This window comes from Anneissia japonica, unplaced genomic scaffold (assembly GCF_011630105.1).
Source record: "Anneissia japonica isolate Jap-2015-1 unplaced genomic scaffold, ASM1163010v1 scaffold287714_len2871179_cov188, whole genome shotgun sequence".
NCBI classification, from domain to species: Eukaryota; Metazoa; Echinodermata; class Crinoidea; order Comatulida; family Comatulidae; genus Anneissia; species Anneissia japonica.
The window spans coordinates 2,160,495-2,232,583 of record NW_022755542.1 but is presented as its reverse complement, the minus strand read 5'-3'; the positions used below and the strand labels follow the sequence as shown (position 1 = coordinate 2,232,583).

Below are 72,089 nucleotides of genomic sequence, written 5' to 3'. Positions count from 1 at the left end.
GATTTCCAATTATTGAGGACAAAAAAAGATTTATTATTATTACAGTAGACATGTACAGTCAGTCATAAAATATGGAAAGAAACCACATAGAGAGTCATCACTCCATAGAGTTCATAAACCAATAATAGGGTATGCGGAGCATACCGCCCTATACCTGAATAATATCAACAATACGCATGCTGTGTATGATAGGCGATTCCATTATTTTCTTTTCATGATCGAAGCGAAAATCGAATTTCCATGACTTTGACTTTGTTCTTTAAACTTTTTTTCCCAAAATTAATTCATTTTTTTCTACAATTATTATGTACCATTCCACTAATTTTTATGATGATCCATTCATAGTTTTTGCATAATCTTCACAGCGGTGAATACATAACCTCCATAACATAGGTAATTAAAAACATCGCAATCAAATCTAATCAATATTTTTTCCCTTCTCCAACATAGATGAACAAAACAATCCTTTTCCAAAGTGACATGATACAGTAAATAACATATTTGCAGTTACATAAATGAAAGGTATTTAAAAACATTCCAATAAATTCTAATCAATATTTTTTTTCCTTTTCAGCATAGATGAACAAAACAATCCTGTTCTAAAGTGACATGATAAATAACATATTTGCAGTTACATAACAAACATAATATAAAAGGATCTGACAGTGAGAAACTAATTTAAAAGGAAGTTCATGCATCAATATTGTAACTGTGACTTAAGTAGGCATACATTAGCTTGTTGTAAAGGAAATAATATTGGATTGGATTGGATTTATTCGGTGTAAACACCATTCGTACTTAAATTGCTTATTTAAAAGGATCAAGCAAGTTATCAACTTTCAATACAACACAGATTGAAACGATTCAGTTTCAACAATTTACGCTGTTGAAGATTAACAGCCAGTTTCGTATGGACCATGTAAAATGTGACCGGCTCTGGCAAAACTGGTTGTTTGTCGCTATATCCAAAGTACCCAAAATGTTTGAGAACTGTGCAAGTCGACTTGTGTCCTTGGGCAGGCACTTTATCTACGGTTGTCCCTCTCCACCCAGGAGTACAAGTGGGTACCTGGTAGGTTCAAACACAACCATGTGCTGATTAAAGCTGCAACATTATGGGGCATGAGTGTTGTGTTCCATGTGCTTGATCCAGTGACCGGGGTAAAAATGTAAAGCGCATAGAGGTTAGTCTACAATATGCGTTATATGCCGACAATTATTATTATTAATCAGAATTTTGAACATATTCAGGTTTTTGCATTTTATAAAAGAAGACACATTGAAGAACATTTAAAAAATAAAATAAAAGAAATATTAAATATTAAATTAATAATTAATTAATTAATATTCATAAATTCATAAATTCGCTAATACTCAACCAATTTCCATCAAATAAACACTGTTTTAAAGAAGAATTCACACAGAATCTAAACACACTGAAAAACTCAATTTTGATTTTTTTTTTTTTTTTTACAAATGGCTGGTTTTTTCCGGAGTTTTTTTTTTTTTTTTTTTTTTACAAATGGCTGGTTTTTTCCGGAGCCGGTCACAAATAATATAAAACAGTACAACAGGTAATAACTTATTTGCATATAAGCAATTCAAATATTGAATTAAATTTCTTACATTTATTTAGTGAAAGATAGGATTTAAACTTCATAATAAAATTTCATTCCTAAGGATGGATGAATAAAGTTTGAAATATAGAATCAAGGATGGCTGGCAGTAGAGTAACAGCTCCGACTTCTTATTTGCTAAAGCCTTGGGCTGTACTGAGACATAAAGGGGGCCCAGGGATATTCATCATCATTTTTCTCAAAATGGAATGAGTGGGGCTTTTAAGCAGCAAAATATACATGTGTATAAAACATAATAATACATCCTTAAACGTCGCAAAAAGTTGCAACAAGTGTTCCTCCATATTTCACTGGAATCTCTAGCCGGACACGGCCCAATGGTAAAGGACCAGAAGATGCCTTAACCAGTGGTGCCCCAGCCACGAGGTAGCTGGGCACCATGGAAAAAAAATGGAGTTCTAAACTCAAACAACTTGCGTTTTATGGTATTTTGAAGAACGCCCTCTAGAACGTGGTAGTAGTTTTTGAGATCCAGTACAAGATACAGTAATGTACAATAATAGGCAGTAGACACGCGATTCCGCTGGGAGCTTATTTTTATTTTTGCTAAAGCCAAATATCACCTTGAGTTGTTTGCTGATGTATTGAACAATGATATTCAAAATTAAATACATGATTGAGATAATACAAGCAATATACAAAAAATTATTTACTAAAAACAAATGGAAAAAATAGAAAAAAAAACTACTGAAATTTTTTTTTTTTAAATACTATAGAAACATGCGGGTGAGGATGATACACTAATCATTTTTTTGACAAAATATACAAAATTAATCAACTATAAATTAAAATGATTATGAATAGCATATGTTTATGAATCATATCCTGAAATGAGATATTGCATTTTATATTGCCCAATCAATTTATTTGAAGATTAATATCGCGTAATAAGCTAACGTAGGCTGTAGCCTTGGCAATATCCCTATCCTTGATTCAAGGTAAATTCTCAATTTGACGACAAAGAGGCAAAAAAATTGATGTGATTACTATTTTAAATTGCATCAAGGGAAATGCTTTTTAAAACACTTACACTTATTACAACATATTATGTGATCTCTTTTGATTTAAGAACACCCATCCTGACTGACAAATTATGAAGTTCCTGTGAACCGTAGCTTCCCTTAGCAATCAGTTCCGGATGTTTCAATATTTACTCTCTCATAAATACAAATAATACATGCCAGAATAGGAATATCCTGGTAGCTAAATGGTTTTATTATCATAATTCTATGAATTTTTCTTAAATTTATGAATATACATAATTGTGAATTTACACATAATTCCAGTATGTGAGGTAAGTCTATTCCAATACTGTATTAAAGATATTGTCCCACGCAAAATACCAAAACTCTAAAATCATTTTTTTAAAATTATTAACTTAAGCATAGACATAATTGAATTAATAAAATGTTTACCTTGATTTTCATACTAGATAAGAATTTCTATAATTTTTTAATATAAAATTATGGGTAACATTTTCAATAATTTCTATGTTCAAGTTGGTAATCTTATGTTACTTAAAAAATGAGCAAAGTACATGTTAAAAATAATTGTTTATTAATTTTTTTCCATATTTTCATGGGACAATACATCGTGAATCTTCCATAGTAATAAAACGTCTCAATATTCTCTCAGTTTATAGCTTTCCGCATACATGTACTATACATTATAGATTGCATTGTATTCCACGCATTCAAGTGGCAGAATTCTTAGGGAATGGGTTAAACAGAATAATATTTTTTCTTTCAAAAATGCAAAATTGATTACTATACACTAACTTCGGTGGTGGTGCCAGTGGGTGGGGGGCAGCAAGGGCTTAAGCCCGCTACCCGACAGGTCAAGCCCCCCCCCCCACCAGACAGAGCTTGTCGGGCAGTCGGACTAAAAAAAATATAAAAATAGGCCAACGCCAAGCCAACACATGTCTGTCACAGTCTGAGAACGACATTTCTGGCCATCCAGAGGTTCCTATTCTTTAAAAAAATTCATTTGGGAGGAGGAGGGACACCCTTTCAAACCATTCCCCCGTCTCAGACCTACAAGCTCAAGTTCCCCTGTCGGAGAGCTCAGCCCACCCCCCACCCCCATCCCCAACCCAAGAAAAATATATCCTAAAGCAGCCACTGACTAACTTACACATCAGCTCAGTAACCATATTTTAGAAATCCTGATTCTACACTCTAGAGTGTTAGTTGCACTTTGCATTTATTGACAGTACAAATTTAATCATGAAATTTACTCATAACAAGATGCATACAAGATAAACTTATAAATACCTGATAACACACTGACGTACCATACAGTTTCACTCTACATGTAATCTTCCATAGTAATAAAACGTCTCAATATTCTCTCAGTTTATAGCTTTCCGCATACATGTACTATACATTATAGATTGCATTGTATTCCACGCATTCAAGTGGCAGAATTCTTAGGGAATGGGTTAAACAGAATAATATTTTTTCTTTCAAAAATGCAAAATTGATTACTATACACTAACTTCGGTGGCGGTGCCAGTGGGTGGGGGGGGGGCAGCAAGGGCTTAAGCCCCCTACCCGACAGGTCAAGCCCCCCCCCACCAGACAGAGCTTGTCGGGCAGTCGGACTAAAAAAAATATAAAAATAGGCCAACGCCAAGCCAACACATGTCTGTCACAGTCTGAGAACGACATTTCTGGCCATCCAGAGGTTCCTATTCTTTAAAAAAATTCATTTGGGAGGAGGAGGGACACCCTTTCAAACCATTCCCCCGTCTCAGACCTACAAGCTCAAGTTCCCCTGTCGGAGAGCTCAGCCCACCCCCCACCCCCATCCCCAACCCAAGAAAAATATATCCTAAAGCAGCCACTGACTAACTTACACATCAGCTCAGTAACCATATTTTAGAAATCCTGATTCTACACTCTAGAGTGTTAGTTGCACTTTGCATTTATTGACAGTACAAATTTAATCATGAAATTTACTCATAACAAGATGCATACAAGATAAACTTTTAAATACCTGATAACACACTGACGTACCATACAGTTTCACTCTACATGTAGTAAAGTGCATCACTTACTGGGCATAATGCAATATAAAAAACTGGTATATTTATATTATTATAGATTTTGATGCTAATGACTGTATATCATGTACAATGGAAATTAACTGTCCATTGAAAAGAAAAATCACTATATAAATATTAAACTATTAAAAAACACACTCTTGACATGATAATAGTGTACAAAGACAACAGTGGCGTATCCAGGGGAGGGCGCGGGGGAGCCTCCATAAAAATTAATCGCGCTTCCCCAGTTTCCCCCCCCCCCAAAAAAAAAATCATGGTCAAGTAGTTCAAAATCAACTAAAATCATTACGGTATATTTTGCGATTTAGCACCCCTCAAATGATCGTTGAGCCCCCACCCACTTCACCTTCGTGCCCCCCCATCAGCCCCCAATTCAAGACTTCTTGATACGCCACTGAAAGACAATTATTCATGTCATTTATAAAGGTCTGAGCTTGAAAAATACATAAGCCTATTCTCATTTTGCTTTGATGATCTACTAAAATAGAAAAATTGAAAACAATTATGAATTGCTTGGACCTTTCTATCTAATCAGCATTCAACTGGAAATTTTAATTAAAAAAATATTTTTCTTCGTAATTAAGAATAAAATATAGTTTCTTTTTTTGGCAGACCTGCTGCGAACCCATTTGACTTGGCATACTCCCATTCATTTTTCGTGGACCCCAAGGTTGGGAACCACTGGGTAGTGTACCGTCTCAAATCAAAATAGTACAAATTCTTATACCCACAGAAAATGAACATCTGATTTTACGAGGGGTTATGTTGATTCATTTGAAGTTAATAATAGGCACCGAGACATAATTTCCATACTGATGCGTTTAAATATTCTGAGGTAGGAAGACTTCCAAAAACCTTTTCTGAACTTGATGTTACAATAAGAAATATTCTTACTGAGGAGCCATATTTTTAGGTTTAAACTCAGTTTGAAGGAACACTTTACTGATGTATAATATTTGCTTTATTCTACTTGACAACTGTACATGAATATTAATTTTATCTTATTTTCTTGATGGTTGTATATTACAGTTTATATGTAATCACGATTGGTGAATACTGTATTTTTGGACGTGACATTTGTACATAAATATTTATAATATAATAAGTTAAATTTAGAATAATAATAATATTGAATATTTTACATTTTTATAACAGCATTTTTTTTAATTTTCGACGAATATAACGGATTAACTATTATAATTTTCTTTCTATTATACATTTTTTTCTGTACAGCTTTTAGTTATACTTGTTCCCTTTCATTGTTCATGTGAACAGTTTTGTTTTGTATTATCTTTGTTGGCACAGGTTCAGTTAAACATCACTTGATGACAGCTTTTTTAACTTGTGCTTTTTCTCGGCACCCCTGTTCAACCTTTTTTGTTCTTGTCGAAAGATTGAAAATAAATAAAGACGACATCTATTTCCAATCGTCATTGTAAAAATAATCACCTACATTCCTCATATGACACTTCCCTTAATGGTATAATAGCTTTCTTATAAGTTATAGCAGTATTGCTATTTCTGATATATTAGTGAATATTTCTAATCCCCATGGCACTAAAGAATGTGCAGAAAAACATTTGATCACTGGCCTCTGAAAGATATGCAAGTGAAATAATAGTGTACTGTATGTATGGCCATTATATCCTTTTTCCTGAAATAAAATGTTACTGTGAACAAAACTTAGTTACAACATTCTCAAAAACAGACACACAAGGAAACACTACATAATATTAAAAGCACCATGGGCCAACAATAAATCACTACTTGCTTGAGGTTTCTGAGCGTGTAATTATTTTTTAGTTTAAATACTTTTTATATAGTTTAAATGTCAGCAGGTGTGATGTAATAATTAGACTTTTAATTTTAATATTTAAAAAATTTTCCAAGAAAGTATACATAAAAAGGTACAGTTATCATCCCACGCTCATCTTTCTAGTCATCATAAATTACTTTTCTAGTGCAAACATTCTGTGAAATATTTATTTGTACCTTCATAATTTTATATTTTTTCACCGTTATTATGTTGTAGCACTCTAATCCATGGATATAACATATCCATCAAGCACAAAAATATTCTGCTGTAGCTGGTTTAAGTTTATAAAGTAAAAAAGGGACGTTTCACTTCCTTTTTACAGAAATCCCGGACAATCAACTTTTTTTTCTATGACCTATCATGCCTTCTGAAAATGTTAACATCATAATTTCTATTCAGTTATTGGTTGCATACTTTTTGCAGTGTCATATGCATCTTATCTAAAAGAAGTCACTGACTGTTAATTGCTCGCATAACTTTGACATTTGCGACTTGTGGGTGAGCACTTTAATGTGATGATGGAGAGATTGTGAATAGGCAGGCAATCAAGTACATCTAATGTTCACGCAAAAAAAAAGCTTTTAAATCGTATTGTTTGGGGTATTTCTTAAGGAATGCATTCAAAGAAAATTGCTATTCTTGTGAATGTTCACTTTCCATTTCCATTCTACCCAGTAAGTTTAAAGTACTGTAAAATACTATTTATAAATAAATAGGAGCCAGTCATTCAAATTATAATGTAAATTATAAAAATATAATATACAAATATAATACAATACATAGAAACATAAGTTGCTATTTTAGATCAGGAGCTGAATACTGATATGTGTTGTAATTTGTTTCTGTGGTGGCAGCTAGAAAAAGAAGTGTTGGGGGAAGATAATGAACTGGGGATTACTCCTCTTTTCACCAGCAGGGGTCTCAAGTTAAAGAAATCACTTTCCGGAGATCGGATAAATAGTCTGTTTTTATTATTTGTATTGAAATAAACGAAATGAAGTTTACTTAGCACACCTAATTATATGTTGCTACACATGGCGATACCCATCGCAAGCTGACTTCCGGGATCCTATCAATATCAAAGAATTTGTAGAAGATGGGTTGGTTTTCGGAATATACTGTATTGCTTTCCATCCTGATTTCAAAGCCAGAAGACTCTTGTAACTTGCGGGAGACCGCTGCATCTGTGGCACTGTCACTGACTACAGTTTTGCTTCTTCCCTTCCCTCATTTCACAGACATACAACGAGAGAACTCGGAATGTATTATTTTCAACAACAAATGTGGTGGACACATGGAAATTGGTGAGATGAGGGTGTGCTACACATAAGCAAAATCATAATTACTCGATTGGAATGTTTTCATTTTTCATACATGAATGAAAGTAGATATGCTCTTCTAAGGGTGCGTTCGAGCCATACACACCTATTAAATTCCGTGTATATGACAGGTAAATGCATGGCTTTACACCACGAGGGGTCCCCGCATTCGAGCACAAACTTATCTTGTCTAACCGTGTAAAAATTTACCCCGGAAATACTCGTTTGAGGTCAGCGAGGCAAGAGTATATCCCATCATGCCACGCAATATTTACGTTTTTAACCACGCTTCACGCACTTGCACTTCGCTAAATATTCGATTGTTATTCTGTATTCATTCACGTTGTTCGACAAGATTTTGATCAGCAGGTAATTTTACTGCTGTCCAACATCATCACCACGATGATGCGGGTTTATATTGATGGAATAAATGCTAAGAATGGGGCAAATCTCACGGCTATGCGACACAAGAGAAGGCGAAGAAGGGCCCACCGACAGGCTGTTCTGCAAGCTGCCCTTGCTTACAATCAGCGACCGCCAGACGGTAGAGTCATTAAAACATGATTAATGGTCGCGATAATGGCCTTTGACAGCGATACACGGTTCTATAACCCTAAATTTGGTGGTCAAAATAGGCGAGCGTGTTCCAGATGTTTTTTACATCTTACCCCCGTTCGACCACGCACTGCATTTAACTTCCGTGTAAATACACGGACCTCGCATGGATATTTTTCTGGCTCGAAGGCACCCTAATAGTTCTAGGTGAATAAACTTTTCTGCAAATATACCACCTTCCCCTGTGACTTGACAGCACTATAAATCATATTATTACCTTATTTATAGCATATCTACATAACAGCACAACTCATTAATCATTTATCATATATGGTAATATTTCAACTGTACTCAAATATTAATCCAACACATATCCCCTGTATTATGCTGATTAGTGGGTCGGATGTACAAGATCCCTAGTGATTTGTATTAATAAATAACTACACAATATATTATCACCATTATCATTATCACCATCTAAGCTTTCTTGTGCATAAACCATTCTAGTTATCATGTAATGCCCAAATAAAGTGCCCTGGCACCAACTTATTAGAGGCTTCAGAGCTCAGTATTCAAGAGGCATTACTGTAATTTGAGAACGATGCTTTACTACAAATTATTGGAGTATTAAATAAGCATGTTGGGTAATAGCCCACATACAATACTTTTGAATAAAACCAAAAGACTTTTAATCAAACTGAATATATAAATAGAAAATAATTTCTGCGGCACATACAGTAGCAAAATTAGTTTGTCAAAGAATACTGTACTTAATTTGGTGCTTATTCAAGGTAAGTGTTGAGAAAGGCGTTTATTCAAGCATTTTTGGTTCTCGCTCAGTGGCGACGACTAGTCTGCACACTGACAGGCAATTCCTCAACCCATATTCCCAGTGAATATAGGACCACAATATCTTAAATCATGAAAACATGGTGCACAAGTTTATTAAATTGCATTTCTTCAGCTTTGAAACCAGGCAGAATTGAAAAAAACAGTACAATACAAATTAAATCATCTATCATCACGTCATAAAAAAAAAATACAATCTGTTATATAACGATACAAAACTTTGACAGCTATTTTAAGATGAGGATAGAAGTAGGTGGATGTCTTTTGGTGTTTTGCTTAATAACCATTGATTTCTCAACATCTGTAAGGTACTGTGCAGTACTCACTGTACGCCTATTACAGCTTCATTGAAACCTCTCATCCAATATTACATCGTGTCTACTAATTTATGAATTTGAGTCAATAAATTCTGTTTATTTTCCCTTCACAAAAGAAATGCAAACATTGCACAATGTCAGCTTTCATAGACTTTTTTTATGATTGAAGTTGAAAGGTAAAAAAAAAACAATAATTGATTCAGTCAATACTTCAATGGAATTTTGAGTATATTGTATAACAACTCCCTGATTGTATGTAGCTTTATAATTTAATCTTGCTATTTTTTAAATTTATTATTATGGTTCATATAGGCCTATAATAATAATAAATGTATTAGCCAAATTACAGTAGGAAATATTTGACACCAACTAAAGGGAGTTGGTAGTCAGACTTCTAATGTGAATTAAAATGCATAATATCAAAAATTGTTTCTTAAACTAAATTTTAAAAATGATAAAAAGATAATTACTTAATTTAATTTATTAAAAATATAAAACACTTTAAATTAATTATCTTAATTTATTTCAAATAATAAATATATTTAATTAAATATTTTTTATGATGCACACTTAACATGGCTTTTCCAAATGAAGTGATCATTAGCCAATCTGCACACATTTATTTCATAAATTTTAAAGCAATCAATTAAAGTTATTTTTTAAATAAATAAATATAGTACTCCTATAGATCTAATGTAAAATAATTAAAAAATTTTCATCTTGTACTAGTAGTATACCAAATGGAAACGGAACCCTGAAGAATATTTGAATGAATTGCACACCTTTTCATGCTGTAATAAGGAAATCATATGCTGATCAGCACTCTATTATAAGGCCTAAAAAATTGTTTGTTTGCCCTCCAGCGCCCGCCCATAGCTCACAGAAATATACGGGAGGCGTTTTAAATTTTTTAAAAAATTTTTATTTTTGTTCAAAAATTTTAAAAGGTGATCTTTATTTTTCTCCATTTTGCATGTGAAAGTTGTCTTAATTTGGTGTCTGATGTAAGGTATTTTCATTCTAGGCCTAAATTCATTGCAAAATATCGATTATGGGTTATTTTTATAGTCTGATTAATACCATTTGAAAAACAAATAGTCAGACAGGCTTAATTGCAAGCATTGCGATTAATATGTTAGATTTGGTGACAGGAGAATAAAGAAAACTATAAAAAAAAAATTTTATTTTTGCACCTACCCCTCCTATACAATTTTCAGCATTGAAAGGCAAACGAACAATTTATTTTTTTAGGCCTACTGTAAGCATGTGAGCTGTTTAACTTAAAGTCAGGGATATACTGTGTGATAAAGTAAAGATATACAGCAGAATAATATTAATAATTAATACATTACTTGACCACAAACACTTAATGGTCTCAATGATGCTTTTCATAAAAGCAGTGTACTGCATAATTTGTATAGAGGCTTAAAAAACATAACACACACAAACATTAAATGCAAAGGAAGTTGAAGTCACAAAATATAATTATATACTTTAATTATGGTATGTATTAGTAATAATAATCACTGGTAAATGTTATAAGAAAATTAAATAAAAGATCAGTTGATTATAATTAAATATTGAATACAATCTGACATAAATACCTTGAACAATTTATTTAATTGTAAAATCAATTTATTACTAATTAACAGATAAATAAATACTCGCTTTGCATGAGCCTACAGTAGGCTGATCCTTCATGTACGCTAATTTAATTAAGGAGGCATCAGATTTATCAAAGCTATCGTTTCCTTGGTTACAATAGGAAGGATTGTTAGGTCATAGGTTTGCATATTTTGATCTTTAAGCTCCTACTGTAAATGCATTGAGATTTGGTATGCATGTACCATAATAAAAGATACAAGATAACATTGTCTATAAAAATGATGAAATTTCAAAGCTTTAGATGAAGCAATATTTGAAAATATAACATGAAAACAATACCATACCTATAAAACATTTAAACCACATTTAAAATTTCCACTATGGCTTACCCTACACATACAATAATAATTTAGGTTCATCAAGGTACTGTAAGTGATCCAGTACATTATCAGTAACCATGGTTATAAAGACGGTTACCAGTACACAAAACATGGATATACCATGGAGGTATTATACAGTAGTATATAATATCTCTATGGATATACCCAGTGATGGCGCCAGAAGGTGTCCACAGGGCACAGGACCATCCTCCGTGGGGGAAGAAGCCTTGGTCAGGAAGACTGCTTTGCAAAGCATTTTTTGAGCCAGTGTCCCATTTCTGAGCAACTCTGTCGGGGTCCTTTGACCTGTTGTCAGAGAATCTATGGCTCAGGCACTGAATACTACAATATTTGATCATTTTACAATAAAAAAAATACATAACAAAATTATCAGTCCATCGAACAATCAATTCCACCTCAGTTCTACAAAGAAAAGTTTCATTTTCATCAAAAATTACTTCGGATAAGCAACGGTCACTGACATTTGATTTAACGCTGGGTCATTAATGTCAATGTGGGATAATTCAATATTATCCATTCGTAGAAACCGTTCACCTTTCTTATCAGCATGGTCCTATATACAATTACTGCAATCGTCTTGACCCAAGGGTAAATGGATTATAGGGTAATGTAATTATACTCAATATTACAACGTCCGTCTTAATGGCATCCTTGCCCGAAAATGGAGCTAACGGTAAATAATTTAATTATTGTTATTACAGCATTATTTTTTATTTCTCATCTATCATTGAGTCACTTGTCAATTACTGGAAAAGTAAAGCTTTATAAAATTAACTCTCATTTAAGGGTTAAGGAATATAGTTGAAGGGGAGGGGATGGTTCAGTTCCCGTATTTATTAGAATAAACGCCTCGCTTTGAATAAACACCCTCTCCAGAGCCTCATTTGGAATAAACGCCTCCCTCAAATAAATGCCCTGGGGACTTACTTTTTCAACACACACAATAGTTTTGGCAGTAATTATGTGTTATAGTTCTAAATCTGCAGAGGAATTAAGGGCCATTATTATTATTATTCGTATCCGTTATACACCCAAAATATTATAAATAATAGGCCTAATAATAATAAAAAATGCCACCATGGAATAAATGCCTGGCCTCGAAAAACTTTTTCATCAATAAACACAATGGGGCATTTATTTGGATAAATACAGTATGTTTTTCAATTTGATATTGCTTAAGATATTATCAGACTGCATCATTTACGCTACACTCATCCTAAAACAGCCCAAAATGAAACAATTATGTCTTATTTATGATTTATTTATTTATTTTTTGTGTTAAATAAAACAATTCTGCATGAATATTTTTTTTATCGAAATTTCAACAATTAAAAAAATTTTAGTTTTATTTCTAAAATGGTTTGACATTATCTACAGCTCGATCTACAGAAATTACATCCATTTCATTCACAACAATATCTTATTTTCATATTAACAACACAAAAAGTATTGAGCTGTCAGATATTTTATCATGTAAAAATTGTATAAACTAATCTGAGATCTTGCTTAAAATGCTAGAAATGACGACCTTCCTAGATTTGTTGAACTTTCACAGCTGAATATCATGTTTGTCAGATTTAAGAGCATGTAACAATATAGGAGCAAGAATTGAAAATAATTAGTGTAAAGCTTTTTAAGAGCTGCTATCTATGAGAATATATCTGGCAAAATTCCAAGCAACTCTCAATTAAGATATTAAGGAGATTATATTTATATTTATAAATTATAATATTTGGGGAAACCTTGATTTTTAAATGATATATAAAAAAGAATCAACATTTTTAATATTTGATATCATTTATATAAAGACATACTGCTAAATTCGGAAGATTATAACAAATGTTTAGTGCATAGGGTGAACAAAGGGCAGATCACAGGGTGTGCTGCCCAGAAATGTTGTTGCAGGCCACAAAAAATAAATTAAAAACCCTTTGTGCAGCCTGCCTACACCTTCGGCAAAAATATCTCTTGTTGATCCGCGACCAGGAGCAAGCAAGGGAGAATGGAAAAAGGCAAGGGGTATCAAAAAGGGATGCTGATGGAGAAAAGAAAATACAGGTTCCCTATGCTGCATAGAAACATGTAGCATGTAGTCACTGTATTTGCAATGTAGTACAGTATGGCAAAAATCAATTTACATTAAAAAACAAGCCATTACCACTATACTAATGCTGCGTTTCAGTGTACCTGTAACCAACGTGAAACAACCCGTCAACAAGAGTAATAACATGAAATGCGTTCCAATGTAAATACGCAATTCTGATGAGCAATAAATTCTTCATGTTCAGCCTGATAACTACATTCCTACTGGCTAAATTTATGAATTATAAATATTTTATAATATTTAATCAATTGTTTTAAAAGTTTAAAATACTTTTTTTTACAATTTTATAATTAGACCTAAATTCAAAGTTGAAAAATTTGAATTGCCTTCCACATATTGCTCAAATATAACGTTGATATTCACGACTTTATGTCAAGTACCTCCTTCCAACTAACGACTTAGTGTAATGACCACCCGGTTAGCTGAGCATTGGGAACACTTTGCAAGCCGTGATCACGGTTTCCACGGGGACATTGGAACACAGCACGATAGGGCGCCCATACTTAAAGTAAGGGACTACTTACTCATGTTGATACCGGTGTCTGTTTACGTCCGTGTTCGATCGTAATATTCCCTTAATTGGAGTTTGCTTTGAATGAAAATAGCACTATTATCAAAACGGCAATATTCTTTTCCAATAATTTCCAATCATCTATGTTCACAATGCATGCGTTTGATCGTTCCGACCACGCAGCAACAGTGTAAATTGTCCCACTGCACAACCCGTGCTAAATACTAACTGTATACAAATCCCGATACAAATCAGGGAACGCTTGTTCAAATTTGCCGATGCTACTGCTCATCTAATATGTAACCAGAAATTATGGTAAATAACAAAGGTTTTACAACGTAAACAATGCAAGAAGAAAAAGGTTAAGCGACGCTGTCAACAGCACAACATTTAACGACGAACGTTTGTTTTGTTCTATGTACACAGTGGACGGCACATTGCAATTCATATCAGTGTCTAAATGGTAAATACCACCTGTCAAACAGCTGCTAAAGTTGAGGGCGCCTCAGCATAATTGTCTTGATTTATTTTTCCCAGGCACACACGTCTTTTAAACGACGCACAATACCTCACTGCCGTCGGACAGGACATCCCCTACGGTTTTGTAATTTTGATTTTTTTTTTAAGTACGTTAAAACGTCTTTAGGTTTTAGGCAGTAGAGGATTAGTTCAGATCCCCACCAGGTGTTTCCCAGACTCCACTTAAAAAGGTGTCCACCTTCCTGCTGGACCATCCCCATCCCCGTGAAACACACCACGAAAATGAATATATAACTATAGGATGATGCTGTTGGGTCTGCCCCGCTTTCAGTCATTTTCTTTTTTTTTTCATAGTTACTTTTTTACATGTAGCCTAGTCAAATTGATCCAATATTCAGTTAAGAACTTATTTTAGGCCTACCCTCTTAATTTTGAGAGTTATTATACAACTAAACTCACAAGTTCATAATGTACTACTCGATATTATATAAGGATTCTGCATAGACTGCAGAAGGGCCTGGGTTCGAATCCCGGTTGAAGAAACTTTTTCGTACTTGCAGATTCCTCTTCTTTAATGTTCAAAATTTATATGTAATTATAGCATTAGGATTGTCTCTTATACACATCTAGATATTAATACCTGTCTCTTATACACATCTAGATGTGTATAAGAGACAGGGCCAAACCACTCGACCCACAGTACAGGGGCGGCGCCAGAAATTCCCCGACGAGGGGTCCAAGCTCCCCGATAAGGGGACCAAGCCATCCCTGTTCGGGGAAGCCTATCCCTCTCCCCCTCCCCTCCTGCAAAAGCAGCGTGACCACTCACAATTTTTGATATACCCAATGACTGGGTCACAATTACCCAAGCTTCCTGAAAATGCATTAAAATTTGAAAAAAAAAAACGTGTTTTCCGCATGTATAGTTTCCCTTTCAGTTCAATTTATAAACTATTTTTTATTGTAATTGTTTGTGTTAATTATTAAAATTAATATTCATGAGGTGATAATACGGATAGAAAAATACGCCCTCAGTCGGCCAGTGTTATCAGTACGTCATCAAGTTTTATTATGTAATGCATTAATTAGGTAAGATCAATGGCAACGTAAATCACAAATAAACAATTCTGAACCCATGTTTATAGCAATTAACAGTCAATTAACAATGTTATGTGCACTTTGTTGAGTTTTGCTTACTTGAATGGACTAAAATATACTTTGTTACTTCTTAATTCTTCCTCTATGACAAAAATATTTAATTTTCTTAGTAAAAATAAAATACCCAAGGATTTGAAAGGAATACCCAAGAACCCAAGACCAAGTCAAAATACCCAAGATCTTGGGTAAATACCCAAGCAGTGGTCACACTGTGCAAAAGAATACGAGTGGTGTTCGACGATGGTGCTGCCAGTCAATACTTTTGTGACGTGGTATTTGGTATGTGCGACCACCTGTCTGATTATTTAAATGTTCTGTACTGTGAGGGTGAGTTCCTTGCCGAACGTTGACAGCGGCAGAGCTGCTGAATTAAATGAATACTTCCGGTATAACTTCCGTGATTATTTCGGTGGTGTGTGATTATTTCGGTGGTGAAGCATAACAATTTGCAAAATACTGCATAAAATCAGAAATTTCAGTAAAATACGTTTGACAGTTTAGAATTTGTTTTATTAGGCCTATATTATGTTAGCCAGAAATCTTTGCTCTCTTGAAAATAATTGTTACCAGGCCTGTAAGTGAGTACAAAGGATATCTTTATGTTTGGAAATTAGAACAAAAACTTTCATCATATATACACAGTTTCGATTGTTTTTTTCTAAAATACAGTGTAAGATAAACAAAGCATGTTTAATTAATATCATTCCTATAATAGTCTTTACATCTATAGGCCTTTACTATTACATTTCTGGCAGCAATTTATATAAAAAATCTATTAAAACTCATGGAATCATTTAAAAATATTAAATTTTGTGCAAAACAAAATCTTTTTATCTAGTAGGCCCTATTTTGTTCTGTTGGGTGGTTTCGGGAATACCTTACTGGATTCAATCCGATTCAGTTAAATATTAGTGTAATGTGTGGAATTTTATGACTGCTGTTATTCATTTTATATGAACTCACGAAAAGGCCCGGTGACGGCCTTTCGCGAGGCTATGAGGTACTTGGCAGATCCAGATATTTGCAGAAAGGGATGCAGAAAGAAAAAGAGCACTCATGTATTAATGGCTTAAGTTTAAATGACTTGGGAAACCGTCTTCTGTCTTGTCACCCTCCGTTTATTGAGAATTCAAAACCGAAAATATTACAGTAGAAAAAACTGCTGATATTACCAACATCTGTTCCTATTTTTGTCCACTAATAAGCACTAACATGTTAGGAGTAGGGAGGGTTCCTGACGTCGGCGACCATCACCCATCTGGATCCGCCCCAGGAATATAAGGTTCAGATAATCAAGTTCTGTGAAGCCCTGTCGGCCAACCGCATGAAGCATAATTTTGAATACTGCTACTTCTTTTAAAGAAAGACCTTTGCAATAAAAGACAAATTACCTTTTAAATATAGAACTTATAACTGTGAGACAATAATTTTGTTTACAATGTTGACAAAGCAGTAATATGATACAGGTAAATAATATTATATACTAGATTAATACAGTAGATGCTAAAATGTTGTGATAGATGTAGAAATTCCTTATTATTCACGTATTGACTTATTAGTGATTAATATTGTCACTTTATAATTTATTCCGTTATATTTAGTGAACATACAGTTAGCCTACGCGTTTATACTGAGACAACTATTTAAAGTTGACTCAGGTTTATATCAGCCATATGTTTCACTTTATATACTGTAATGAATATTACTCTGCTCCTGTAGGTACTAACGTAACTATTAATGAATTCTTTTGTAGCTACAAGTCCTCGTCCTATATTTTGTAGATTAGTGTTATTGTAAAATTGTTTTTTTAACGATATATTAATAGACATAAAATGAACTAAAAATATGCCAATACTGGTAAGACACCTATAAGAATGGTGCTACGACATATTTCTTACAGTTCTGTGCACGTAAATCGTCACAGACGTTTGGGTCCTTACTCAAATTAATTAGGATATATGGTGGTGTTTTAAGTATAATGAAATCTGCAATGATTAGATTAGTGCGCTGACAACCTCTATATTCGGGTAAACCTGAATGTATTTTAGCATTGTCTTTGTTGATCTCACAAAGCGTAAATATTTCGCGAGTGCATTGATTTTTTTTTTTCTGTTACTGTACATTGCAGTGGCGTATCCAGGTGGGTGCTATCAGGCACCCCCCTTTTGAGGCTAAAATAAAAATAAAAATGCATATTTTTAAATATTAAATAATAACTGACAAATTTTAAGTATTATAGTGCCACTTTCCGGTATCTGAAGTCCCTAATTCCTAAATTTTCTCATCTGAAACTCCATGATGAGGCTTATGTGGATACAGTAATTTTCGTAGATTTTATGGATTAAAGTGCCATTTCTCAGCATTTAATGTCTCAAATTCTTAAGTGAGCCTGACCCCCAACCCTAGTGGGGGGGCTCAGGTATATGGCAGTTTTTTAATTGTCTTGCCTCAGCCTCAATCGTGGTAACCTGAAGTGGATGGTAGTTTTCATAAATTTTAAGTATCCAAGTGCCGTTTTCGGGCATTTATAAAGTTTCAAATTCTTACAACTTACTCATCTGCGCCCCAAAACCATGGTGGGGCTCAGGTAGATATGATAGAATTTGTAAATGTATCCAAGAAGTTCCGTTTTCGGTTATTTATAAAGTCTCAAATTCTTAAAATTTACTCATCTGCGCCCCACAACCATGATGGGCCCAGGTGAATATAGTACAGTAGTTTGAGTAATTGTAAGTAGGCAAGGGCCATTTTCGAGCACCCATACTTAATTTTTTTTTACTCAATTTGTCAAAAATAAAAAGAATTAAAAGATAATTTGATTTCCATTTTCTGGGCATCCAGAGGTACAAAATACTGAATATTTTCTCACGTCAACGCCAACCATAGTGGCACTGACGTTCTTTGGACTCAAGATCAGCACCCCACTTTCTTAAATCTTGATTACGCCACTGTATTGCCATTGTTCGCAGTGCAATGAAGAATTGAAAAATAACAATCAATCTTAATTGTTTCTAAACAGGTTTAGTTATGACTTCAAATTGAAAGTTTAGTTTTTGTATTAAAGAGTCTAAAACTGCTCGATACATGGGAGCTGCTGCCATATGAATTGAACCCAGGACTATAAGACAACCATCTTAACCACTAAGCCCTTTAACTCCACTGGTTGTATCACAGACCTTATATCTAGTTGTATGATTATTAGTGTTGCTTATATTCCATTTTTTGAATACACTGTTCTTTGTTTCCTAGTGTATGCTTATGAGTAAAATTTAGGCCTAAACAGAACTTCCCTAAGCAAAACGGTCTGCTTCAAAAAACCTGGTCATCGGTTGTGTGGGTCAGCCACTAAGATGTAGGGATGTTAAATGTTCAGATAAAGTTAATTTTCATCTTTATACGATGTTTGATCTCCTTACTTAAATAACCATTTTCAGAGACTTTCGAATTTCCATAGAACTAATATCCGTTGGTCGTATTTGAAATTTTAGAGTTCCGTTTTGAGATCATTGGCTATTTTTATCTGAATTAAGAATTAGAACAAGTTACCTTACGGAATTATAGAATACCAAATCTTATCAAACTACAAACGAGAATCCAGAAGCCATTGAGAATAAGGATGTAATGGCTTTTTATCTCGTGTTATTTTCTTTTTCAAATATTAAAACAGAATATTTTATAGGTATAACTGATCAAATGTTTTTAAACTTTCCTTCATATACTATATAGGCCTAGTAACCTTTTTCTCTTAGCTTCGTTTTTTTTTTTAAGCTATTAAGAAACGGAGTAAGTACTCTGTTTCGTACTAGCGTTTACAAAAAAAGAATTTGTCAATCGCCTAATAACTTTTAAAAACTATTAAAAGTTGGTAAATCAAAACATTTACTTTCACTTTTAAAAATCTATAAATTTTACTTAATTTTTATTCTCGATCTGTTTGGGTGGTACTGTATATCTTTAATCCAGTTTGAATTTTGGAAAACTGAATAACTAATGAACAAATTTACACATTCACAATTCAAGCACTTAATAACTTATCATAGTATATTCAGTTTATTTCATTCAGCACACGACCAGTATCCGTTTTTATGAAATCAAAAAACAGTAAAATGTTAACAATCTATTTATATACAAAGGCAAACTGAATAAGGGCATAAATTGAACCAATATTTACAATTATCATAATTCGGTACAGTCAAGCCGTAAGTATATTATTTACAACATGTCAGATTAACTTTTCTGGTAAAATCAAAAGCGATTTCTTTTTACAAGTGGGCAAAATGTGCCAATTAAATACCATTTAAACAAAATATAGACATACAGTAAATGGCATAACTAACCTATCTGAAATAAAATAATAGCAGAAATGTAGTACAATAAATTATACAGTAGAAGAAAATAGTACTGGTGTGTATTAACAAAACAATAGAGGCAACAAAATAGAAAAATATTCTAAATATACACAGAGGTACGCAAACACCAGTAACTTAACATATCTCAGCTCAGCATTTGAACAAAAAAACCCAATAAAAATAAATATTAATTTCATCATTTATAAAAAGTAGTTGTGGTCTGATCGCGAGAGCAAGTCGACTGAATATTTTACGAATGTGAGTTTATCTTTATTACAAAATCAGCTCAGTATTTCAGGAAAAAAAAAAAACACGATAATCACAAGTAATTACAAATTCAGGTATTGCACAGTGTTTTGTCAGTTCAAGTAGTAACAGTTAAGAACATAATGGTAGGCCTATTTTTAGGGTTAGGATAAGTCAATGAACCAACAACTACTTTGCTGATGAGGGCATAGGCCTATATCAAGAAATGTTATTACTGTATACTGTTTTCACTTTTGGTAAACTACTAGACTAACTCGAATATGAGTTAACGTTGATAAAGTATTTGATTAAATATTGGAAAATGAACCATAATCACATCAATCTTGGAGCATATGGTGTGTCATGGCATAACGAATCAACTACCAGACATTACCAAAGTCCACAGCTACTACTGTAGATGTTGCAGTAAGACACAACTCTATGTTAGATAGATTGATATGGCATCAAAGAGAGGTTGTAGCAATGATCTAAGCAGTTGAAAGGGCCATCTGGAAGGCACACCTTTTTATTATTAAGTACTCCATAGTATCTAGGGCATAGTCTTTTATGCCATCATCTAGGAGATACTCCCTCGTTCTCCAGTACCTTCTAGGTTCACCAATTGACAAGTGCTAGAGTTCATATGGTCACTCCTCTTTATCGACATGACTTCTGAATGTGAATCTATAGATACTAGCTGATAACATTCTGGTACCATTTTGGAGGACAGCTGTTTGATTCCATCCACAGTATTCCACTGTACCAGCTAATTAAATGTACAGTATTCCTTACTACCATCTACCACTGAGATGGTTATTTACTGCTTGACTAATCATTGATTTACAGAAAGTAATCAGGCCGAATGTCTACTGTAAACCTCTCTACAAGACACCATAGAACCAGAAACCCTCTTAAGACGTCAGCATGCCATTAAGCAGGTGCTACATCGGTGCATGTGTAACTGCACAGGTGGTTACATTGGCATGATTGTAAGCAGGTGCTACCTGTGCATGTGGTAGCTCCGTACATGTGAGTCAACACATCTACATGTTAGTAAGCAGGTGCTACATCATCAGCAAGGCAGTAAGCAGGTGCTACATATGTGTACAGTACTTGGTAGCTCCATACAGGTGGTCTAAACCATGCTAGTAAGCAGGTGCTAAATCTGTGCACGTGGTAGCTTCATACAGGTGGTCCAACTGCTCAATTATTACAGGTGCCAATTCTAGTCTCTGGATATAGCGTAGCCCTACTGCCTTTAAACTACAAAGCACCTTCAAAAACAGCATATGATTCTGGCACAGACCTCTTAAAAACTAGGTTAGGCTTATTAAATTATTGCCTAAGTTGACTGTGCCTAAGTCGTATAACTTCTAAGTCGATCTTACTTTACATGCCAAATTGTTGTTTTCCATTAATTAACAATCTGTAAGTCAAATTTTATCCAAGTCGAACAATATTTCAATGGCATTTTGGATTCGACTTAGGCAAGTTCAACTGTAATTCAGTTCCTTGCTTATATTGGCATTACTGCCTCTATACAGTGTATGTGGATCTTAAAAAGTCAACTTAAGTATTAGCATATAGCTTCCAGTCATCACCTTATCTAAGTGTACTTAAAAGTATTACCATCATTAGGGCAGAAAGTGTAATTATGATGCTGGTGGTTCACTTGGTAATGTTGCTGTGGATAGCAAAACATGCTAAGTTTAAATAAGATATGAATTATTTAGTTACATTGCAAAAGTGTACTATTGGCACTGTAACTACTTCTTTCAATAGGACAAATATGTTTTCATTTTGACAGTTGCATAATATTCGCTTTAACAACAGGATATCTTAACAGTGTCTATTTTTAAACCATCATTGTATATTTGAATATTGTTATCTATTAGGTCCATTCTTCAAAGATATGTTACTCATCCATTAATATTTAGCTCTAAACAATGCTTCTCCAGTTAATTAATATAACCAACAGATGCCTTAGAATCTTACATTAAGGGGTTGTTACAGTTTAATTATGAAACTGGGGACACATCATAAATAAAGAGATACTTTAATGTATTAATAATGAAAATAAATACTAAGTCTTAATATTAAGTCTTGTACTTAATGAATATGAAGAGATTAAATTTTGTTTAAATTTTGTGAATACAAATATCCTGTATGACAACAGATTATATAGTAAATTGTGCTCTTGAATACACCAGAAGCACAGATATATATTTTTATATTATTTTATAAAAGAATTCCATAAAATAATTAATTTTTCTTTCAGAATCTATTTTATTTCACAATTACTGAAAAACAGTAACAAACAAAATAGTGATAAGTAGAAAATGAACAGCATTCATATCAGAAAGGTTTTATCTTTGGCCGTGGAAATCAAAACTTTTGAAATACATTCATGCCTAAAACTTGCAGCTTAAAAATGCTACAGATAATGACATTATTTTCTAAATCCAAAATTATTTAAATAACTATTAGATAATCATCATTTTCTTCAAGCAATTCCTCCAATTATGCAAACAAACAATTACAGACAACAAACCTTAATAAGCACCCTGAAATGCATACAGACTTTTTCATACAATATACTTCAAAAAACCTACTTAAATTCTTATGCAACATCTCTTTAAATTTACCGCAGTCACTGGAGGAATACAGTAATCCATCTTTGTTTACACTGTAGTTTTTTTTAATGACCTTAATTTATTGTAAATATAAATTAACTGTCTACATGACAGCACTAAGGCCCCACAAAAAACGATTGGATTACCACCTTTAGAAAGTGAAGACGAACAACAAATTTTCTTAAAAAGAAAATGTTCACAAAAGCCAATCTGATGGTCAGTATCGGACAATAATTTGATGTATTAGCATAGCATGTACATTGCATTGGCTAATAAAGTATGCACCACTTTTGTCAAATCTTATTTAGTTCAGCTTTCAAAACAATAGAATACTTTTTCCCATGACAAAACTAAATGCTAGTATAGGCAATGGAAGCCAAAAAGACAGAACATATAAATTAAATAAATATATATAAACCCCATCCAAAAAAAACAAAAACAAAACAAAAACAAAAAACAAAAATTATATTGAGTTTTTGACAAAAGTGATGCATGCTTGTAATAATTTCATCACTTTAATGGGGCTTAATGCTGTTAATTTTATCAGCAAAATACATTACCTTCAGACTACATATCCATATAATTCATTTGTAATGTATTCATGTAATTATAATACTAGATATAAAATTCAAGATCGACTTATTTACTGGAGTATTTATCATAAATTGAAACATACAGAACCTTATTCAGTTATCTTGTATCCACATTATAACATTCTCGGAATGAGCATACTGTACTAACCTTATGTCAGAATAGATTCAGAAAATGGTAACTACTAGTTAACATGAATTATGATGTCGCTCTAGGCACCACTATGAGGTGCTCTTGTGTAACATATTTCACTATTTGCATATTTGTACAAACATTGGCATACAGTATTCCCCTGTTGGCCTGACCTTTTTTCAAACATGCAGTATGAATAATGTTGCAATATGAAGTTTCTGACATATGAACTTTGCTAGCATTTTACTTTTTGACATTTGAACCTCAATGACTTGTAGTCTTCCTGACATTTGACCGTACAAATACTACACTGACAATTGAACTTTCATATGAGTAAACCTTGTCAACTCTATCACTCTTCCTGATATGCAAAAACTCTTCTTAATAATGGCAACCCTTGGTTCTTCAGCAAGTGATGCTGAAATTGGTTCCTCTTTGCTGGTCAAGGTTCAACCACTTCTTCACATGATCAGTAGCAGACCGCCACAACTAAATCTCAAAGACTTGGACCAGTCCATGGTCGACCCTTCAACCGTTCCATTAGTCTCTGGAGAATAACACACTTTTGGTTAAAAATCAATTAAAATAAATCTTTATTAAAATGGGAAGACAGTATTTTAATTATCAGTGTATCATGATTAATATGAACAATTAAAATAAAGCTCAACAATACCCAGAAAAAACATACTTCTTTATGAATTACATACACAATGAGGAGTTTAGAAAGATATATTACAATTACAATTACTAGCAATACAACAACAGCAGCAGCAATAACAACAGCAGCAGCAGCAACAATAACAACAACCACCAAAATATAATGTAAACAAATTCACCCACATCTCAGGTCACATACGCTTTAATTCAACAATCAAAGAAAACACATTTATAACTATGTATTAATTTATGATATCATTTTATTAAATAAGTGCTGTACCTTCTTATAAAGTTGTGCTCTCAGTCTGTTGGTTTGGTTGGCCTGGGAACGTTTTTCGACCTCGATTTTTTTTTTTACTTCTGGTAGATTGCTGTATATTCTTAAGAACGAAACAAAAAAATAATGGTTGAAACATAGTATGAAATTCTGCACAGCCCATCAACAATGTAAGCTGGGTTATCTAAGAATGGTCAGCTTGCCGGTCAATAAAACAATGTAGGATCCAGCGATGTGACAACTATGAGCTCTCACTGGTTATAGCCATGTAGCAGACCGTAAAGCCGGGCACTCATACGACGGTCCATGTGAGCGCTGGACAGGGTAACGCCGTCTTCTAATTGTCGGTGGCGACTTTTAACTACTTGACCATGATTTTCCAGTAATATCTTGAGGGGCATGCGCCCCCGTGCAACACCCCCCCCCCTTGATATTCGCCACTGCTGGGCTCTATAAAACTAAGGACCCTCCGCACCAGGGTGAAGGGCTCAAAGAAGCCATAGCCAGGGCCTCAGTATTTATTTAGTATTTATTTAGTTTTTTTTAGTATTTATTTTATTTATTTTTATCACACCAATAACAGGAGTAATATTGTACAGTATTATAGAAATGTCTTCTATCAAAATAATATAAAAGATTAACATTGTTTCGAAGTATTTGGTAATAAATAATAAAACAAAATGATAAAGCTTACTTTTCTGTCTGTGCTTTCATTTCTTTCCTTGACATTGTTCTTCGTTTTGGCGAGTGAAGTTGCTCTGTTGAAAAAACAAAACACAAGCGACATAAGATGATGTAAAATCAGACATTTCAATAAAGGATATATTTAAACAAGTATAAAAAGAAAAAGTTGACTTCTTGCATTATATTTGCAGAACAATGACTTTCAACTTTGTAGTCTTGAGAAATGGTTTTCTTGTTTCATGTCACCAAAAAAAAAAAGGAGACAGGGAGCAAAATATTTGTTAATAATAACAAATTATATGATCCAAGAAGTCACCCTGTTTATTATTATGATCAAATTTTGTTCAAAGATATTTAAATCCCTTTAACCATCACCAAAAAATGGCAAAAATAATATAGCAAACAAAAAAATGTTTTGTTCAGTTAGTTAAGAATATACAAGTAAATCACAAGACAGTAACTTTGGTATACTCTTTCTTTAATATTTATTATAATACACTTAGTTGGAAAAGAAAAAACTTAGTATTACATTCTTTTATGTTGAAAAGTATTGATAAGGGAACCCACACAATTATTTGTTTTGACAAACACATCTAGAAACTATAAAGTGTAGGAGATTTCTCCACCTAGCCTTCTTATGCCAGCTATACAGTAGTCTTGAGAGGTGCTTTCCCACTTCAGGCCTAGACAAAGACATACTAATCTTTACATAATTGAGTTAAATTTTAATTTATTTCCTAAATATTTAAACATTTTACAACAATATAGTTTGTCTTTGTGATCCTTTGTCCATATTAAACTGCATTTTAAAATCACACCTAAATATAGAGCTATGGGTAATTTAATTGTTTGCTTGCAATTTTACACTTTGATCTTCATAATGTTGTATGCATAGCGTATTAAACATTAATTGTCAGAGAGTAAAGTTATTATAACAGAAAGCAAAATAAAGCTTTTAAGATTAGTAAATTACCTCTAAAAATGTTTATAAAAAGCATGAAATTGAATAATTTATACAAAAACCAAAATATAAAATAAACTACTCCCATATTATAAAAATACAAAATATAACATAAGGTACTATAGCATATATCCAAAAAAATAATATTTAGAACTGAAGAAAAACCAATACCCTCACACTCACTACAGGATCCATGTCCGTAATGGTTATGCACAAACACTTTTACACCGTTAAGCAATGAAAGGGTTGGAATGAATTTACTCTTTAAAAAATCCATCACCATAGACTACTTTCACCATTTATCTAATTTGATATATCTCTATAAAATCACCTGGGTTTCTTGACTGGGCAAGAATTAGATTTTGATTCCTTTTGGACATTTTCTTCTGGAATGGAACAATTAACTATCATTGTAGAAGACGATATTAATGAAATGCAGAAAACTCAATTATTGTATTAAATAAAAATAAAAATCATATATTATATTCTTATACAAGTCTCACTTATAATAGAACAACAGTCAATCTTTCAACTCATGAAAATATTCTTCCAATTGCACTCATAAACATTCGTTATTTGTATAACAACTCACCACTTAGTGGATGTGCATGAGGGTTTGCTTGTTTTGGTTTTTCTTCCTGGAATATTTTCAGCCGTTCTTTTTCATACTGTTCCTGTATATGCCGTTCTTCTGCAGCTAGTTTAACCTTTTTTACACGTTCCTTGGACTTGGAGATAAAGTTTAGCTTGTGCATTTCAAAGGCTTCCTGTAAATAGTTCATTAAACAATCTGGTTGATTATCTTTTATACTGTATATATTGTACCATCATAAGTTATCCGAAGAAAAAGACATTATCTCATCTCTTGGAAATGGCACAAAAAAAAAGTGGTGTAGTCAATTATAATGACTACTGCACTTTCACTTCCCGGAAATCAGTACAGTCTCCATTGAGCATAACACCAACAGGCCAGCTACCATTAGAGAGCAGCATAGCTCAGTCGGCTAATCTGGTGGTAGCCACTGTGTGTGCGCTGAACCATGGAGATCTCTAGGTCACCGGTTCAATTCCCATCACTGTCCCTGCTTGTGTTTCAGCTGGAGGGCTGAAATACAAGTTACAATAGAGCACCGTCTTTCGGATGAGATGTTTAAGCTGTTGGTCACATGTGTATTTATGGGCCATGTGCACATTAAAGAACGCAGCACACTCTTCGGAAAAGAGTAGGGAATTGTCTCCCGGTGTACTGTCCAATCACCACCAGAAGGACCCCACTGGAAATAAGTCTTCTTCTAGACTTGGTGATGATGGTGAAGATGATGATGATATTGATTATGAAGATGATGATGATGAAGAAGACCATGTTGACTATGATGAGTATTATCATTAATAATGCATTTAAAGTATTAATATGTGATAATTATATTGTGAAATGTTTTCAATGCTATTTTCCTTTACATCCGTACCTTGAGGCTAACCTTAGCCAATGGATCTGGAGCTTCAGATTTTCCAGGTACTTTCTCATCTGGTTCTTTCTTGGTTGGTTCCTGTACCCATGACATCTTGTTACTGAATGGCTGGAACCAGCCAACTGGCTTCTCAACTGGCTTTGGTGGTGAACTTGGTCTAGACAGAAACAACAAGTACTTTGTTTACTGGATCTCATTAATTACTTATTATAATGAGCATGAATATGTATGAGATACAATAACAATTTATGTTAGAGTTGTGGGCTAGTGTCTTTGTGCACTATAAGTCTCTTATACTCTTTTGTTTGTCATTAAGTTATGAAATTTTGTTTTCACTTTATAAACAATCCAAAAGACTGGTCTTTATAATTTCTTTTTTCTATGTGCTTAGTCATCTGGAAAATGCATTGATTGAATTACCATAACGAAATATAACTAGCGCCCTCAATACATTGTTTGGATTCATCATGCAATAATGTATCCTAAATTTAGGGAAAATCCCTTGCTGAATTTTATGTGGATAGAACCCTTTTAACTGGAAACCAACAATCTTAAACTTAAATATTAATTCACTCTCAGACTGCATATATGTTTGAGATACTCAATAATCTACAGTGCACCTATTCATCTGTGATTAACTTGTACTGTGAATTATTATTACATCATTTTAACATAATTTTTAAAACATGAAAAAGAATTCTAGTAAATATTATGTTGACATATAAACCTGTTGAAAGTGATTTGATAGTATTTAATAAAAAAAATCTGATATATTTTATGAGTCTTATTCTATATTATATCTTTCCTCACCAGCTTTGGAGAGTCACTTAAATACAGTTACTTGTTAGACTTGTAATTTTCCAGAAATATTATACCACAACAGCCTATTACTGAGAAGGTAAATACAGTTGATAATTATCTGAATGGAAATTTACATATATTGTAGCTGAACTTTGGGCACAGAATTCTATTGGTGTCCCGCCAAGTGATTCATAACCAACCCATAATGCATCTGATTGGTGAGGATAATTTATGTTAACTGATAGCATCAAAGCCACGGTAAACTCATCCCAGATGTCCATGCAGGAAATTAACAGCGACGTGTAGGAATAAAGACTTATTGCTTAAGAAGACAGACGTATGAGAGACAAAGTAGGCTAGGCCGCAATGGAGACTTGGAGAGTTCAGAAGCTAAATAGACCTAGTAGCTGTATTCGAATATGCTGCCAGTGGATAAATTTCCACAATAACAAAAGATAGGATCATCAAAAACGTTCTCCTATTCCAACTATCAGAAAAACCAGAAAAAACATCCACTATAAACATTTCCAGGACAATAAAACAAACAATTGGCATTATGAAATAAAAATAAACAATATTAATAATAATATTAATAACAACAAAAAAAACAACAATATATATAAAGGTGTATTAATATCCCAAGATATTGACTCATCATATTATAAAATTTCTTTTTCTCTGAAAGGTCATTGGCCATCATTAACCTTTACCTTAAAACTAAGCACACAAGAAAATATATAAGTCACATACTTAGTCAGCTTCAAACTTTATCAACACAATCTTCTGAATGTCTAGCAATCTAATACATATATTAGTTAGATAAGGTCGCAAGATACTATAAAGGGCAAATCAATTTTTCCCCTTATTGTCTAGCCAATATTTAACAACTTGTGTGTTGGCTTTGTAGTAGGATAGTTGTTAACTGCATGTTTTCTTTGGAAAAACACAGTACTTGGCTGAGCAGAACTGTTATTAGTATATTGATTTTTTACAGGTGTGGGGGAAAAATTATTATTGCATCAATTTTCAGGCACACACGCTTTACATTACATTGTTTACATGACTATTTTTAGATAATAATGCTGTTCTATAATAATATATATATAAAATATTTTATAACAGATGTGGGAACACAAAATCGGTCAGAGGGCTGACATGAATTATATTTAACACCAAGGGCCATACACGTAGATATGTACACTTGACATTTTCAGTGTACTTGTAAAAATAGGCTCCCAGCATACTGTATGTCATAGGCTTCTTTTGGGAACCTGTTCATTTTTTATCTTTAGCTTATGACTCATCGCATCATTCCTCCAACCAGATTTACTCTTAGAACTTACTAGTGAGGTGATAGCTAATGTCTATGCCCTCCACCCCCACCCCCAATCGATCGGGCTGCAGGCACAAAAACCATCATGAACTGCTTTTATATCAATTTTATCCTCAACTTTAATATTACTTTTATAGATGATTGGTATCAGGCCGTAACAAGGTGTTTACTATCAGAAGAAAGTAGGCAGGACGCACATAGGTTCTTTAATTTATTTCTTCAAAAAAATTCTCTTGGGCCACATGTGGTGATTTAGCTGCCCAATCCATATTCTAGGGTTCAGTTCAGAAAATTCTTTACGACTGCCCTTCCCCCACCTCTCTAAGCCATATAATGAACCTTAGTATAGCATCAACATTGTTTAGAACATTTGCTGTTGGTTATACAGTACTGTTGGCAAAATAATTAAAACTCCCCAACAGGCAATTGATGACCCCACTCTTTCAAATTGACCAACTGTTTGGGCTTTGTATTGTATATACTGTATTATATTGAGTAAAGTATTTACTCTTGATAGCATTTGTAGAAACAAAACAAATTTAAAGGGTACTTACTTTGGTTTTTCTTTCTTCCTGCTATCATCTGGCGATTCAGGTGTATAAATTTTTGACTTCTTTACTTTTTCACCTGTTTTTGATGTTCTAGTTTTTGGTTTTGCCCCAGGTTCTCTATCTTTTCCTCTAGGTTCTCTTTGGTTTTCTTTGTCTTTTGATTTGTCTTTCCTTCTTCTTGCAGCATCTTGTATACTTGCATCGGTTTGAAGACCAAGATCAACCGTGAATGACGTACCTTTCATAGGCCTTTTTGCGGGAATTGATCCAGAGGAATCCAGATTCTTATCTCTGGCACGTGGGGCAGGGCGGGAAGGTTTATGAAACATATGATCATCAGTATCAGAAACTCTATCGTAGCCTGGACTTTCGTCGCGCTTTCTAAGATCCTGTGCTTTACCTCGGGAAGTTCTGTCATGTAACGATTGTGATCTACGTGGTTTCGAAGTCGGTTGACAAGAGCATGCCGCTTGAGCATCAGAAGTGACATCACTGGTCAGACCATCGGTACTGTCATCACCACCTAATTTCTGTCGGTAGGCCCTAGAACGGTACATTGGCTCCGATTCCACGCTGCTGCTCCTCTCAGGCATCCTGTGAAACCTGTCTAGGTGAGTGCGTAAAGCTCGCCTCCCTACATGCTCATGACCCTCGGAAACGCGGTGTAACTCTGAGGCATAAAGAGATGAATCTGTTGACATAATGTTAGAGACTTCGGATTCTGAGGAACTTGTTGGACCTATAACTGCAAGAGGCACTTTCTTTCCGGTTGTCCTACGCTTGTGATGTTCCTTTTGAATCTCAATCCTCTGCTGCAACTTCGTCAATTTTGAACTGAGTTTTTCTACACCCTTCGGTCCAAGCATCCGATACAGTTTTTCCGAGTCCACACTTAAATCAGAAAGCGTTGTTTCTTTTAGGATATCATCATATTTGTTGTCGCTTGGAGAGCTGGGTGCTTTGAAACTGTCATTGCTTGGTTGGTCAACTTTTTTATGTCCCGGTTTTGTTTCGTCACTTGATGAGCTGTTTGTTTCATCATTCTCCTCTTCTTCAACTCTGAAAATGACAGCAAGTTAGGTTAAAATGAAAATTTATATCAAAAAATTGTTCTTATTAATTATACAATTTATAACTACAGTGGAACTATCTATAACTTTTTACTATATCTTATATGTCAAAAGGCTTTGAAATATCTTGTCAATGAATGTTATTTTTTAAATAATTGTTCATTATTATCATAAATATTATCTTTAAAATTTAAATATAATAAATGAATGTCTACAAAATTCAAGATATGTGTTCATTAGAATCAATAATAATTTATTTAATATTATTATTAATATATGAGAATAATTTGGTATAAATACAAAATATATGCTTTAAAAATTGTGTTAAAAGAATACTATTCAAAGTATTAAAATACTTGTATGATGGTGAAAGAAGTTTGACTTTTAGCAATACATGTACAAAGAAAATAATAAACATTTAAATGTACAATGAGAAAACTTCACAGATATAGAAAACAAAATTTCATTTTATGTTACAAATATTATACAAACTAAATATTTAAAAATAATTTATATCAATATCTTTGTTTAAGAGTATGATTTTGTTTGTCTTAGAGTTTAGTAATTGATATATTTGACTGAAAACTATAACAAATTAATATTCAAATAACAATATCAGACAAAAGACGTTTACCATTTAATAAACAAAGTTTAACATTTTTAACCACGGAAATCTGTTGACAAAATTTATGCCACTAACATTTTATGCTGCAAATCTTCTGCAATGTTTCTATCCGCCTCATCAGGTGATTGCTGTTTCGGAGTGAACTTTGTGTCCTTGCGCCACTTTTTTCTCCTCCGTGGAATGCTTCCCGTCGAACTAATACTGGATGCATCATCAGATATTTCACCTATGATAGAGGACCCTGTAAAATTTTATTGACAATTGATGTAAACACTTTCACAATGAAACGATGAAATTTCCTCAAACCAGTAAACAACTTGTATGCTTATTTTACACAGCATTATGGAACTCATCAGCAGTTCCTCATAACAAAACAAATCTTTCTTCCTTCAAATATAAATTTATATATCACAGTGTTCTCCTGAAGCCGTTTAGCCTTCAATTTTACCAGTAAAAATAACGAGCCAGCTGGTAAACACTGTGTGTTGGTAGAAGAAAAAACTCACAGTAGGCATTGGTAGCCTAGGCTAGCCTTCTTTCAATTAATTAACATTATCCCAGTCTAGGCATGACTATTATATATGCTGCTGTTTTTTCAAGTCACTGAATCCCACTGGAAAGTGATAACGTCACAAGCTGCGAGCTCAGCCCACTTTACATATACTGTACAAATTTACTAGCCATTTGTTTTCACTAATTGCTAACACTTTTGATCACATTTTGGAATTAGCATTATATAAATTAGTTTTTTAATTTTTTATATTTATAACACAAAAAATGTTAACGTAGTAGTGCATCTCCTTGGATGACAGTGATTTTTGCCCTCTTGTTACCTCTTGGTCTGTGAATGCATTATTGGATTTATATTTATTAGCTTACCTTTTTGCAAATGTTTGTACTATATTTCACATATGGTTTTTAAAATTTGTCAGAAGAAATGAAAACAAAAATATATTATTAAAGATATCAATAATATAATTATTGTTGATATTATTACTATTAATTTAATCATAATAGTAATAGTTCATGACAAAAATAAAATTATTAATTATTGTTTGTGTGGAACTGCATGTGGTTTGGTAGTTAGAAGCTTGCCTTCCTATTACAGAGTCCTGGTTCAAATCCTCTGCCTCAGAATTTTTTCTTGTGTCTTATTAAAACAACCACTCCCAAAACTTCTATTGAGCATCGCTTGCCTCTGTAAGTGACCAGTCATATGAATGGATGAAAAATTTTAAATAACATCATTATTATTATTATTACCTGGAGTTGAAGTTGATGTCCTTGTAGAGTAGTATTGCACTGGGTTCTGTATTAAATTAGCCAATCGGTTTATTTGATGTTGATCAAGCTCCTTCTGGTCCTTAACCTTCGACCTCTGATAATCATCCCATGCCTGGGCATACTCATGATTGTCTGACGAGTTCTCTTGCTGCAATTCAAATATTAATATCACTTTAGCTACCTACAAGCTAATAGAATATTACAGTGTGATAATAGCTAATGAGTAATTTTGGAAATTACAGAAAGCATTGTATAAAAACATGCTCATAATAACAACAATAAAAATGTTAAAAATAACAACAGAAATAAGAAATAAAAACAGGCAGCATCAGCAATAATAATATTATAATATAACATAATAGCAAAAACCTACAATGAAGGTGGTATTTAACTATATATTTGTATACTGAATTTTTGAAACTTGAAAATTCTCTTAAGAATTTGAAGCTAAATTAAACAACGTACATCCATACAACTTCAAATAAAAAGCTAAAAATAGCAATTGGCCATTTAGGAAGCAATGACAAGAAATATAATCTATATTTTAATAGTCCTATGAATGATTATATTATTGAATTTAGGATATTATTTCTATCTATTTTTGATCTGGTCTAAATTTATCCATAATACAGAAGGTCACCATGATATTTGGCAAAGGCAAGCCAAACCAGTCACTCGTCGCAAATCGTGTTTCAGAGAAAATGGCCAAAATATGCTGGAATGTCAAATTATAAAAATCTATTTTATTATACTAAACTAACCTTTACATATCTACACATCATTCTATGCTGTTATTTTCCCCATTTTTAACGTTAAAACAACACTTTTTAAGGATTTAATGATCGTTTCTGCATGAAAAATGCCTGAAATCATAAACTTTGAAGGCTGATTTCTCATATTGTTCTTTAAACAACTCTATGTTTAAACGCTTGTAACTTCATAAGGAAATGTCTGATTTGAATGATTTTTTTACCATCTACTCTCTAACACTGTATTAATAACTCAAAATCGATTTTTGCGACGAGTGACTGGTTTGGCTTGTCTTTGCCACATATGCAGTTTTCCCCCAGAAACAGTGATTGTATTAACCATCCCCAGTATGAATAGTACTGCAAACATAAAGTGCTGAAGTAAAACCTAGTTAAGAAATCTATATTACAGCTTACCTGTATTACCTGTTGCAACACCTGTCTGGAGTAGCTACCGGGTAACGTGGGGCCATTACCCGACACACCAACTTTACGAGAGAAGGGAGGTGATTGGTACACTGGTCTTGCTTCATGAGGTCTCCCACTTCTGGAACGTTCCAAGTTACTTCGTATTCTATCCATTTCCGCCTCCATGGCATCAGACTCTGGATCCTGGGGACCATGCCTCATGGGATCCATAACATCAGGACCATTAAAGTCTACAAAAAAGGTGCTGGGTTTATGTGGTGATTCCTCTCTGCGACTTTTCCTACCACCAGACACCTCTCTAAATTGATGCCCTTGCTGCTGTCCAGGAGACTTAATCTGTGTTTTTTTACCGGATCGTTCACTCTCTTCTTCAGATTTATCTTCACCCTCAGAGCTGGATTTGGAGAGAGACAACTCCTTCCATGTTGTTACGCCACCAACCTTTTTCAGTCTTTGTCCTGGTGGTGAATGTTCCTCCTTGTCTGTGTCTTTTGGAACATCCCAAGCTAGTGGCTTTGCACGACGTTCTAAGCTTTTACTATCAGGTGTAGGTAATCTATGAGTATGAGATCCTGGCGAAACAACATGGCTGCTAGAGTAAATCCCGGTTGGTGGATACTTTTCATGTGCTTCCTGTCTTTCCCCAAGGACGTGACGTGGAAAATGAGGTGGTTGGGCATCATCAGAACCTATAATTTTAATAAACCAAAAACATCTTTCATTTCCATGTGGAGGCTGATTAAAGTTAATGTTATTCTGAAATATGTCACAATCATGAAAAACAGTGTGTTAAGCTCTGTCCAAATTATAAACAATTTTCTTTGACAAAAAACTTTTGTATGCCCATATATACTCATGATGTGCCTATACTGTATATATGGTCATGTGATGTCATCATGACCATATTTAGGCATGTTTGATGATAAACAATGCCTTACTCTTACAAACACTGGAAGCTGTTTCATATTCATACATTTATAATTTATCTTTATTTGCTTTACTATAGAGCACTACTTTTGTACATGGATTCTTTATCAGTTTCTTTGATCTATATTCTATCACTGTGTTAGTTCAGATGAAAGAGTACTATAAATCTAGAATTCAAATAAATGCATATGCCCTGACATATTAAAATGTTTGTGAACATCAAAGATATGGATCCAACATTGTAAAGAGAGGAAACATGTACTCAGGCTTGTTCTTATATATGTGAGTAAACCTTGAATTATGGTATAGTAAAGATGATTAATGTTTTTCTCACAAAATCTTAACAACCAGATGATAATGGGGCTTTTCATATCAAATTTTATGAAAATATTCTTAAAAACTATGCTTCGTACTTGTACAGACAATTTTAGAATAATGCTTAATAAAAAACATCATACTGCAAACCCTCAAATTTTGAATTGAAACACTAGAATTGTTATAAACTAACCCCTCTTTGGCAAAGATGCTACAGATTCTTCCAAATTCACTAAAACTTTTAACAATGGATTTCCTGAAATCCTAAAATTGGCTTCCTGACAGGATATTCTAGAAATTGACAATAACAGTAGTCTGACAAGTGTTACAAAAAAAGGGTCATATTTTTCAACAGGAAATACTTTTCTAAACATGACATTGCCAGGATTTTGCCACCAACAGATGGAGAGGAACATAATAATAATTATATATAATATTAATAATGATAATAATAATAATAATGATGAAAACTAGTAAAGCGTCGGTACCATTTTAAGGGAAAACGCTCATGGCGCCCCTTCACAGGAAGACAAAATATTAAAGATAAAAGAAATGATGATACTTTAAGAACCGGAAAAAAAACAATTATTTCTAATCATTAAGTAATTGGTTTGTAACACTCAAAATAATTTCTGTTTAGTAGACTCAATTCATTCCCTATCTGATAATTTCATTTTTTAGATGGGTGATCCGATTTTGGATATACCAGTATGATTGTTCTTTTTTGGCTAGGAGTGAATTCTTTCAAATTGAGTTGAATCCTATCTAGATTGAAATATTTTAGTTCACTATGATTATTTACATTTTCATATAATTCTATGTTGCACAAACTTGTTGCAAGAACAATCAGAGAATCTTATTGGAGTCATAATCTTAAAATTAGTATGAATAATCTTAATTGAAATTCAGTTCAGTAATTTGGTGTGCTTTAAATTGAATTTCTTCATATTGGCTTATGCCAGGCATTCTACTGCCCTCTATAAAGTTTCTAGGTTCAAATTGTAGATATTTTATTAGATTCACATATTTCCATCTTTTAATAGGCAGGTGTCTTGTTGTTGGATGTTGTATCAGAAAGTTTATAAATAAACACATGATGTCAGTGCTAACTCGACTTACCTGGATGTGTGCTCTCCAAGGTTGTTTCAGTGTGTGCTGGTGATGACACACCCACACCTTCACTACCATAAGGATATGTGTACATGACCTCTGCACTGCCAGGTGGCTTATATGGATGTAGATGCTCATATACTGGAGTTCCATACGCTGCAGGTCTCTCGGACATCCTCGCTGGATAATTTGCCATGGATGGAGATGTTTGCCTAATCAACTCATTGGGATCGATTCCCGACACAGTATGGTAACGCGGATTTGCTCTACGGGAAAGACCATGTGCTTTAGGAACAGAATGGAAAGCACTTGGTCCATAGTTACCAGCAGATACAGGGCGTTGTGGAAGACTAAATGAGTGTGCATGCCTACTAGGAACTTCATGAACTGACCCTGGCCTTGAAGAGTTCTGATAATGATAAGGGTCATTCCAGTCATTCTCTCGTTGACAATACTGTTTACTCATTTCCATGGCGGCAATTGTTTGAAACTGCCGCCCTCTAGGTCTTGCTAATCTTGCTTGTGGACCTTGCAAATGATAATCAAAATAAGGGTCTGAATCACGAGTGTACGGTTTCTTAGGCGATTGTTGAGGTGATAATGCAAAGAATCGATCTGGAGAGCTAGCCATTGATGATGATGTTCTAGAAGGAGATCTTGAATTTGATAGTGGAGAGGTCCTATCTGGTAGCATTCCATAAGCAAGCCTGTCAGACTGTGCTGCTTTTTCAGCTTGATCTAACCATGCCTCTCTCCTCTGCCAATCATCCATTATACGCAACGGAGGCACTTGAGGGCTCGAGCGGTGTTGTAGTGGAGTATGCCTATCATATTCTGTTGGCATGCCTCTAATATCAATGCTGTGATCAAACCGGTTCTGAGCAGCTCTTTGCATTTGGTTTGTAATCAGATTTCTTGTATGACTAATGGCAGCAATATTTCTCAAATTTGGATGACTACCTGAAGAAGCCCCTTGAGAATACTGCTGGTATCCAGCTAGTTGATGTTGGGCTAGATGTGGATCTGACCCATAATGCTGAGGACTACCAGATAATTGATCTGACAGTGAATATTCTGATAGGTTTTGTGCTGAATAATACTGTTCTAATTCTGCGCTTTGCCGTCCTTCTTCTAGAAGGGCCGCTTTGATGATTCTCTCAACTCTTTCTTGTGGGGCATCAGTTCCAAGGATCATTCGAACACGATTTACTAATCCTTCCAGGTCTTCTTGACTGCCTATTGATGCCTGCCTGTTCCTAGACATAATTGGACCTGCATTTGGATGGGGTGACATTCTTGGACTAACAGAAATTGATGAGACCCTAGAGGGTGCTCTACCACCTTCCAGCATGGAACTCATGCCATCAGGACCACCTTGTTCAAATGATGGATAAGAGCCAACATTCTGACTAATATCTGGTCCAAACTGTAAAGAAGAATGTCCCTCATTTGGCATACTCACATTAGACATTTTCATGTCAGGATACTGCATCTGAGCATGTGTATAACCAAGGTGTTGAGCGCCTGTAAGATCATCAGTAGACATACTTCTCCCATGTTCTGACAGCAGGTTTTGGTGATTGGCTGATTGAGGACTGAGTGATCTTGCAAGTGAAAAACCTTCAGCCTCACTCTGACTGTCTATCCTTGCCCTTCTGGTACTCTCTTGAGGCATTTTCCTAGTGTCTCCATCTAGATATGCAGTTGTTGCTAAAAGTTTCTGGACCCTACTTGCTAGTGAGTCACTACTTCTGACACTCACGCTACTTGTACTTCTTTGTACCTGGGAGGATTTCCTAGCTTGCCACTCAGCAGTCAGAGATAAGGTGTCTGATTTTGCTTCCTGGCTTGTTTGTGTCAACCCCATTGATGGAGTTTGCGAACTCATAGTGGAACTAATTGGCACATGTGGTGCTACAGCATCAGAAGGTCCAGCAAAACTATCCCAGATCAATGATGAACTACTTCCACGGCCACCAGCGGATGAGGAAAGCAGTCTTGACCTGTCAATTGCTGAGAACCCAGATCTATCTGACCTACTATGGCTTTGTCTGAGTCTAGAAGTCGCACTACCAGAGGGTTCACTGGCTACACTACCAACAGGTGAACCCTGTTGAGAAAAACGAGGGTCAAAAGAAACCTCGGATCCTTTGGTCATGACACGATCAATAATAGCACGCACAGAGCTGGAAGTACTTGTATCTGACTGAGGGGATAGAGGTCTATGTCCTTCTGTTTGCCTTTGAAGGAAATTCTGAGCATTATCACTAAGAGCATCATGATAGGAGCTTGAGGCTGACCCTGGATATGACTTTTCTTGCTTTTGATTAGGAGCGTTCTCCTGGAGATATTGTATTCGCATTGCTCTTTCTTTCTGATCCTCTTCTATACTATCAGGTGTGCCTGCTTTACTTGAATTTTCACTATCATCCTTTCTGGACAATCCTTTACGACTTGAATCTTCAGCAAGAAGTTCTGCTACTTTTCTTGCCAGGGAATCCCTTTGAGTATACATATCAAGACTCAAATTTTCCCTGGAGAGTACTTGCTGTCTAGAATCGGTCGCATTTAATTGGCCAGCAGTGTTTGAGCTACATTCCAAATCAGATTCCTTTTGGATGGCAGATTTGGTAAGATTTTCACTTTGAAGGTCTGATGGATATTGAATATAAGAAGAAACAGGTTTTAAATCTGGAGTTTTTGTCTTGGAGTCACTTTCTGACTCTGGTGCAGATTGACTTGAATCAGTACCAAATTTTATTGAAGAAGTTACAGAAGATGCTTTGGAACTAAACTGAATATTTTGTTCTGAGACTTTTTCAATTTCAGGTTTCAACGTATTAAGGTTTAATGGCAGTTGTATATTGGACCCTCTGGTTGATTCCTGGGAACCATGTTCCTTGGCAGGCCCTATTGAATCTTCACTCATCTGATTTGATGAATTTTGTGATGCAAATTCTGATGTACTTAAGCTATGACTTGCTGATGTACTTGCATTCTCTTCACTACTCAGAGAATTATTCTTCGAACTAGAAGTCAAATTAGATTCACTTTTGTTGCTTTGAGATAAGCCATTGCTCTTTCCTAAAGAGACAACACTTTTAGATTTAGGTTTTTTTGATCCTCGCTTTGGTGACACAGTGCAAGAATGTTTAGAATCAACTGATGTGCTTCTGAAAGATGGCTTCGAAGTTGAAGCTTTTGCAATTTGCTTTGGAGACTGAGAACGTTCTCTGAAACATGTGGAATGCTTTGTAACATATTTTGGTGATTGTGACCTAGCGGTCACTTTTTTACTTTCGGTTGATGAAGCACTTGAATTAGACAAATCTAAAGCTCTTGCAACTTGCTTTGGTGATTGGGATCGAACTTTAGACTTCCTTCCTTCACTTGCTAAACTAGAGTTCGAGGATTCTAGAGAACTCCTTGGGCTCTTTGTAGTTTTTTTCACAGATTTAATTTTTTCTGAATCCTGTTTAGCTTTCATTTTCTTTGTTTGCTTATGTGACAACTGTACATAAGGTGTTGACGTTGTAATAGGTTTTTTATCAATTAAGGCCACAGAGTTAGTGAGTATGCTCACATCATATTTCTCCGAAGGGTATGATATTGTCTCATTTTCTAGATCTGCAGATGCCTCATGTGCAGTAGGTTTACTTTGAAAAGACTTGTGGGTGTCTTTGGCATCAACTTCTGATTGAGGTAAAAAATGTGATGCAAATTCGTTTTTTGAATCCGTATTAGTATCTTTAAGAAACTTTACTTGTCCATCAGATTTTTCAATTGATATTCCACTTAAACTCTCCACATGAGAGCTCTTGTTATGATCAGGAATTGATGGCCTCTCTGATTTCGAAATTTTTTCTAATTTTGAATTTAACACAGAGGAGGATTTGTCACTAGATGCAGTATATCCATTCAATAGCTTCCTTTTATTGTCTTTGTTTTTAGATGAAACAGATTTTGATTTTCCTTTTGGTATCCTTCTAGGGCTGCTATTGGTACTGCTTGCAGTTGAATCGTTCCCTTGACTTGTTAATGAAGAGAAGCTACTGTCCAGTGGCAGATTTGATATTGAAGCAGTCAAATTTCCACTGACAAAATCCTGCGAAATATTTGCTATGGCTTTTTGTAATGCACTGGGATTCTGCAGATCAGTGCCAACCTCTTTGATAGCTTGGTGACTGCTACTTAGATATTCATCCTCTGATGTTGGCAGTGGGATATCAATTTCACTGCTGCTTACAAAATCGTCATCATCTACAAATGGATATTGCTCTACTCTTGTTTTTTGTGCATCCAGTTCCACAGCTGAAAAGAATTCATGAGCATCTGTCTTCTGTACTGAGTCACTACTATCTGATAACTCCAAAGAAGTATCTTTCAAATTGTCATTTCTTTCTACATGATTGTCATTGTCGTCTCTGTACTGTGTCCTGCCCATGACACCATTGACAAAGTTTGGTGAGGGCGTGAATACTCCACCATCGGATGTAATGGCATCTTGTTCTAGTGTGGAGAAATCTGAAACTTGTGATCCGTGACAACTGGATGATGTTCTGGCTTCCTTTGTCGGATGCTGCGGTGAAGAGCTGGTGGTTTTGCGCTTACTAGCTGATGGTGATGAGAGCTCAACCTGTTGAGGTATCAATTCATACCAATCATCTCTCTGAAAAGAGAAAATAAAAATAAATATTTAATTAACAGTACATAATCATATTTGTGCATTCACAATTAGTTCAAAAAGAAAATGTGTGACCATATATAGATAAGTGCTAAAATAGGGTCAAATATGATGTCATCATGACCTTATTTAGGCATGTCACATGTGTTTTGTCAAATAAAATTTGATAGTCTGGACAGGGCTTAACAGAAACATATCCATATGTATACACAGCATCAAAATATCTGTCTACAAGTCAAAACCTTATCAGATTTCTTTTGCAATGTATGACAAAATACTGTATTAACACCAGTGCACATGGCTGTCTCAGTATGACAGACGACAACATCAAACTATCCAACTGCATTGTCCACAATTATATTGACGTGCAGGAAACACTGACAAACTAAAGTACTGTACAACTCATGCTGTACATTTTTAACCATGTCAGTTGCAAATAGTCTTTGGAGAATTACAAAACACAAACATTGCTCTTCAACAAGGGAAGCCAGTGGTGTAGACATCATGAAGTCACAGAGCTTTTAGTTACTAAAATGGGCATCACAGGACGATTAGTCAACTTCAACAAGGTGCAAAATCGATGCTATCACTAATAGTCCTAGCTTGCTTTTTACTAGTTTCTATTAGTTTGCATGTAAGCCACAGGAAAATATAATCTTATCGGTATCTGTTACCATGCAAATTACAACAAAGTTTTTAAATTTATTTTTATTTTATTTGCTAATCCACGGATAGCAGTCTGTATACCTGTACTAATGTTTTTTTTTCTTTCTTTCTTTTTTTGTTTTTGTTTATAAACTCAATAAAATTGAAAGGCCTTTTGCATCTCTCAACCTTCCTCTATTGGATCAAACATTTACATACATTATTTTCCTTAGAGTTTCTCATTAATTTGCAGCAGCTAATCAGCACATTGCTATTTTTTGAGCTTGTCAGTACAGTAGAACCCCTCATTTACATATGGGACAGGCCCAGAGCCATTCGTAAAAATCATTCGTACGTAAAATCGGAGTTGTGTGAAATTTCTATGTATTTACACTACCGATATGCTAGGCTGGGCTAGGCTAGGCTAGGCTAGGCCTGGACTGGACTGGAATTTTGTTGGATTGGAACCAAAACTCCAACTTGCGCTCGAGGAAATTCAAAATAACGATCATAAATGTGCAGTACTATACATACTTGTTAATGTGTTTACAAACTTTATTCTCTCTTTCTCAGGCAATAATATAATGACTTATCTTCTAGCTTACGAAGAAACATAGCCCCACAGGCGCCGCAACAGGGCGAGTAACGCCATGTGCTTGTGGCATCATGTAAATACCTGTACAGAATAACCCGGAAACCAGGGGTTCACTTATTAAAAGAAGAGCGCTGATTGGCTGTAGACACGGTGCTTGGATTTTTTTTTGTATGCAATACGATTGTTCTACGCCTACATTAACATTTATGTAATGAATAATAAAGTTAAAAAGAAAATGTTGGTGTCAGTGTCTTATTTTATGGGGGAAATAATGAAATGGTTTGTAGACACGGTGCTCGGATTTTTTTTTGTATGCAATACAATTGTTCTACGCCTACATTAACATTTATGTAATGAATAATAAAGTTAAAAAGAAAATGTGGGTGTTAGTGTCTTATTTTATGGGGGAAATAATGAAATGGTAGATTAACATTAGTGAGATTTGATAAATAAAATCCCTTTTTAATTAAAATTATAAATCGAACCTAAACGTGACTATAGGCCTATACGCTACACAATCTCTCGTGTGAAATTTATTCGAATATCATTGGTTAAGATAAATTTGGTAGGTGGGTTAAAATGAATTTGGTAGGTGGGTTAATTACGAAGATTATTTTGTCTTTTATATTACGTAAGATTTAGGGCTAAGACATGTCATGATTTATTCAGTGGACAATGTTTGTAAGTACTTGAAAGTGAATAGCATTCACTTTCAAGTTTGTTTACGAACATTTTCCACTGAATAAATCATGAGGCTATCGATATGCAAATACAGCAAACCATCTAAGACCGAGTAAATAACTCCAGCACGCGCCGATTGATTAATTCTTGTCATGCGTGTGTTTTGTACATGAAATAGGAACTTTATTTATGACAACAATGAAATGATTTTACGTTCGTAAAATCGGGAATCCGTAAAATCGGCGTTCGTAAATGAGGGGTTCTACTGTACCAACTTCTCCTGAGTGGAGCAAGACAATATGGATAAAAAGTGGCTTGCCCAAGGTTGCCAAGAAATTAAACATGATTCTCAAACCCAATCTTTCAATTTGAGGGCAGGCCCAAATATTTGCCTATTTGCCACAACCTATCAAAGTTATATAAACTTGATGCCAAGTTTAAGGTAATACACGAGCAATCATTTTATTAGTTGTTGACAATCGATTGCTATCTCTGTGCTGCCTGTTTTAATATCACTACAGTACACCAAACCATTATAAACATACTTCACTTCGAATTCAACTATCACTAGCTTGTCTAATTACATTTCCAAGGACGTGTAAACTGCACAGATGGTATGATTAAAGGTTTTTTTAACTTACCTTTATTTCACAGATATAATCCAAAAAACCATCATCTTATCTAAAGAAGATAATACAGTATAGTCTACAAACATTCTAAATCTACAGTACCTGTGCTTTAGAATTTGAGTAACTGAAATCCATGCATGCATAGTAAACGGTTAGTTTTGTGTAACAGATGTAACAACTTCCATTGAAAAATTCGCAAACGTCTTTTATACCATAAATGTCTAAAAATGCAAATGTATACTTCCAAATATGGCTGAACCATTATACTGTAGCTTCAAATCAAGCGTAACTGATTGGCTAATAAATTAAAGGACCATATATAGATTGAAATGAATATTCAAATTCTATGCCCATATTTGGATAGCACCAATTATTTGATTAACCAACAGACACTTAATTAATCATTGGTGTGTTACAAAAGTGTACGGTTCACTAAAAATCAGTGTTATGTGCCTAATATAGCAAGTTTAGAATTCTATAAATAAATTTCTAAAATACATCATTACGAAAAATAGGATCTTTACGGAATGTAGAAGATGTATAAAAATGGGACTTTTTTCCTATATTTTTCAATAGATTGATTAATAATTGGGGAAAAAATATGCTTTTGTTATTAATGTTGCATTTAATGGTCAAAGTCTGTGCACATCATACTAATTAAAATAATATTACAAAAATAATAATGATGATGACTAATGAGGATGATGATGTTAATGGTGATAATTATGATAATTTAATGATGATGACCAAATAACTTCATTTGACTCTAAATATGCAATTTTAATAATGTGATCATTGCGATGTTGATGATAATGACGATAATAACAATAATTTATTTTTTTATCTATTGAAGTACTGTACACATTTCATCACAAAGCATATAGTAACCTCCTCTGTCCTCTGAGGAGAATTTCTAGATACGTTCCTATTCAACATTAGATGTTAAAACAAATATATTCAACATTGAGCATCTTCTATTAAGGTTCCCATATATATTAACATAAGAAAAACAGAAACAGAAGATCCTGCAGTTCAAGATTAATAAGTTATTCTAATAATATAATGATGATTTTTAAATTTAATTGGTTTGTCAGGCTATCATGGGTTAGTGGGCGTTATTGAAATTGAGAAGCAATACTTTATACTGTACATTTATTATTAAATGAATATTATTATAGACTTTCAGGAATATATTTAATCTTTGCATTATAAAATAAAAATAAAAGAAAAATTATTATACAGTATCTGAGACTCTTGAAGCAGCCATTCACATTACAATTGTTATCATCATTTTATGCATCATACAGGTATAAATTTTAATCTTCATTGCCATATTAAAAGCTACATATAATATCCTGTACCATTAGCAACTAGAAAATATGCATGGCAATCTCATGACCAGTTATCATATTTATCGATTGGTTTTAATATTATATACTACACATTTGAATATGAAATTCATCCTTCTACTGTATGTATGTCAGTTGATCATTTTTTGTTTTTATTTTTTTTTTCAAAATGTATTATCACATCTTTTCTTTCATTGCACTTTCATTTTCTCCAGCACACTTTGTTTTAATTTAACTTTTCTGACATTGACTCACTCATCAATTATCGTTACCTCTTTCATTTATCCTTTTTACTTTTTTTTCTTTATTTTCTTAGCTTATCTATTCCTGATGTTTGATTACAGTTTACACTTTTATTTCATTATATCTTTTTATATTTTTTTTTTCTCTTTCATTTTATTATCTTCTTTTTGCAATAAAACATTTCATTAATCTCTGCTTTCATTTACTATTATCATTATCATTTCTTTTATTATCTATTTTCCTACAGTATATTACCTCTTAATTACATTTTCTGTCATTAATTATTTTTATCTGTAATACTATCTTTTTCCTCATATCTAAAAAAATTCCTCCATCTACATATGTCAATTCAAAACGTGCTGTCCACCCCTCTGTTAGTTGTCATATATTAATGCAGCCTAATTTAGTACACATCCATATAGAGATACTGTATAAATATAGCTCCATGCTACAGCTGTACATTCGAGTACAATGTACAGGTCACGAGATGTTCGCAATGCAACATTATTCACACATCACATTCAGGTGAAAATGTGGCAGGTGAATTAACTACTTCTTGCGGAGACTTTGCTTCACTCTTTGAGAGTTTAATCTCTTGTTTTTTCAACGCCACTATAAATATCAAAGGAAATTACTTCCTTTGAATATTCGCCAGCTTTTGTTTCCTCTTCATTTTACGAATGTTATTCTAGAACTATTTGGATATTTTCTCATTTTCATCATGAACATGTAGCTTCATCTTACAATCACATTTTTTTGGGCTGCCTTTTAAAAGCTTTGCTTTGGGACTTACAACATTATTTTGTTGTACAATCAGAGGAAGTCGAGAGAAATTTTACATTGATTGATAGTTGATTAAGATCCACAGACAAATTATATTACATTTGTGCGACATAGTCTGTACTATTAGACAAGCCATATGCACATTATACTACATAGACATAAATACATTTCACCCACACACAGGCTGAATGTACTTTCTAATGAACATTATTACAGTTGAATTAAACCATGTGGAAATTTAAAGTCAAAACACGTTGCCATCTAATAATAATTCAGCTACAGTGAATGATGTGATACTTTAAAACATAAATTTACACTACATACTGTACTTTGTATTTGTTAGGGATATCTAGTTTCATTTATCAATCTATTTAAAGTTATAGAGTACTTTCATATTTATTTGTTTAATTTTACTATATTATAATGTTTTATCTAAGATGACATGACCTAAACAGATTTGTTATTAAAAACTTATAGGTCTTGGTTAATAATTTACTTACCTACAAACAGTGCAGTATTAAAAAAAAACCATTTCTTTCATTATATTTTTTCTATCCTGTATAGTATTTTTTTTTATCATTCATTCTTTTTCTATTTTTTATTGCTCTTTTTTACTAAATTTCATTTTACTATGTTTTCTTTCAATCAATCTGTCCTTCATGTATCTATTTTCTTGACCATTATATCCATATTTTTGTTGCGCTTGTAATATTAAAATGCTAATTCACTAATACTTTTCCTTTATGGATTTAAAATATTACAATTGTAAACAAAAATAAATGAAAAAATTATATGATGAATGAAAAATATATTGGAAAATATTTGAAAAACATCTAATGCTTAAATAAAATGCAATTATGAGTTACATGACGGACAGGAAAAAATTTGCAGAGTTGCTGAAAACAGCTCCACTCTGAAGAATGCTACCGTACCCAATATACAGTATGACGTCCATTTTACATACATTTTGGTACCAAGGGGTGTTCGTAAATTGAAAAATTTGTAAACTAGTTCGGGTGTCAGTTTCCAATACCTGGGCCTAGCTATCCCCTGCCATTGAGCGCTGATAGGCTGCGGCGCCGAGGCCCAGCCGACAGTGCCGCAACGTGGTCTACCACGCTAGAGCCTAGCTGAATTTACCTTCCAAAAAAACCAAATTATTTTTCGCTGGCATTCTTCCACTTAATAACAAAATATTATTTTAACTGTTATTCAAACATCTATATGTTTTATGGAACTTTCTATCGTGTTCTTTCTAGTTGTTAAATCGCCAAATTGTGTTGTTTACATGCATTTTGCGATCATATCTAGCATTCACAATGTCAATAATTTGCTGACCCAACTTCAGTCTTGATCATCATCGTAAACATGTGCGCTCAATCCGACAACACTTGAGTTGGTAGTTTGTTGTTCTGGTTAGGTTTATTACATTAATAATATAGTGATTATTATACCAGAAATGGAAAAAAAGATTCATAAATAAATACTGTACAACAAACTTGATTTTATTAAGCAAAATACACATTATCACTTTGTAAAACGTGCACAATCAAACTTTTTTTACAGTAATAATTGTTCAATGATGACGTCATCAGGGGCAAAGACCATTCGTAAAATCGACGTTTGTAAAATGGACGTTTTACTGTACATTACAAAAACAAATTCAGGATTGTATAATATGAAAAAAAAACCCAAATAAATGGAAGATACTTTAATAGTATTTAAAGAAATCCAGAAACATGTGAATGAATATAATGAAATACATATTCTTACATTTTCTTCTGTACAATTATACTTGAAAGACTAAGGACTCGGAGCCATGCTCATTATACAGTGGAGTATTTGCATTAGCTGATGCATTCCCATGACACAGATTTTGAAAAAACAATTTCGCTGCTTGCACAGGTACAATGTACAGTATGTTAACATATGAAGCTTACTGTGCCTCGTTATTTACCAAGCATTGATGTAAAATAATGAATTTGATTTTAAACAAAAAGACCACTGGAAGTAATTGCAAGGATTATATTGGTGCACATAGAACAGATTTTGAAAAAAACAATTTCACAGCAGTTTAAATATGGTAGAACATTTTAACATTATGAAGATTATGCTACAGTATGCACATAATGTGCCTTATTATTTACATTTAGCATTGATGCAAAAATAATTAATTTGATTTAAACCAACAGAGGCCACTGAAAATGATGTTCTACTCTATGCTGACATTGGTCATCGTCTGTTCAGCATCTGGACGAATGTTGTTGTCAGTGATTATAATGGCGCACATACTGTAGCAAGGGCGTAGGCTGGTTTTTTTTTTTACTTTTCTTAAACTATGCCAATGAAAAATCAGTTTTAATTTAAAAAGTCAGTTGACAAGGGCCATTACAGTAGGATAACTATTAATTCCTCCCACATTACTGTACTTTGTGAATCTCTATTTTTCCTTCTTGTCAAGCCAAGTAACAAGTACATTTATTGGCCATGGATCAAAAACTGTAACAAATTACAATACATTATAATTATCTATATTTAAAGAAAGGTTTTTCCATACTCCGGTGTAATTATGTATTACTTCACAAGGTTCCTGTAGGCCCTATGTTATTATTTTGTCATGGGTCATAATGTTACTTCTTTTACATATTTTTCTTACAATAAAGTAATGTATATTTACATGTATTTTTATATAATTTTCTATTTTTTACTTAATAAATAATAAATAATGCTTGTGTACTTCTGTGTCATTGACAGCCATGGGGTTAATCGTAAAATTAATTGTAACCATTAAGAACCATAAAAAAAAATCATTAGTTTATGATTATCCTCCCTCATCACTCCCTCCCTCATCATGGGGAAATTCAGATTTTTTTTTTTTTTTTTTTCAATCAACATGACTTATTTTAAACAGTCATTTTCCCATCTTTTTTCACTCGAAAAGCTCAGGATTTCTTGCAAATATGTTTACTGGTACAACAAAAACATATTTTTTAAATATAAATTTGATTCCATTCTTATGACTTTTTATATGTGTCTCTAACCATTGATTTACTTGTGAACATCGGTAAAATGGGGGTGGGGTTAGCAAAAAAAAAAAAAAAAAAAAAATTCTCTCCCTCATTAGTTTTTATTCTTTGATAGGGTGATAAAGGTAATAATTTTTTTATGGGACCTCACATGTTTTAATGTAATTGGGGGTAATTTGTAATAGGGTTCAAAAATATAATTTGTAATTACAATGTTATTGTAATTTGAAAAATATAATAGCAATCATGGTTTAATACATTTCAAAACTGCTTGTGTTTATCAAAAACTCAAAGTAACATCCACTGGATGGCAAAAACACTTATCTACCTTATTGCTTATTCAGAAATAACTGTTGGTGTCAACAGTATCCAAGTGAAAGCTATTTCTTAATGTTTGTTATTTCACTTCATCATAAAAAATAAGTTGTTAATTTGCATTAAATAGGATGTACTACTTAAAGTTCCCTACTGGATATAAAGCTAATTTTACTGAGAATTTCAATGATTATGATCCAAATTTTAGAGTATCCCAAAACCATATTAGTACTCAACCCACAACATACCTAAAATTACTGGGTTGCAAAATATTACGATAATTGCACTTGGTTTATCTAATAAGTGAACAACAACAATAAAGAAAAACAATATGGGTGGATAGCCTATGGCCTCATGTTAGCTGAACCGAACAGTAAAGCGAAGGTCTTTTTTCCTAGTTTCATCCTATATAAGCTCCCAGATGGCCAAATAAAAAAAAATGATTGTGTTGCCATGCGCGACTGACTCAAATTTTACGAAATTCACGGTCGGCACTTTAGCTTTTTTTTTTTTTTGACTACAGGGAACAATAATTTTTTTTTTCATGAGCCTATAAGGCTGGAATAATTGCACTTATTGTGCAAGCATTACCAATATGCATGCAATAGTAATACTATTAACTAAAGAATATCTTCTTGCATATAATGGTAACACTATTATATACTGCCTCATAAACATTATCCAAATAATATTAATGTGCAGTACTATGGTAGTACAGTTTAATATGCCAAGCCCCATTCATAATTACTAGGACATTTACAATACATTGTGATATTATCAGACATAAATCACAATTGAATTTTACTGAAACAACGAAAGCAGAGCATATTACTATTATATTAATGCAAAATCAGGTAGCTATTATACCTGTGGATATTCATCTTGATGTTCGAATTATGCGTGTATTTGTGATACCCGTGTACATCTATATTTATGAGCCTAGTCAGTCAAGCAGATTATTTGTCTATGTTATGGCGTGGAGCCGTAGTTTGGTGGTTAATATCTCAAAGTCCTAGTTTTGAATCAACTGTAAATCATCATGAATTTCAAAGTTGAAAAAACTCGGAAATAGTACGTTTAGCATAGTGTACATCTTAATACTGTTTGATGATAAACTGTGTGTGATAAATACAAAATTAATTTACAATTACAATAAAAAAACATGTTATACTACCATAAAATTATGCATTTTCCATAACTTGTCAGTGAAAAGTTTCTAGAAACAAGTTATTTTAAAAATCTGAAAACCTAAATATAGTATACTAATTATTAACATTTGATCAACAACTGCTATTCTCTAATTTGCGTGTACCATACGCATTTCCAATTTGCATATCATTTACATATTTCTAATTTACATGCTACTCTGTGCCATGCTTATTGTTTACTACTGTACCCAACACTGACATTTTTAAAAATGTCATTTAAAAAAAAAACCAAATTCTCTTGGTAGATAGATTACAGTATGCAAATATTTATTTTACCAGAAAACGTGATAATAAATGTTGACCAGTATTATATACTGTGTAAATAGTGCATATTGAAGACACTTCACACTATTTACTTCAAAATATGATACTCAATTCCCTAGGGCATTGTACCATAATGTTGCTGCTGTATCAGTGTATTGACATTTTAAAGTAAGGGAATAGACAACACAAAATATCTTTCCCAAGGCCAATTACAGCTAGTAGCCAGAGAGGGAATCTCCTGACCTTTAAGGTTAAAAGACTGAATCCCAACCACAGTGCGAAGGACACCAACCAATCACAGTTTTTGTTTATAGGGTCTAAGATGATACTGTAGTCAATTTTGAAAGTACATATGTATACTGGAAGCGACAATATAAAATCTCTTCCCCAAGAAAACTTGTAGCTAGTGACCAGAGAAGAAATCTCCTGACCAAGTTTAGAAGACTCAATAACAACCACAGTGCCAACCACACCAATCAATGACAGGTTTGTTGAGTCTAAGGTTGTGTTTATACAACACACTAACCATGAACACGTTTTATGTCCTTGAATGTATTTTAACTAAACCAAGGCGACCCTCCAAACTTTGCCGTTTATACGACATGCCAATAGCTAGGTTCATATGGGATTATAGCCAGATGAAGTAGCTGATGTACTTGCCAAGTTAATTGGATTAAATCCACTAATCGCGTTCGACGTTAAGGTTAGAGCGAGATATTTTGACTACCAGAAATTCGGAAAACACATCATTAGACAGGAAGTACAATCGCATGGTGTGTAATTACTGTTGATTTTCGCGCGACTAGTTTATGCTAGATCGAGACTATAGGAGTAAGCTAGGCCTAGGTCTCGGCGGTTGATTAGACTGGCCGAGGAGTCCAGCTGGAGGGTTTACACTGGGTTTTCCCCCAAGTATTTCGTTTAGCGCGTGGTAGTTTGGGCATGCCGATTTCGGGTCATCCCTTATTACATTGGCCGACCCCTTGCCCGTCCCACGAATAAAAACATCTCTCACAGCCTTGTGGTATATGCTCTTAGATTTTTCAACTTTGTCACAACAATTGCCGATGTTATGCTATTGTGGCCTAAGTCCCGCATTCTCTCTGCAGTCCTTTCGTGGACACTAGCCTTCTGACGGTACAATTTATCTTCAACTTTTTCAGCGATTTCTGGCTCCCTCCAGATATCTATTAAATCACATTCCTGCACATACGTCCATAGATGGCGTTTGTTTACTGACTTTTCGGTCATCATTTGCAAAATAAGACTTCTTGAAATTAAAGTACACAGATCAGGGAGACTGCGTCAATTCTGAATGGTGTTTATGATACAGTAGTAACTAAAAAACGCGCTAACCAGCAAGCATGGAAGGTCATTTTGCTTCAATTTGATTGGTGTATTCGTGACCTGTGGCCACCCGCTGTTTAATTGTTTACTGGCTTTAGACTGGATTAAGAAGTTAGTCGACATAAATTTACTCGACGGGCTTAGGCGAGTTGCGGCCTTCATCTCGCCATACTTGAGCGGTCATACTCAAACTTATGGCGAGATCTTCTAGCTCATCCACTAAAATTATCTCGCCATAGTTGGATATGAATGGGGCTAATAAGTGTTTTACACCTGAAAGCATCTTATGGAGCAATGTATTTTGTTGTTACTTCACTAATTATTGTACTTGCCATTGCTAACGGTTGAGTATCATGGGAGATGACCCTCTTTTGACTGTTTCTGTCTGATGAAACGCTAGTCAGACAGACGAATGGAGGGGGGAAGGCCATAGGCTTGCGGAGCGACAAGACAAGAATGACATGTGCTTGATTTCGTCGCGTTACTTGCCGAGCGATAATTACAAAGAAAATATTATAATCTATAATATTAATTTATTCAGATATACACTTTTATATCAGTTGCACTTAAGCCGCGTAATTAACAAAAAAAAAAAAAAAAGCGGCCTAAAGGTCTACCACAGAAATATACAAATCCAAAATAGAATTACAGTACAGTACTATAAAAAAGGGAAAAAAATAGTTCAGACACCTTTTTACTATGATACTTTACATCACTAGCAACGATATAGGTCGTCATGTTTTGTTGACCTCAGTCAATCAGTGCCGTTGCAATCGGATTACGTAGTGATCGGGAGTAATAGAGATTGTAGCACCCAATCGCAATGGGTAACTATCGACTACTATTGGTGAGCTTTCAGACATGATTTTACTTTGCGATTGGGTGCGATTTGGTGTCGCAATTGCTACAACCGATTGCAATGCGAAGCTAGTTTGAATGGGGTATTAGTCAATGAAACCAACAAAAAGGTATCCAAGAAAATCACTAAATACACCCAGTGATACTTTTTATTTTGCCGTAGCCTGAGGGAACAAGTAGGCATCGCCAGGGTCATAAACCGGCCAAATTTGGCGATACCTCAAGTAGCCTCTTTTCCAGATGGTTTTGTAATCACACGAAATCCAACACAAACACTGTGTTGCGAGCGATGTAATCGGTAGTAATACAAAACTGAATCATAATCAACGAGCGCATTCAGACCAACACAAAGAAACTTTACATTCTAGGGCCTAGACCTCGGTGGCTAGGCCTATGTTGACTGACCTAGGCCTATGTTGACCTTGGGTATCACAATTGCTACAACCTATTACAATGCGATGCTAGTCTGAATGGGGTATAAGATGATATTGTAGTGAATTTTGACAGTAGGGCCTCTTGCCTGCACATTATGCAATGACAATTAAAGGTACAGTATCTATTGTATACTGGGTAGAGACACATCATAAAACCAGGACTGGGGGACCAGGGCCCCTCTCAGGGAGAAAAACCACAATTCGTTGGGGAAAAATATGTATGTATTTTCAACATATTTTTCTACATATTAGTACTTAATATTAGAAACCAAAATTGATTAAATAAGCCTTTGAAACCCCTAAAATTGTCATATTTTTTGGGGCTTCACCCCTTGGAACACTTTTGGGACATTTGATTTGCCCGACCTCTGACCTCCCCCGTCGGGCAAATCAACTGCACCTGAGCGATCGAGACATTTTTTAAAAATCGACCTCGGTCTGAAAAAGGATGACAACCACGGCTGAAGATAAGTTTTACAGTTAATCTTGTCTATACTCACCATTATGTACTTTGATGTGAACATGATATTGAAACAGCTGTTACTGATCACTCATTTAAAAGTGGTTAGGATGGCTGAGCACAGTGAGTTCATTATCATACATCTCTATATTCTCTCACATCGATATTGACTTTGTAATTGTCATCGCATACATGAATCCCTTGACAATGCACTCTATCATATTGAACTATGTCAACCTGGTATTGGTACTATATTAAAGCCAATAGGAACTTCCGTTTTTTATGTCAGTCCTAGGTCGCAATGACGTCGCTTAGTGTAGGTTCGTCTATGTAAAGGTTATATTCTTTTAAACTTTTATTTAATTAAAAATTCATTCCGTTTATATTGACATAGTAATCCACATTTGTTGTAGGCCTACTGTACTATATTGCCAATTCGGTAGGTTATTCAGTTACTGTACATATTCAATCTTATGACTGACATCACTTTGCTAACTGGAATTAATAGAAAGAAAAATCAGTAGTATAGGAAACTATCATCATTGTCATACCGCTAAATAAATCTGCAGCAGCAACAGCAGAAAATCAAAAATAATTAATAATAGTAATAATAACAATAATAATAATAATAATAATAATTGTCTACTTTATAGCGCATATTGTAGAGACACTATGCGTTTAGCATTATTACAACGGTTATTAGATCAAGCACATATGGAACACATACTCAGGTCCCTTGGAAGAATTCCATAATGTTGCAGCTGTAATCATCACATGGTTGTGTTTGAACCTACCAGGTACCCACTTGTACTCCTGGGTGGAGAGAGACAACTGTAGCTAAAGTGCCTTGCCCAAGGACACAAGCGACTTTGACAGCAAGAGTTTTGAACCTCTAACCCCAAGGTTGGGAGTCCAAGCCACAACCGATGCGCCAACCGCTTCTACTAATAAAAAGATGCAGGTATTATTAACACTATGCGCTGCATATAATAATTCCAAAGAATGATAATAATAATTTTGAAAGGTGTTTTGTGTCAGGAAAGCCAATAGGAATGCTGTTTTCCCTAAACCTGACCAAGGTATTTGGAGGTTAGGGTTCGATTTCCACCCAAATCACTTGTGAGAATTTTTCACAAGCACTGGTGAGAATCAAACCCACAACTTCCAGAAAACTAGTATGGTATCATAAACTCTATAGCTGACAAAAATTAAAATATGATCACTATAAATTAAGCCATACATTGTATCTATGGCAACCTAAATACAAATTATAATTTTTATACTAACTTCACAATCGACATGACACTGATGATTCATACAAACAACATGATCACCGCTAATCAACATGGCATCACCGTAGCAGAATTCTGCTCTTTTGTTAACACAATAACAGCAATTAAATGGCAATGTTATACGAAGGATGGCTTTCGTTCCTTCGTGACCTGTAGACTTGAAAGTCATTCGACATTCAGGCTCAGTTTAAGTGCCTTGCTGAATAATCAATGTGCCATGATAAGTCCACATTACATCTCACCGCGAGATTATGGCTTAGACAACTCTAACGACACAAATGACATCAAAGAATGGATGCTATGCGATAAGATAAATGGAAAATTTTAAAATTTGACTGATAACATTATCCATACATTTAATGTCTTGTGTCAAGTATATTTTAAGGTTATTTTTTAAATTCAAAAATTGAATTCAATTGCTCCATTCAGATTACATCGTATGAGTATACATTTCTTTCCTCTCTATAACCCAATCCCTGACCAATCCATACCCTCATTCCTTATTCTACGATTATCTTCCTTCAAATGCAATTTTCAACATTCAGCTTTCCTGTCCTTCCATGATTGGACTTGCATGAGCACTGCTTTATAGAGAAGGGTGTCATTGAGGAAGGCTATTCTTTGTCTTTTAAATGGGATTGTTGTAAATATAATGAATAAATGTCAAAGAGTTGAATTGAACGATATAATTTTCAACGTAGGAGGCACAAGAAGGGAGAGGAATGAAGGTGTTAATGCGGGAGTTATAAGGAGACATATTTGTGAATGGAGGGATCTGAATAAAGGGGATTGTTTTCATTAACTATTTTTATAATTGATGTTTAATGTTTAGAAAGTTGGACTTGAAGGGGCACACCCTTGCAGGTGATTGTAGTTTTGTACAACTTTGCTCCTCTGCAGCCTCCCTCTTTCTTCGTCCTTGTCCGTGTTCTATTGTATCACAGATCCTATGTACACATTGGTATATATAAGATCTCTCCTTGTGTGTTGTACTGTTTGCGGGAAGGAATAAAATAAATAAAAAATTCATGTCTATTTAGACATTGTAGACATTTTTTGTCAGATATTGGAGTCACTCTGTGGTTATACATCTCAGATGCAAGTAATTTATTCACATTGTCTTCCTTCCCCAAGGTCTGAATGCCAATACCTAGCTTTAACATAGTTTCCAGGAAGTTCCATTAAGTGTTTGTTCAAAATCATCATCAGCCTACTTTACTGCATTGCAAAGGCTTCCTTTCCAATCTGAAACCATCTACTTCTGTCCATTAACTGCCAATCCTTGACAATCTTATCTCTCCATCTGGTTTTGGGTCTTCGTATGGTTAATAATCCTCAACCTACAGTATTACTAATCTGTTCTGCTGAGGTGCCACTTATCTCTATTTCTTGGCATTAACTTGTATCCAATAAATCTTGTTTAATGCACTTTATATTCTTCCTGTCTATGGTGATTTCCCAAAATACAAAGTATTATTTTTGTTCCAAATATGGTCAAATTAATGTATTAGGAACATAGAGCCACTTTGCATTCTGTCTCTTATACACATCTAGATGTGTATAAGAGACAGGCTGCATATAATAATTCCAAAGAATGATAATAATAATTTTGAAAGGTGTTTTGTGTCAGGAAAGCCAATAGGAATGCTGTTTTCCCTAAACCTGACCAAGGTATTTGGAGGTTAGGGTTCGATTTCCACCCAAATCACTTGACCTGTCTCTTATACACATCTAGATGTGTATAAGAGACAGGAAAACAGCTCTTGCATATATTCAAAACTGAGGATGAATATTTACAAAGTTAATGACTTAGCACAGAAAATTTGATTATACTGCAGCATGACGGGGATGAATGAATATAAAATACAATATATGAATTAATTTAATACATGTATTAAAGATTAAAATTTATTGTAATGGTAGAAATTTGTAATGACAATCAGAATCAAAAATATTCACCAAATGATAAATTGAGATCAATTGTGGAAGTAGCAAGGTGATGTATCAAAAATTAAAATGAAAATAAACACAACAGCTGGAGAAAGCAAGATAATTACATGCTAAAGATTATACGACAGTGGCATGTTTGTGCAGCAAATTCAGAATCCAATAATCTTTTAAATTATTGTATGAGTTGAATGTTGGTATAATATAAATGTATAACTTGCATGATTTAATGTAGAATGTGAAAATGTGAAAATTGAAAAGATAATAATATCAGCAGGAGAAAGCAAAATGATGATGGTAATGATGTTTGTTATAGATTATGTTACCAGTGGCAACATGGATAAAAATGATTCTCATAAATTTTCATCAGATATTCTTTAATCTCTATATTAATAACATATCTGCATAATACTCTGACAGATATTACTTGATTTTCATCAGATATTCTTTAATCTCTATATTAATATTATCTGCATAATAATCTGACAGATATTGCTTGATGAAAATTGATTTAGCACAACTCATTATAATTGTTTATGTGATACTGTACATGTGCTCTATGTATACATGAATGAATGCATGAGTCTTGTAGCATATCCACGATATTATCCACCTGATGTGATCTAGTCATGAGCTTGAATGCTATGCTAAATTCTTCCCATGGCCGCACCATATTACATTATACAAATGAGGAAAAAAGCTTGAGGTACTCCAGTCATTCCCTCCCCAACTGGAAATGTTTGAAGCAAAAAGAAAAATAACGCTGAAGTAGTTAAATATAACCTGTGTTCGAATTGTTCCTTATTTGCGAACTACTGTAGCATCTCCCCCTAAATTCTTCCCATGGCTGCACCATATCACGTTTATACAAATGAGGAAAAATGCTTGGGATACTTCAGTCATTCCCTTCCCAACTGGAAATGTTTGAAGCAAAAAAAAATAACGCTCAAGTAGTTAAATATAACCTGTGTTCGAACTGTTCCTTATTTGCAAACTACTGTAGCATCTCCCCCTACCCTCAATTAATCATCGAAGCCCCCCTTCATCTTCGTGCCCTCCCATTAGCCCCTCCATTTCTAGAATCCTAGATACACCTCTGTTTCAGTGTACTCACTAATGAATTTCATTGCCGATGTCAAAAATCTACTTTCATATTAGTTTGGATATTTCCATATTTAAGTACAGGATCAGGCCTGAAAAATAAATTTCTTGTGCCTTCGCCCATGAAAGTTATCTCAATAAAATGCTTCCATGACCAAATACACTATATAGCCCAAAAACTTTTTTTTTAATTTGCTTTCCCCAAAATGCCTCCGGGATATTCATGTTGCCTCCAACTGCGGGTAGCGCGATCATGCACTTTTTCCAGCCCTGTACAGGATTGGTGGTAAAAGTGTTTACTTGTTGTTTGTAGGCATTCAGATGTGTTTGTTGCTGATAAAATAAAACATTTATATAGTGCCGATATGTAATTCCAATGAAAAAATGCTGTACATTTTCTGTGTTATAAAATTCTTTGTCCTCATTTAAGTTGAAAAAATGAAGTTTAGGCTGGGCTGTTGGGGACCGATGGCAGCCAGAGTGTAGCATCACCCGTTTTAACTCCAACATGAACGGATTTCTTATAAACCTGACGAACACTTAGGTGCTAGTTATTCAAGGATTCGGGCAACCAGACTCAAATTAACAACTGATATAATACCCGGGTATGAACAGGGTTTACAGTACGCCACAAAAAGCAGGAACTATTGGCTTCTCATGACTTGATTTATATTAATTACTTGAACACTGAATTTCCATGAACCAAATGTAAAGTAAAAACAACTTATTGAAATCATGCCTGCTAAGTTTATTCATAATTTTGCTGAACCACAATAGAGGTTAGTAAAAATATTATATGCTGCAACTCTCAGAAACTCTTAAAAATATAAGCTGCTGTTGAACTACAGAAAGGAGGCTAGCAATCCTTCAGACATCTCTTCAGAAAAACTCCTTACAAGCAAACACTGTACAAACAGCAAAGAGCCTAATTATCACAAATCCCAAGAAGCCATTGAGTAATTTCCATGGTAACCAGAATGCAATTTCTGCAACAGAAATAATCATTCATTATAATAGGTAGAAAAGAATATATTTGCAGCATCGAGTGTATTTTATGATGAGCTGTAAACATGAGGAAAGCAGATCCCTGGGAGAATAGACTGTAACTTTAATCCGGAGAAAGCGCCTATGTGCTTTCAGCTATGTCTCCAATACAATTCGCTAGTAGATTATCATAGTTGCAATGATCTGCTGATTGTGTGAATTAACTAGACAGTAAGTCTATAACATCATTTACGTATAATTTATCTTCAAACATTGATATTACTGGATCTGCAAATTAGAATATTGACTCCTACGGTGCTGCAATCATTAAACACTTCTAATGTTTGTAGTTGTAAAAAAAAAACCAAATAAATAAATAAAATAAAATAATCATGTTTATCTAATGAAAAAATGTATATAATTATCTCATATTAAGACTTCAAATATTTTCCATCCATAATTTGTTCTTTAATTTCTCCATATTCATTAATTCATAAATTCATTTACTTCTCTTCAATTTCTTTTCAGTTCATTTTTATTCATATTTATTTATTCCCTCATTTGTAAAAGTTTTAATTTTTATTCACATTTTGTCCATCTTTTTAGTAACAATATTGGTCTGGAAATATTTAAAGAAAATATAAAATAAATAACACTTTCAATCATTCACAGCTTTCCTAATCTTGAATATCAATTATAAATGCGCAGTACAGTACTGCCAGACACAAGCCGAGGAGAAAACTCAAGTTTCATTATAGTAGAATGGCAGGACTTTAATAGCAAAAATCTCAACCTAGATAAAGAAATTTTCATTGTAACCACCAGAGGAAAGCTCTGCTCTTCTCATAGTCCAAGACATAAATGTGTTAGCCGAAAAAATCAAGCAACGATTCCAATAGTTCATCATTTACCAGTTAAATCCTAAAATTGTATAGCCAGGAGCCAGATCTTTTTGACTCCATAGCAACACACGGTGATTGACCGCACCACGCGGCTTGCCATTTGATTATACTGCACTCTCCTTATTGCTGTTCCATATTGCCACCGTTCATTAAACTCATCCATGCGTGACGAGACGCTATATAGCCACAGAACACTCACCTTTCTCAAATGAACTACTTATTTAAAAAAATAAAATTAAAGATATACTGTTTGCCTAAAGCCAGTCTGCTCACACCTCTGGTGTCGTATTCTTCAGCAATTTTCCCTTTGCAAAGTAGGTATTTTCATTTGCACTTAAAGTTGGCTCTAAGAGAAACTATTTTTTTAAATATGTTTTGTACAAATTAATTTTATAAAATACAGAATAGAAAAGAAATGATCGGGCTATTACGGCTTAAAAATTCAGATATTCAGAATTTTTAATATTTAAAGACTGGGCAAAGAGGCAAGGTGTTGCCTCATTCGAAAATTCATATGATATAATAATATTCTGTCATACTGTATGTATTAATATTTTATCAAGAGTCTGACATTTATAGGCCTATGCTATTATCTGAAAAACCTACAGTATTTTCTTAAGACATCAAATTTTTCTTTTTTTAATGGACGAAATAAGTCTAAAGTCTGAGTCAATTTTATTAATCTATGAATATAGAAATTATTTGGTTTTAAAATGCATTTTGTTAATTAATGATTTTTTGATAAAATTAGACTTGCATGAATGATGAAGCAGCACCGCCAACGTCTCACAACTCACTGGGAGACTTCCAGCGGCCTAGCCTGAGCAGCTGGCTAGTTATATCATATTAATAGGTCCATGGTTACATATAGAGCACTGCGGAGCAGATCGCACCACTAGACCTTTGCTATAGCCACAGTAGACAAAACATACTGTACGATCATGCTTTACTGTATATGTAAACATTTAAATAGCTTTTTAAGACTAAATATAAACATTTCATTATTTTTTCGTTTTAAAATACTCATATGCTCATTTAAGTAATTTAGTTTTATCATTTAATTATTCTATGATGGTAACTATGTAGAGTGAAATACTAGGCCTTTGAAAATTCCCCAGTGGTGGTTGCCAGGTTATCGGAAATTTTCATTTCAAATTTGGCGAAAATGGTGTATCTATGATGAAAAAGTTGAATTCATGTAGTCTAAATTTGCCCATGCTTTAACACTGTGAAATATGAGTATGCCTACACTGTAGATTGTGCACCCACTTTGCAATGCTTCTTCTTCATTACCGATTCTAAAATTGTGAAGATTTTACCTATATGTTTGTAATTAATCATATCTACATTACATGCTTTTTATGAGAAACTGCCTTTTAATACAATATAGGCCAAGAAGTTTCTCATCCTTGGCCTTATATTAGTGTGCAATATTCATTAACATAGACTTACTGTAACAAAATGCATTATTACTTAGTAACCTGTAATTAGTGAAATTCAATCTATTTCAATTACAGTACCTCCAACAAGATTTGTTTACACAATGTACATAGCAACTGACAATTCTTAATGTCCATGCACTAGTAAATTATATCTTCAGAATTTAATAAATTTCCCATTAAATTTCAGAATGAAAGTTCAAATCTGAAATATTAACTCTTAATATAATACATAAATTTTTCTGGTTCTGAAATTAGGTCGAAATGAGAAAAATTACTAATTTCTCATCTCCTCGCACATGGCTCACTCCATGAAGTTGGGGCACATTTTTTTTCTCAGTAAACTACTATATGGAGTACATAAAATTGTTATAAGGATGGAGAAATAACACTTTCGAATTTTGGACATTCATGTCACACTTTGTGTCCTAACTTCATGGAGTGAGCCATATCCATTTTTTTTTTTGCCTCACCAGTTTTTTTTTTCTTTTTTCAATTTTATTGCCTTCATATTCGCAAATGTACAAAAACCTCATCCTTAAAATTCCTCTCTCAGTTGTTCATGGTTGGGGATACATATGGTATGACTCATGTAAGTAGTACTATGTTTATTTGCTTTCAATGTGTCTACTTGGTAAAAGATAGAAAGTAGTAGCTAATTCTCATTGACCATCTTGATTTGCCATCTCGGAATAAAAAATAAATAAAAAAAGTGCCTTCATTCTCCTTTTTTCAAAATATTAGGATAAGAAACTACTTTTTCTTTTACTTGGCCTAATATCAATTAGAATGGTTATCAAAACCTTTTCTAATAATATTGTTACTTCATTGAGAAATCCCCTCAAAATGATTCTAAGATGATGGCGCCACGAGTATCTCCCCCATGGACAGACACTTGCGCCTTATAAATAGCTGGATGATTGACTGAAATTACCAACAGGTATAAAAGCGAAAATATTATATCTGCAATGTTTAATGTGTTACTCACTATATGCATATAAAAAGGTTCAAGATGAAAAATGTAACTGTAAAGAGGAATAATCATATTCATCCAACAAAATAAGTAAATACTGTATATCAAAATCTTTTAAGTTTTTATACAAGAACTTGGTAATATGCAAATAAAAACAACACATGTTTTTTCATCAGACAAAATAGTATTTTTAATAGGTAAACAAATATAATAAGCAGGAAAAAATCGACAGTATGGTGATTGAATTTAAATCAAGATTATGAAATTTAGGATACTGTAAAAGCCCTGTATTTTCGCGGCCCCTTCTTTTTGCAATTTTACAGTTTATAATATTTTGCGGTCTTTTTATTTTCAGTCATATTTTAACATGATGGAATCTACTATTAATTTTTTTAGCCTATATTATAGCTAAGGCTCCTAATTTTGTCTGTTTCTTCTGATTTTTGAGAACTCTCCTACCCTCCTGATTGCAGGCTGGCTAGTGTGATAGAGCAGCCAAGATAGCTTTATATTTTCTGAATAAGATTACATTAGTCAGAATACTGTTAACTTTTAAAATGTGATTGAATGGTTGAAAAATAAAACACAAAGAAGCAGGAGCGTTTCCAAAAAATCATTATGCGGGAATATCAGTTGACAGTATACTACAGTAGATAAGACTTTGCTTTTGAAGACACAACTATCATTCAGAATTTCATTATTGTAGCACGCCCTTAATATTCGCGATCATTGCTTTATTAGAAAAATCGTAAACATTAAGCGCGCACAAAAAAAAAGGGCTTTACAATATAATGCTATTTTTTTGTTACAAAGTAGCAAGTTTAAAAGACATTTTTGCACAAAATGTTTCAAAAACATATTTAACAGATGAATTAAAAGCCATGAGCCATAGCATGGCAGGTTATCAATCAAAGCATAAACAACCAAGATACCACATTTAATCCACTTTAGCTACATACAGTACTGCAATGAAAAGACGATCTTTAAAAATCCAATCACGTTATTTAAGCAGAAATTTGACATGTTCGGGTTAGGAGTTCAAAGGTTGTGAGGATTAATACTTTACCTTGCTTCGTCTTGTCGATTCCTTACTCTTTAATGCATTCTAATGACCATAATTCCAATCTGGTAAAAAAAAAGAAAAGAAACGATATTGCTAATCAGTAGGGCGTACTGTACCTCTAGAGAGAGCACTAAGGTTAATCCAAGAGACACTACTACTACTACTGCTTAATCACAATTCACCAATTTTTTTTGTTCTATTATTCCCTTTTTATTTAAGGCCCAATAAAAAAAATTATTAGTTTATCACCCTCGCGCGCATGCCTTCTATGGTACTGGAAAAAAAAAATTTTTTTTAATTTTTTTTTTTTAAATTTTATTTATTTATTTTATTTTTTTCATTTATTTTATTAAATAGTTAGTAGATATTGTTTGCATTATCTAAATCATGTTTTACTTTGAATATCAATGCACCAGCAAACAACCCAAGGGTAATATTTGGCTTTAGCAAAATAAAAAATTTAAAAAAAAAAAGCCTCCCTCCCTCATCACTTTTTCCTACCCAGATAGGGTGATAAACTAATAATATTTTTTATAGGGCCTAATTCATAGCAAATGAAAAGAAAATAGGTTTACATTAAAAAATATGCATTGTTGGGCCAAATAGGTATACCACTCCAGCACTGATCAGAACAGACTATAATAAACTACTTATTTCAAAAGTTAACTATACAGTAACTAAACGAAGGCTGAAGGAGTGCTCGAATTTCGATGCTATGGGGTATGTAGAGACATGTACAGTAATACTATTTCTGAGCACTTCAGACGCATATTTAAATACAAACAGTGCATCGGTCTATGAGTAATTTAAAGATAGGCCAATCCTCCACTGCTTTTGAGGCTCATCTAGGCCTGGAGAACTTTTTTTTTATACTATCAAAAAATGAGAATCAGCTTCACAAAATGCCTCCAGCACCAAACGTTATCCGTATACTAAATGTAGCTCAACAATAGCTGACAATCCACTCTTTACAAAATTAATTAAAAAATCAATGGTACAGAAATCATAATGCATGCATTTCAACAGAGTAAATATATTTTCATGGAAACCATCTGACATAAGCAAAAAAATAGGCTCCTAGCAGAAGCGTGTGTCTACTGCCTTATACAGGAGTTTTTTGGTTTTTTTTATTTTATCTTTGTTCTTCAATATGCAGATGTGTGTATTATTGTAGTGTATCTGAATTTGTCATGAAAATTTTCTTTCATAACAATATTCTGTATAGGCCTACTACTATATTACACTAAAAACACTTTAAAAATGAGTAACTCTTGGAGTTACCATGTTATGTCGTTGATCACGAATAGTACTACTAAATTAAAATGTCCGAGACAAAGTTTTTGATCACGTGACTAAATGACGCTTGCTGATTAGTCGGTTTATCTGGCAATCAAATCTCGTCGAGATGTTAATTGAATACAGTAAATTACTGGTACACCAACTACTTGTATATACAGTAGTTCAATGAAATATTAACAGTCTCAACTCTGTATTCTAAACTAGAGCAATGCAAATGTACATTGGCTTTTGTAATTATGTGGGAGCATACAGTATGTCATGATGCAAAGAAAAAAAACAAATTCAAATAATACAAAGTGAACCATGCTTCAAGAAGAATCAGAATATGATGGCTATGGCATTATAATTTCCATAATTTCTGAATGTATTATGTTAGCTTTTTAAGAATACAATGTACTGTAAAACCAACTTGCAACTAAATGTTATTGGTTTTCAACTAATTACTAGTAATTATACGATTCATCATCAAACATTCCAATAGATTGCAATTTATGCAAATGTCTAGTTATTGTGATCAACAGTGCGATGGAATTTGTTACACAAGCAATATCCCTCCACCTCTCCTTCCACTTACAGGTATGTAGCTGTTATAGATACGGGACAGTTTGTATTATCCTTATCTGTGTTTTCCTTCAGTTTCATTTATAACACTTTACAATATGGGATCAATTCATTGGCTTAGGCAGCGAGTCGTCCAGCCGTCTTTTGGACGGCCTACAATTATTTAGGACGGCCACTTTTACCATGACGGCTTGGACGACTTGGCCTAATCAGCTCGACCTAGCCTAATTGGGCCTGGTCTACCTTTAGCAAATTTTTTATATTCTTCAAATCTATTGAATGTTACAGTAAACTAAAGCTAAATCATATTTACGTTTAATAAAAACAACATTTATTGATTAAATGTACGTTGTTTTCGTACCAATAATCGGTGGGATTCCTAATGATGGGCGTGGCCCACCCATCCGCTCAGTGCCACACTCACTAGCTTCCATTTTGGACGGTCTATTTTGTTTTTCTGGCTAAACCCCTGGATCAATTTCAATTGAGTACTGTACATCTGTATCTGAAGTTGATAACCTTGCTTCTCCTATTCTAATATTAGTGAAACAGTTTCATTTTTATAAACAAGACTTTTCTTAAACTATACCTTCTAGAGAACTTCATTTTCTTTTGAATGGAACAAAAAAATAAAACAGAATTTGTTTTCATCCTCAGTTTGGGTGTAAAACATGTGAAAACAAATTCTGTTATTGAAATTCATCATGATGGTAGCGAGGTCCACAAAACAAAGTACTATATTCAAAACAAAAGTGTTGCTTAACATTCGTACGCAGACTGTTCCACAGGCCGGTACATATTCATACACAGCAGGCAATACTATAGATGTACCCTCAGGATACTGATTTATTGACTCCTACCTACTGGGACACTCGCTTTGAAACATTAACAGTCTACTCCCATACAATTACTTGTCATCATACTGCAGAATAAAAATTACTGAAAGCAGTTTTTTGTGTTTTTATTATGACTGTCTACTACAAAAGTGTGCCAATTATGATAATATTTCTTTTATTATCATAACATTTCATTTTGGAGTACTAGCTATGCTTGTTAGTAAATTATTTAATATGAATGTTCGATGCTTTTTAATTTCGTTTATTTTTAATTTTTTGGTTGAACGTTTTCCATATGTAAAATTACAGAATAATTAATTTCTGACATTGGGTATACAGTACCTGTGCGGGGGCTCCACAAGGTACAGTATTGGCACGGTGAATGCGCACACGGACCATTACAAGTACTCATTCTACCCAGCTGGGATACGAGATTTCAATCTGAAGTATTTAAGATAATAAATTAATTTTGTATTGTACTGGCAGTCATTAGCACTGTTATTTCCATTCGTTTGGACAATAAAGAAATTTGTATCTTGTATCTGGTATTGTAATAGCTACAGTATTTCTATTCTGGCATACACACAGTAGGCAACAACATGGGCTTTAACAATATAAAAATTTAGTATGATGATGGTAATGAGGATGAAGATGATGATGATGAATATGACAATAATGTTTAGTCATAATAATGATAATGAAAATTCAGATAAAAGAATAATTAATCTTTAATAATAATCATATTTTTTTTTAAAATTTAATATTGCTTTCTAGTATTCTAATTATTTCAAAACTGTGTAAATGTTGTTGCCAGAGCAACAGTAGTGAATCATAAACAACATGAAATGTCCTGTATGTTCCTTGGGGAATATTCCTTCTCACATGAATAATTCGCATAGACTAAACAATAAAGAAGATGCATTTATACCATGCAAAATATGAGGGTCTCTATGCACTAAAAACAAATGAAGAGGTACAGTAATTGGAAAAACCAGGAAAGAACTAAAAGCCAGCACCCAAACTGCAGTATTGGGATAGGCCCTCATTGTTGACCAGGCATCTATCAAAATGTATCCTTGTCCAGGACCAAAATAAGTCTCGGCCATCCCAGGACGAAGGCGGTTCATATCCTGATAGAACTAGAAATATAGAACCAAAGGAAACAAAACAAGTTTTTTTTAACTTGAGATTATCAACATAAAACATTATTATCCTGTCAGTTAGCATTAACTGAAGTACTGTAGTTAAGAGTAAAAAACATAGATTTCCTTGGTCGAGAAAACAAGGAAATTGCCAACATCAGATTTGAACCTCTGACCTCTTGGTTTATAGATTAACCAATCTCACCAAACAAAAAAGGGAATTTTTTTTTTACGAAGATAAACTGTCTGCCAAGCTCAAAAAGAAATTTATGTACAATACAGTATCACATAAAATTGTTATGTACAATATTGTAGCATCCAAGCATATGTAATTTGATTAAACTTGGAATTAAAAATTTGAAATAGTAAAAATTTTCCCCATGAATTAAATTAAACAATATTGGGATTCTTTGACCCATATTGTTCATATCTGAAAGCCTTTCATTATTTATTTATTTTATTTCAATCTTTCGACAAAAACAAAAAAAGGTTGAAAAACAGGCAAAAGTTAAGAAACTGTTATCAAGTGATGTGCTTAACCAATCCCCTGACAACAAAGACAATACAAAACAAAAACCTTCACAAGAAACAATATATAACAGGGAATAAATATAATTAAAACCTGCACAGATCGTCATTAAACAATGCACAAGCATTGAACTCGTAGTTAGAAACTGAAAAACCAATGTTAAGTAGAGTAATTATTCCTAATCGATACGGTTGTACGAGTTTTGTGTTGCAAACGTCATCCTGACTCTATACAAACGTGAAGATAGATTCTGTATGGCACGCATTGCATTGCCCTCGTCATTAACTATGGGTTAAATCTTTTCGATTCCGGTATTAATCACTTAATTATTGTTATCCAAGCTATAAGCCACTCACCTACTGCTGACCTAGGAATCACAATGTGCACTGTATTGCGTAGACTATCATAGTGTAATTTTACTGGATAAGATAGATTATTATTATTATAATTAATGATTAATCTAAACGTAATATAGTTGGGGAAAACACTCAAAGGATTTTTACTTATTCTAGCTTCAGCTTTTCTGCATTTGTAAAGAAGTTTGATAAATATATATTAAATAGCCTGACCTAAGGTTAGCATTGATAATTGAAGTGGCCACAAATAAATATTTTTAATGTATTTTATATTTCTAATTATAAGGCCATGAAATACTTGTACCTGTACCTAGGGCTGAAACTTACAGTAGTGCTTGTCAAAAGTGCAAGCTAGGATATCAAAGGCCAGTTGAGATTGGTCAAACATGTGGTTAGAACTCACGATCACAAGGTTCATAACCTTGTTGGAAAACGCTGCGTCAAACCGCCATCCCCTACGAAGAGAGAAAGGTGTACAGGATTTCACAAGGAAGGATAACCTAGGGGCAGTTATCTATTATTGCCAGTAACCACATGACTAATTATGATGCAAGCAAACACAACTGAACCTCGAGGATAATAAAAAAATCAATAAAGCTATTGAAATATATAAATATTAAATTCTATGCTTTTTATCTTTAAAAATCAAAGCAAATGTAATATCTTACATCATGGCTACTCTATGTATTGGATTATACAGTATTAATATAATAGTAGACATTTGAATTTGTTTTAAACTAACGTTTTCTGATGCTTTAGATTTAGCTGCGATGAAATATTCAGATACACACAAAACTGCCATGATGTTGATCAAGCAGGGTGACATTTTAGCACAACTGTGGCTGCCATTTTGGCATTTGTCTCGCTTTTAGTAGTACTGCTATATAATATTCTTTTAATAACTCTATGACTAATTCTAAGTTAATGATATAACCAAAATTCAACTGCCAACATCGGCGTTAAGCGTGTTGCTGCTCACGCGTGCTAACTACAGATGTTGAATAATCATGATATTGATATCATCTACTGCTAGGACGCTAACATACTAAGTAGATGATGTATGAATGAGCAATGGATAGAAATCAATACCCTGGCTAAGGTAACATTAGAATTAAACTCTAGATGAGACTATTATGATAACCAGCCTTTAGAGAGAATTAATAATAGGACCCTTACATACTAGAAGCAATACACTACTATAATCATAACCTTCCAGCAAGGTGAAAAAAATAATGGCAACTGTAGCTTGAGTATAGCAAATTACTATAATATCCAGTGCAAAAGCCCTTAAAATCTTGGTCTATACTATCAAATTTTATGTGACTATTTGTGATCTGCCATAATATAGGCATGATGCTGTCATTACACCCAAATATTATTGAGCGAGCCAAATAGCCAACAATATCGGCACAGGTTCGAGACCAGCTCGTTCCTATAGTTCTGGTGGTGGAACAAGTCTTCTCGGATGAGGACTATAAACCGTAGGCCAGTGTACACAAATGCTCATGTGCACTTAAAAGAACCCAGGACATCTTTTGAGATGAGTATGGTGTTACCCCGGTGCACTGGTTCACTCGGCCCCTGTCGTGAACAGATGAAAGTGTGCCAGTTTACTGGCTGCAGATGACATGAAGTGACCCTCAGGGGAGGAGAAAGTTATTAAAAAGTGCAACATCTAGTCCCGAGCATAGAGACCTCGTTTATTTGCGCTATATAAATCCATCTATTATTATTATTATTATTATTATCATTATATCACATTTATTTGTCACACAAAATTTGATAGTGTAGACGATATGCAGTTCATTTTCATTACATTTACAACAAATATACATTATTGTTATTATAAATAATACAGTATTGTTGTTATAATTTTTATATAATTTACATAGGAGTCATCCATTTTGATTTCATTGAAATTATACAAAATATGATTTTGGAGGGGGGGTGGGGAGAACCTTAGGTATGTGTTCTTTCACAAATCTCAAAAATGACATCATACTTTTCAGAGAGAAAGGAGGGATCATAAAAAGAATTATGTTCTATATTCTTAGTTTTAATATCTCTAATGAAAATGAAGAACAAAAATGGATCACACCTTAGAAACATGGGCCAACATAAACATACACAAGTGATACTGTAATGTACACAATTTTATGATGGATGCTGGTGGAGCTGTTTTTGGTTGTGAGAAAAAAAATCTCCTCATTTGACAGGACAATTTCATCTGTTATCCTATGCTGGCTTACTGTAGATCTTTTCATAGCCATACCAATCACAATCATAATGCAAGTTCCTACCTCGATCAGAATATTTAACACACCACTATTCTTACTAGCATTATTATTTTTTTTCTTTCTCTATTGGTTGGTTATATATAATGCCTGATGTTATCCTCATTGCTGATGAGATGCAGCCACAATATAATATACACGTCACAACTCATCAATGGTGCAAGCTGGGGTATCTAAGCATGGCTAGTCGGGAATGCTCAAACTTTCGATCACAAGATTAAAACCTGAATGGAAATCCCAGCGCCAAACCGCCTCTAATAAAGAGCAATCCCCAGTAATGTTTCATTATTTCTAGGAGAGTAAAAAACATATACAGTAGGCCTACTGCAGAAAGAACATTTAATGTATACTCTGCTAATTATTTTGCACAATACACATTAATGCATTCTATAGTAAATCCCAAGCAATATATTTTAAAATCTCTAACCTCCAGAATAAAGAACGCATTAAAAAAATTTATCGAAAAAAATTCAATATCTACATTGATTTTAATTGGCACACAAATTAATTGGCTTTCCAAAGCTTCTTGTATACAAGTTTGGAGAAATCTCATCTTCTTACCAATTTAATGAAAGCGGTGGTCTGTTATCTATTGTATAAACAAGTAATCCATCACCGTGTATATTATAAACTTTCCATACTTATTGTATCCAATGTGCGACTGAAATAAATGAAGGTAATCCAAATATGGTGAGAGCGTATACCTGTATGTTGTTTCATTGCGTGCTAAAAAATAACATTAAAGATTGACATTATCAAGGATGTGCTGTGTCAGCCAAGAAAAAAAAAATAAATCTGTGAACATTTGCCTTTGTAGATAGCAAATCATGAAGTG

General features: G+C 33.8%; 2 protein-coding genes and 1 long non-coding RNA gene across 3 annotated transcripts in view; all 3 read right to left on the bottom strand.

Moving 5' to 3' along the window:
- LOC117123659 (actin-binding LIM protein 1-like) overlaps positions 1 to 14,612 on the bottom strand; it is a 77,662-nt gene extending 63,050 nt beyond the window's left edge. The window contains exon 1 of the mRNA XM_033269659.1: positions 14,198 to 14,612. Within this exon, the coding sequence (XP_033125550.1) occupies positions 14,198 to 14,201 (4 nt within the window). The 5' untranslated portion in view covers positions 14,202 to 14,612. The remainder of the gene's footprint in view (positions 1 to 14,197) is intronic.
- Positions 14,613 to 19,845: 5,233 nt separating this feature from the next.
- On the bottom strand, positions 19,846 to 53,067 carry LOC117123658. Its single transcript, XM_033269657.1, has 11 exons — positions 52,957 to 53,067; positions 37,025 to 41,684; positions 34,652 to 35,352; positions 33,465 to 33,633; positions 32,277 to 32,442; positions 30,510 to 31,565; positions 27,819 to 27,978; positions 26,945 to 27,119; positions 25,402 to 25,465; positions 24,711 to 24,810; positions 19,846 to 24,320 (listed from the first exon to the last, which is right to left on the bottom strand). The coding sequence occupies exons 1-11, from the start codon at positions 53,065 to 53,067 to the stop codon at positions 24,270 to 24,272; spliced, it is 7,413 nt and encodes a 2,470-aa protein (XP_033125548.1). The 3' UTR covers positions 19,846 to 24,269.
- Positions 53,068 to 59,696: 6,629 nt separating this feature from the next.
- The window catches only part of LOC117123559, a 33,094-nt gene continuing 20,701 nt past the window's right edge, over positions 59,697 to 72,089 (bottom strand). Inside the window, exons 2-3 of the long non-coding RNA XR_004447863.1 lie at positions 64,241 to 64,299; positions 59,697 to 59,862 (exon numbers count right to left, since the gene is read on the bottom strand). This is a non-coding gene — a long non-coding RNA (uncharacterized LOC117123559). The remainder of the gene's footprint in view (positions 59,863 to 64,240; positions 64,300 to 72,089) is intronic.

Excerpts from the sequence above, each read along its gene's own strand:
- LOC117123658 (XM_033269657.1), bottom strand. The coding sequence starts at position 53,067 with ATGCTTTCAGGTGTAAAACACTTATTAGCCCCATTCATATCCAACTAT. Across the intron at positions 27,979-30,509 it reads AGGAAGAAAGAAAAACCAAA|ACCAAGTTCACCACCAAAGC; the intron begins GTAAGTACCCTT and ends GTTTCTGTCTAG. Across the intron at positions 25,466-26,944 it reads TCATGCACATCCACTAAGTG|AGCAACTTCACTCGCCAAAA; the intron begins GTGAGTTGTTAT and ends TTTTTTCAACAG.